This window comes from Vombatus ursinus, unplaced genomic scaffold (genome assembly GCF_900497805.2).
Source record: "Vombatus ursinus unplaced genomic scaffold, bare-nosed wombat genome assembly UNPS02014735.1, whole genome shotgun sequence".
NCBI lineage: Eukaryota > Metazoa > Chordata > Mammalia > Diprotodontia > Vombatidae > Vombatus > Vombatus ursinus.
In genome coordinates, this window is record NW_020954513.1 from 2215054 (window position 1) to 2287142 (window position 72089).

A 72089-nucleotide genomic window follows, 5' to 3' on the forward strand; every position below is an offset into this window, starting at 1 on the left:
GCAAATGCACCTCTACCTATTTGCTGGAGACGGCAACCTTTTCAAACAGGGAGTAGAGTATAATAGTGTTTGGTGTGTACACAGATCACCTAAGATGGAGGCCCTCATGTGAGAGATGCCACGGACCCGCTTCTGCAAGACAGGAGTGGCACATGAAGCCTCTTTCTGCATGAGCATCTTTCAAGCTTTAAAACCTCGCTCCCTCTCTTCTTTCACTGCCTCCTCTCTAGTCTCTCTCTCTCTCTCTCTCTCTCTCTGCCTTTCCTCTTGTCTCTTTGTCTCTCTGTCTTTCTGTCTCTCTCTCTGTCTTTCTCTCTCCGTCTCTTTTTCTCTCTCTCTCCCTCTCTCTCTGTCTTTCTGCCTCTCTCTCTCTCTGCCTTTTTCTCTCATCTGTCTCTGTCTGTCTCTCTCTGTCTCTATCTCTCTCTCTGCCTCTTCCACCTTCTCCCATCTTCCTTCCTCTTCTTCCTTTCTCCTCCCACACTCTCTTTTCTCCCACCACCAGTGTCCAGGAGCGAAGACCATATGTCCCAAGAGAAACAGATTGGAGTTTTTATCTGTTTTGTTTATACTTTTTAGTTCTAGGTGCTGAGAGTGGAGCCCCAGACCCATCGATTGAGCCATGGGGATCTTGAAGCCCAGCATTCCAAGCAAGCCATTGTGGCCAGGCCAGCAGAGAAGCCCTGAGAAGCCAGGGTCCTGGGGAGCTAACATAGGGAGGTTTTGGGGCTTAAATTTGGTAGCACTAATGTGTCCTAGGAATTGAGTTAAACTGTGAGCCCAACCCCTCTCCATTCCCCAGAGATTGAGGTTTTGTGGAGTTTGGAGGAGGAGAATTATGTCCTTTCCAGGTGCTGGGAGAAATGTTTGTGTGTTTACTCTTGCTTTATCTTAGAAGTAATTATTCCTCTGTCAAAGCTAATTGGATTTAAAGTGGCAAAATAGAACCGGGTGCTTGGACCCCCACCCCCCCACTAATGGCCAAAAGGGCTGCTTTTCCTCCCAAAGAGGGATTCTGACAAACCCAGGGGGCCTGTTTGGAATGACAGTGCCCATCCTCTCCTCCCAGGCTCCTGCTGCAAAGGAGGCAGGTGATGTATTTGAGTGTGCAAGTCTGCTCTTGCGAGTTGCGCAAAGTCTCATTACTGTACACCTGACACAGTATATACTCTCTAATGAGGACCGGAGTGTTGCTCCTGTCAGTGTATAGGCCTCTCTGGAATTAACTAGGCTTGTCTTCAGATGAAAGGCACGTAGTTCAGCACCAGGCCTTTGACTAATCATAGCTCTAGAACTGGAAGGAAGCTCAGAAATTATTCCCTTCAGGCTCATCCCTTTCATTTTACAGAGGAAGAAACTGAGGCCCAGGGAGGGGAAGAACCCTGTATAAGAGCACACAAGGCTGAGCCAGATCTTGGAGGGGGGAGGGGGAAACAAAGAGCCCCAGAGAAGACAATCCTTTTGCTCAGGCATGGTAGACTCCAAGACCTGAGGCAGTGGCTCAGAGTATCCCTCTACTGATCTCAAACTACCCAGGGTCATCTCCCTCTCCTTCTCCTCTCCTCTCCCCTCCTCTCCCTCTCCCTCCCCTCTCCCCCTCCCCTCCCCTCCCCCCCCCCCTCCTCTCCGTCTCCTCTCCTCTCCTCTCCTCTCCCTCCCCTCTCCTCAGCTGCTCCTGGGAACAGGTCCCTCATAGTCTTCAGTGCTCTTGATTCTGAAGGTTGGAGTTACTAGAAACAGACGTAGTATTGGTGGAGTGGGGCAGGGTTGGACTTTTCTCCATGCTTCCCCATGCCTGCTGGGGTTGGAGCATATCAACCACAAACAGGTATCTGTCTGCCTTCCAGCACGGGATAGAGTAAGATATCACTTGGTTCTAGTTAATTATGACAGGAGAACTAGAATCTCTGCAAACAACCTCCGAAAAGACTTCAGCTCTAGAGGGTACGACCTGAGATACTGCTCTTAGCCTATTCTAGTTAAATGCTGGCCTCTGCAGGACACAAAGGGCCCATCCATCCCACGTTCTTACTAAAGCTCATCCCCATCCATGCATGGCATCCACATCACTATGGGAAAATATCTGATTGGTGCAGTGGAAATGATTTAGTCGAGATTTCACAGATTGAAAGAAATCAAAATTACAGGCTAGAGCAGTTGTCATTTTTTCTGAAGACCTCCCATTCAGAAAAAGCAAATAAAAGTGGTAAGTTCACTTGTTCTTTGTCTTTTTACCCACATTCCCATGGATGGGATCCAGAAAACTATCAGAAAGGCATCATGAAGAAATTCATGTTGCCACTATGTCCTCCCTATTGTTGTAATGAATACTGCCACATAAGTTGCTAGTGGCAACAGTAAAAAAATGTGTTACTGATTAGAATAGGTGGATGACTGGTATGGGATTCTTTAGAAATGTGAAAATGATACAAAATAATTTTCATACTAAAAAGATCATTTTTTCTAGTTCAGAAAGAATATCTTGTCCATCATGAATATATAAGGCATTTCTCCTGACGTCAACTTATCACTTAGGCCCCATTTTGAAGTTCTCAAGGGAAAAAGAAAATGCTTTAATTACCATGACTCATCCTTTTTGAACTTTGAGAAACAGCAAATTTCTTTTGAGCACCTAGGACTAGAATGGAACAGGGAAGGTAGATACAAAGAATGAGTCAGAAATGTCTTGAGACCTTCAAAGTATCTTTCATGAAGACAAAGATGAATTCTTACAGAAAATAGGAATTTTCGGGGTGAACATGTGAAAAGCTCACAGGAGTATAGTCTAACATTCAGGTTGAGGGAGGTTTTCTTAGTACTGAAGAGCGATAAAGTAAAGATGGCTAGAAACGAAAAAGGACAAAGCAACTCTTCAACCCCCTCTAAAGCCTAATGGCTTGAAAGTAATAATAACAATCATAACAATAATAATAACATTTATATAGTGCTTACTATGTGCCAGGCACTGTGCTAAGCACTTTACAATAATTGTCTCATCTGATCCTCACAACAAAGCCAGGAGGTAGGTGATTCCCATTTTACAGACTAGGAAGTGAGACAAAGAGAGGTTAAGTGACTCACTCAGGGTTACATGGCTAGTGTTTTAGATTACATTTGAATTCACTTCTTCCTGACTCTGCATTCAGAGCTCTGGACACGATGGTGCCAGCTAACTGCAACTGAGGCATTCAAGCTAGGCTCGTGTGGTTCCCAAAGCCCAGGGCTCAGAAGGCCAAAGATCATGCACTCCTAGATCTACGGCTGGAAGGGCCCTTAGAGGCCATCTACTCCAACTCCTTCATTTTACAAAGGAGGAAACTGAGGCCCAGGAGGGGAGGGGACTTGTTGAAAGTTACACCTAGGATTCTAGATCTAGAAGGAACCTCAGATGCCCTCTAGTTCAGTCCCCTCATTTTACCAAATAGGAAACTGAGGCCCAATGTTGGAAGGCACTTGTCCAAGGTCACACCTAGGATCCTCAGAGGCCATCTAGTCCAAACCCCTTGTTTTACAGAGGAGGATACTGAGGCCCAGGGAGGAAGAGAGACTTGGCCAAGGTCATACAGGTAGGTGGTCTACCTGTGGTTAGTTTCAAATTCCACAGGTGGGATTTGAACTCAGGTCCTCTGAATGCAGGGCCAGCTCCCCTTCTAGAGCACCACCTTTCCCCACTTACTTCCTTGGTAAGATCTAATGAAATCAGGAAGTGGGCAAGAATTTGGAGGAAAACTGAAGCTATACAAAGAGTCAGGGGGCAATGACTGTTTTTGCCTCCACCTCCCTTTTCGTATCTTTAATGATTCGTAAGTGCTTGATAAATGCTTGTTGACTGATGCCCTATCAGATTCATTATTACCATTGCATTACATGATATGAAGATGATAGAATGACTTTCTCGCTCCATATTCATACTTCTTATTAGTCATTTCATTTCTCTGTGCCTCAGTTTCCTCATTTACAAAATGAGGAAGTTGGACCTAATACCTCTAAGGTCCCTTTTGGCTCGAAATCTGTGATGCTATGATTTTCCAGGTTGGATTAGTTATTTAAAAATAAGGCTTGGGAAGTTGTTTGGCTGAGCTATATGAGTTAATGAATTTCCTGGTACACTCAGAATCATTGGATTTCAAAGTTGGAAGTTACCTCAGGGGTGACTCAGTCCCTGGAAAAAGGTACTTCTTACCTTTCTTGCTCTCCCTCTCCCAATCCCCTTGCTGTACCTGAAAAAGAATGACCTCTGATAATGTATCTGGTAAGTGACCACCTAGCCTTTGCTTGTAAATCTCCATGGAGTCAAACAGAATGAATGTTAACAAATCCCTCTTCTGGGCGGCTAGGTGGCGCTGCAGTCTATAGAATACCAGGCCTGAGTCAGGAAGATTCCTCTTTTTGAGTTCAAATCTGGCCTCAGACAGTTACTAGCTATGTGACCCTAAGCAAGTCATTCTACCCTGTTTGCCTCAGTTTCCTCATCTGTAAAATGAGCTGTTGACATCCACTGGTGTGGAAGCCATACTGATGGCAAGATAAATGGCCTTCATAGGTTTCCTTAACTTTGTACCTACGCTACTTACATTAGGATGAAACTATCCAATTACTGAATCCTATAATGATTACTATAATGATTGTTGATCTTGCTGCCCACTCGAGTTCCATTCCCCAAAGTGGGCCTCGGGCGACTGTGCCTGGGAGGAACAAGGCTATTCAGATCAGCAATCCATGGGACCATGCAACCTCACTCAGCCAGCCATTTCCCTCCCCACCCCACCCCACCCCACCTCAACCTCTTGCACTGACAATTAAAATCATATCACCACTATCTTGCCTCAATTGCCCTATTATTTCATTGTCCATCTTTGTGACTTCCCGGACTATAATTTTCTTACCTGGCCACCAGCGCCCTATATACACTGTCTCCTCTATAGAATATAAGCTTCCTGAGGGTAACGGCTGTCTGTTTTGTACTTGTATCCCCAGCTTAGCTCAATACTTGGCACAGAGTAAATGTTTAGTAAATGCTTCTCAGTCATTCTTCCTACACACACAATTTAACATACTGATTGTCTGAAAGGTCAAAATAACTTCACGGGGCACTTACAGGCATGGGTAGCAGAGCTTTCCCCATTCAGTGCCTTGAATCAAAAGCACAATTCTGCAAATTTGGCAGCTTCAGGTCAGTTCAGCATTTAAGAGGTTAGCAGGGATTGGGGCCAGATTTTCATAAAAAGCAAGACTACTGTGAAAAGGTGTGCTGCCTTAATGTGGAGGTGACCATGGAGGGCAAGATCCTGGAGAAGCTTTGAGAGCAATAAATAGAAAGGCATTGCCTACTGTGTGATATGCTGCTGAGCAGGTAAGACTAGTAAAGAAGCTACACAAATTAGGACTTGTGGACATAAATGCACCATCGAGCTTCTCAACCACAGCTTACTTCAATTTCCTCTATCCATGACCTACAGACTGGAAAGGACAAAACAAAAATGGTTAACAAAAAACTGAAATCCAAGAAAAGTGATGAGATGATGAGAATATCTAGGTATCCTCAATGACAGGTCACCAGGCCCAGATGGCATTTTGGGGTACTTACTGGGGGACATGATTACTGAGCTACCTATGGCCTCTGAAAAACTAGGGAGAACTCAAGAGGGCTGGAGACAGGCAGACATCTCAATTTGCAAAATGGGTAGATTCTACAGAACCTGGGTCAGTGAACTGCATAAACTTCCTGGCAAAACTCAAGAGCACATTATTAATATTTTTTCACTTGAAAAGTGCCCTGGGTAGCTAGGTGGCACAGTGTATAGAGTACTGGGTCTGGAATTAGTAAGACTCATCTTCCTGAGTTCAATTCTGGCCTCAGACACTTACTAGCTGTGTGACCCTGGGCAAGTCACTTAACCTTGTTTGCCTCAGTTTCCTCATCTGTCAAATGAGCTGGAGAAGGAAATGGCAAACCACTCCAGTATCTCTGCCAAGAAGACAACCAAATGGGGTCCCAAAGAGTCGGACACGACTGAAAATAAGTGAACAACCACTTGGAAAGAGCAAGTGGAAATCCCTATCAGCCAGTATGAGCTCATTAAGAACATGCCCATATGTTGATTTGTTTTGCTTGACTATTCTTGGTTTGTGGGAATACAAGTTAGTGAAAAACCTCCAATCCTTAACTACCCCATTCCCATCACTTTGCACCCCCCGACACACACACATACAGAAAATACACAGAAGAAAAAAGTTTGGAAGGGACACAACCAGGGCAATTTTGTCACTACCTCATTAAATTTCATATTTTTGAAAACAAAATGTAACAGAACTTGAGTTTCATATACAATCCTAGACTGTGAATTCCTTGAGAGCATTGGCTATTTTTTTTTTTTGGCCTTTCTTTGTATCCCTAGAAATAGTGACTAGGGCATGGCACTTAATAAGTGTTCTGCCTGACTGGAAGGCTTGTATTCGTGGACAAAGTTCATAATAATGGGGAAAAAAGTCATGCTAGACTGATTTCATTTTTTGACAAGATCACTAGATGGGTGAGGAAAATGCCATAGAAATGGTACGTATAGATTTCAGCAAGCTTCTTGACAGAGCCTCTCATAATACCTTTCTGAGGCAGCTGGGTGGTACAATGGATGAAAGGCTAGATTTGGATTTAAGACCCAAATTCAAATTCTCCCTCAGATACTTAGGGTGGTCCTCTCCAGTCTCCCTGGCCTCGCACCCTTCAATCCAGTGACACCGGCCTGCTTCCCTTCCCTACATGAGTCACTCGCTCTCGGCCCCAGGTATTTTTTCTGTCTCCTTCCCTGGAACGTTTTCTCTCCCCATCCCTACCTACTGGCTTCCCTGGCTTCAAGTCTCAACTAAAATCCCATTGTCTACAGGAAGCCTTTCCCAATCCCTCTTGCTTCCTACTTATCCTATATATAGCTTGCTTTTATTTGTTTGCCTATTGTCTCTTCCATTAGACTGTGAGCTCCTTGTGAATAGATAGTCTCTGCTCTTTTTGTATCTCCAGTGCTTGGCATATAGCAGGCACTTAATAAATCTTTGACTGACCTTGGGCAAGTCACTTAACCTCTGCCTCTGCTTCCCCAACTGTAAAAAGGAGGATCAGAATAGTACCTACTTCACAGGGTTGTTCTGAAGATCCAATGAGGTATCTGTAAAGTGCTTAGCAGTGTCTGATACATAGAAAATGCTTAATATTGTTCCCTCTCCTCTCCCCTTACTTTGTGGGCAAGACGGACACATGGAGGCAATCCAGTCACCTCAGAGACTAGGTTTTCATAAAGAACCAGGCAGACCAGTAATTCATAAAAATCTTTATTATGGGCCAACCTGCTAAGTAGCAGTGTTACTTAGATAAAGTACCTAGAGGGAGTGATGGGAGAGGGAGGTAAAGAGAAAAGGGGAGCAGGATAAAGGGTACAAGCAGACTGGTCCCTGGGGTTTCGAGTGTGATGGATTTCAGGTAGCTGTCATGGGGATCAGCCGCTGTCCTTCGTGGGCCACCGAAGAGACTGCCCTGTGACCACTCACATCCCCTCTCTACCTCAGTGGTTATGTAGGACACCTGGGTTCTTGACGTCTTCACATCACAGTGGTTGTAACTGATGGAAATCTGGACCCATCTCTGCTAGCTAAGTGAATGGTTGTTAGGAGCTGCTTCTTGGGATGAAGAGTGCTGAGGACAAGGAAGTAGGTAGGGGAAAAGGGGGAAACATGGAGGACTGGGGAGATGGGAGGGCTCCTTCTGTTGGGTAGTTATTTTTAACCGCTGTTAGGTGGATTCAGAACTGGGCCCACAGTGATTCCCTGACAGCAGCACTACTCCTGGTCCCACTGCATATTTTAAAGCAATGACTTGGAAGTTTATCAGACATACAGATGACAAGTCAGGAGGGATAGCTAGCTAGGACCGGGACACAGGATCATCATTTTCAAATATTTGAAGGGTTGCCAAAGTGACTTTCCTAAACTGTAGGACTATGTCAAAACTCCAGCGGCTCACTATCACCTCCAGACCAGAAAGCATTTGTAAAGGTTTACTCTGTGCGGAGCACTGTGCTAAGTGCAGGGGATACAAAGAAAGGCAAAAAAAAAAACTGTCCCCATTCTCAGGTTCACATTCTACTGGTGGAGACAACATGTAACTAGCTACATACAAGATATATACAAAGTGGATAGACAGGAGGCAATCTCAGGGAACGACAGGGAAAGGCCTCCTGAGGAAGGTGGGATTTGAAAGAAGCCAGGGAAATTATGTAACAGAGGTGAGGACGGAGAGCATTCTAAGCACAGGGGACAGCCAGTGCAAAGGCCCAGAGCTGGGAGATGGAAGGTCAAGGGTGAAGAGCTACAAGGAAGCCACTTTAGCTGGATTGCAGAGTATGTGGAGGGGAGTAAAGTGGAAGGGTAGGAAGAGGCCAGGTTGGGAAGGGATCTAAATGCCAGAGGACTCACACTTGAGTCCTCTTACCTCTACTGGCCTGCTTCCTGTTCCTCATACACAGCTCCTCATACACTTTTCCCATTTCTGGGCCTTTGCCCTGGCTGTACCCCATGCCTGGAATGCCGGCCCTTCTCACCTCCGCCTTGTGACATCCCTGGCTTCAAGATTTGGCTCAAAAACCTCCTGCTGGAGGTTTTCCTGGTCCCTGCAGGCACCTGAGCTCACTTCGGTAGTTATTTACATGTTGTTTTCCACATTAGTTTGTAAGTTCCTGGAGGGCAAAGGTTGTTCTTATGTTTTTGCCTTTCTTTGTATCTCTAGTGCTTAGTGAAGTGCCTGGCACACAGAAAACAGTGAATGTTTGTTGATTGAAGTCTAAGAAGGCTTTGGCATTGTATTTGGTCCTGAAGGGCACAAGCATGGCTACTGGGCACAAGTTGGAGGGAGGCAGACTCTGGCTCAACATGAGGGTTGCTCGAGAAAGGTGGTGTGACAAGGTTGGACTTGGGCTTTAGGGACATCAATCTGACAGCTTATATGGAGGTAGGAAGCTCAATTAGGAGGCTACTGTCTCCTACTATCTCAAGCAAAAGGTAATGGGAACCTGAACTAGGGTGGTGGTTATTGAGAAGGGGATGGACACGAGAGCTGCTGCAGAGGCAGTATCAGTGACAATGGGCAGCTGAATGGTTCTCATAGATGCCAGCATCATACAAGAGAACAGGCCGATTACACCTTTCTACACAGCATGTGGGGGGGGGTGGCAGGGTGTCAGGGAGGAGAGATATAAGCAGCACTTAAATATAAGGAATGGTGACATTTGATGGAAAGCTACCACAGGAAATGCTAGCCCAGGGGCCATAATTATAGAGTGCTTTTAAAGCTGACTCCAGCAGTAGACTGCCACTGGGGATTGACATTGACTGACTCCAGGTCAACCAGAGGAGACCATATTCAATCTATGTGTAAGAGGGAAGAGGCACTTCACACAGTATGCCCATGCCACAGTGGCACTGAGGAACCTTGGCTCTTAACCCTCCTGTGTTGTTTTTGCTAGGCCCCGATACCTTCAAATGGCTCAGTCAGGCTCCTTCTGCATGTTTTGTGTTTTACCCCCGGGAGAGTGGCCTCTGGGGGCTCCTGCTAACTCTATGTGTTCTACACTAGGGGAGCATGGTGGTCACTACAGCAGAGCAATCTTGTTTCTGACGACAAAGGGGACAGGTGATTCAGACAGAGGTTGAGAAAGGTGACTTATAAAGTCCTCTTCGTGTCTATGACTGTTTCTTTACGCGCTTTGTACACAACACAAACTTCAACTGAACCAGCTACAACAGGATGAAGTGATAGAATAAATTTATTAATTCCCCCAAATTTACCATCCCGAGTGTGAGGTTAATGTGGCAAATACTTAGAGAACTTGAAAGAAGGGGAAAACAGAGGTGAGGCAAAACTTTTTTTTTTCTTCCCAATTCAAAGCCTAAATAACAGCAAGGTGCCCAACGAACAATTGCAAGCAACCACCATGAGTTAGCGCTGTTTGACAATTTCAAATCAAGGTTTTGATTGAATCCAAATTTTTTGGGGGGGTTTGCAAATGAACACACTCTCTTCCCCCCTTCCCACCCTCCCCACCCCCACCCCATTATATCTTTAAACAACTCTTAGTCATACACACAGTTCATGGCCAAGGCCATTTTCTGGATGCACACAAGATACATGGAGCTACTACCACTGAGCAAACACAACCTTGTTGTTCTACTATGATCACAGATGAGTCACTAAGTAAAAATGATTAATCACAAATCAATGCTACTAGGCTCATTTAAAGACTATTCTCCCCTTACAAAGCAGGTACAAGCACTAAATTAAGAGGCGAATGAGTTTCTTCTGGCTATGGTAGTCATGTTATTGGTCTCAGCATCAGAGTGTACAGGAAGTTTGTGTGCAATTACGATGAAGTGATGACCCCTTATACACATTGTCAGCACATTTGTAACGGACAAAGCTATAAAATGCAATCAAGCATCACAGACAAATCAGGGTTAATGCAACAGCAAGAAGTGTTCTAGAACTTTAATACATATGTCAATACAATATTTAAGAACCCTAAATTACACTCCCTTTATCAGCCTGCAAACAGGCTTGTCCTAAGATCAAGCCTTTGCTTCATCTCCCAACGACCGACCGACCGGCACTTGTAGCAAGCTCAATCAACAACAATGTGCAGCTCCAAACCATTTTGAAGAGAACAACAAGGATTGGTAGAAAACATAGAATTTCACATCTGCTTTCAATTAACTGGACTCCTCTAAAACAGGAGGAAGGGAAGAATGTTGTGCCCAGAACTTTACGAAATTCTATTTGGGATCAAAATATATTTCTTTCTGCACAAATCCTAAAAGCTCTCGTGACTAATAACGGCACTTCAGTATATACCTTCAGATACTCACAAGTGACTAAAGCTAAGTCACATTTAGAAACAGTACATCTTTGGATCCCCTAAAGCAATAGGGAGATTGTAGAGCAGAGGGAGAAATCTGTTTAAACAATTTTCTTATAGTTGTCCAAATTCATTTTGCTTCCAGTGTTAATTCAGTTCAATTCATTAAGTAGCTATTGAACTCTGACAAAGTCTTCCCCCACTGAGCTAAGAGGGGTAGGCATAACAAAGAAACAGAAGGCAGTTCCTACTCTCAAGGAGCTCATACAAGGAGACACAACACATCCAAATAACAATCAGGTAAGGAGGCAAGTCAGTAGAGGCTTGAGAGCTCAAAAGCCGCCATACTGGAATGGAACAGATATGGAAGGCCTCAGGGTAGGGGTGGTACTTGATATGGGGCCTCAGAAAACAGATCTAGATAGGCAGGTAGGAGGAAAAAGACACTCCAGGTATGTACAGTCAGGGTGTATGGGGAGAAGCAGGAGCAAAAATCACAAAAGCAGCAAAGAGTACAACCTACTTTTAGCACAGTGAGAAGACCCAAGTGACTGAAACATTGAATATCAAACTAATCAATCAGTAGTGGGGTATGAAGGACCATCCTCAGTGATAAATCCTCACATATCCCTAAATCCATGAATAATTATGCCCATTTAGACAAGAGTTTTCAAACCTGTTCAAATCCAGCTTCTATCACTCATCTCCTGGAAGGAATCTCATAACTATGACCTGGCATATAATCCAGTTTTATCTGTCCCAAAACTTCCTCTTGCCAAACTCCAAGGAATGTCCCCTATTTCTATAGTACTCTAGGAGTTGGTAGGTGACTTTGTATAAATTTCACCCCTAATTTATTCATTCATATAATCTGAGCCATTCTTCCTCCTTACAAGATTAAACAAGACATTACTTTCTCACAAAGACATGTGGGAACGTATACCTCAACAGAAGCAAGCACTGGTCTCTAAAAGGTGGTGACATTGGGAAGCTGGACAATTATTACGATGAAGCCACTATCTCTGCTCATCTTCTTTGGACTCTTTGGGAACATTTGGAACCAAAACCCTAAATCCCAGCTTGATTACCTAGCCTTGCCTCCAGATAATTTTTGGCTAGTTCCCAAAACCAAATCCTTCCTCAAAAAGATAAAGATTTGCCACCCCCAGAAACACATATTCCAAAGGATGTAGCAGTTCCCCTGCCAGCTTACCCACGGAGAAGGAGATAACACATGCCAGAGTGGAAAGAGTATCGGACCAGGAGTTAGGAGACCAAGGTGCGAATCCTGGCTCTGCCACTAACTGGCTATATGGGTCCTCCACTCACCTCATCCCAAAGTCCTCATCTATAAAATGAGGGGGTTCAACAAGATCAACTCTAATATACCTTTGAAATCTAAAATTAATTTTATCTATGTTCTGGTAGGTTTCTTTTTTAAAAAATAATAATCTCGATATAGTCACATATTTGGAAATTTGAATTTCTTATTATTTATTTTCAGAAAAACTCTAGGACAGGGACTATATTTTATGTTTCTTTGAATTCCTTAAAATGGCTAGCAAAGTGCACTTGTATACAGTAGGTGCTCAACAATGTTTACTTATTATTCTGGCCCAAACCGGCTCAGATTATTTAGATCCTGGGATTGTTAGATAATTTCTGGTTTTGTCCTACTCCTCATCAGTAGCTCCTTCCCTCCTCTCCCCCCAACCCCATGTTCTTTATTCTCCATGGCTCAAATGGAAGGAGAAAAACAGACACAGGCTTCTTTTAGCTCAAAAACGCTTACTGAGCTCAGCAAAAACATATTCAAACTAACACCATCAGTAGTTTACTGCCTATCATACAATAATAGTATAAACAATTACTCTATCAGTGATAGTCAAATGCACAATGATTAACTAAGCTTTAAGAGCTTAATTTAAAATGAAAAGGAACAATAAACACTACATATTTATTTAAAATGAACTCTCTTGGACTCTGACTACTAAAATCAACATAAATGACAGAGATTCAGACGATGAATTTTACTCACTGGAAAAAATTCAGAGCCGGCTTTATTCTCTTTCAACCTACTAAAATTCTAAGATCACACACATATAGAGAGGAACACACACACACTTTCACACACACTCAAACACATCGCCTATATTTCCCACTAAACCCCAAAAGATGAAGTAAAATGTACCCGCCCAAGCATGACGGGAAGGGCTTCTCTGCCCCTAGCAATGTGCCAATGCTGCACAATGTGCCATGAACACTTTATGGAGGGTGGGTCTGTATAGTTCACATCACTGCCAATGGGTTTTCTGATACCACAGTAATATATCAATGTAAAATGGATTTCTTTCCTTCCCTATGTGAACATTTACGTTACTTATAATTGTTCTTGTCAGAGAGAAGGAGAAATAGGCTAATAAGAAAAAGTTAAGTGGCAATGGACAGGGGAGAGAACTAGAAATTCCTAAGCTAGATTAATGAAGATAGGGAATTTCCCACACTATTCAATCATTAGTTATCATCCCTCAGCCAAATGAAACAGCTAAGACTTGAGAAAGCTATTCACTCAGCTGTGGTAAACTGCCCAGTTCTTAAATTGAATGGTAGCTTTTCATATGTTTAAGCCACTGATTTTCCTTTTGTATAACCCCCAAGTCCTCAATTTCTTGATCACTAATGCTCACTTTTAAACTATGATAAGTGGTTTTGCACCCCATCCAAAACTTTACATGACCAAGGAGCATAAGCATATATATATATATATATGTATATATGTATACATATATGTACCACATGTTCTAAGCCACATTGTTTAAGATCTAAGACTACAGACAAAGCATGAATTAGATTTTCATGAAAAATATGAATTATTTTCTGGAACCTTATATCTTTGACAAAAAAAAAAAATTGCCGCTTCTCCCAACCCTACGTTTTCTTCCCCAAAGCAATCAGAAATAGATTGGTAAATTTCCTTCTATACAATCCTACAGCTTTTCCATGAGGGCTGGTGTGGGTGGGGAGACTCTACCCTTCCACTAGTGGCAAAGATATTCCTAAAGAGCTAACTGAAGTCTTCATCTCTGGATATTTCTTAACCATGGTTCAATGATAATCTTCAATTTAATCGATAATGGAAACATTCTGTTTATAATTATTAGTTTTTATAGAAAAATCTGTAAAAGGCAATATCTGAAGTGAGAAAGAATAAAAAAATACTATGTTACAGATGCTATGCAAACCTTCTAAGCTGGTTTTATATTAGCTTTTTGTAAATGACAAAAAATGCACTTAATTATGATGCCCATAAAGTATCAGGAAGTGTCTGATCTCTGTGGGCAAATTTTGGTATAACCAATGAATGAACCCTGGAAAATTCGTGTGTGTGTGTGTGTGTGTGTGTGTGTGTAGGGGTAGGAAACAGGGCAAGGGAAGAAGCATCAAAATGCCATTCTATGTAATCCATGTGTACAGTGTACCAATTTATCAACTGCACCATGGTAGGTAGCACCATTGTTATGTTCCTTCCTGGACGGTAAGTCAAGATTCTTGGGTGGGGTAAGAAGGGAAAGATTAGGCAAGAGCAAGAATGAAGCAAATGTGGGATGTGTCTAAATCTGATATGTAAACATGACTGATCAATGGTATCTCTGCACGAAGGCCTCACAATCCAAACACTTCATTTGTATATACAGTTTCAACAGACACCTCTGCCATGTTGTCAGCTTTAACTGCAACCCATATGTGTTCATTCTCAACTGTATGACAATTTTTAAATATGAGGGCCTCAACAAAAACTATGAATATTGCAGCTATTATCAATTCCTTCACTTCAGAAAAAGGCTTTTATATACATTGTGGTAGGTACAGAATATACAGAAAACAGCTTTATGTACACAAAAGTGCATTGTAATGTAATATTATAGTGTAATAATACAGTGACCGGAGATCAGGGGGAAATCCTGATTTAACCGTCTTCTACAGTAATTCAGAGAACTTGAAAATTACTCAGACCAGCCAATTTTATCCATGTTTTGGTTCTGATCTTGGGCTGTATAACTACTGACCTTTGAAAATGAAAAAAAAAACTGATTTGAAATTTAACCACCTATGAAATGTTTTAAATCTGTTTTCATTTCCTTCATTGACTTTGACAGCACAGTTATCGAATTCCAAACATACAAAGCCTCAGAATGGGAAATAGTGAACTATCTGAACTACCAAAATGAATCCAAACAATGTCAGTAATGGGAATTTGCCACCATCTTTCTAAAACCTTCAGGCAAATAACCAAATACCAAGCTGTCAGCTTAAGAAGCTTAAGGGATCAAGTACTACTGAGAAACAAGCAGCACCACGCATGGGAAGGGTTCTGGCTTCCAGCTCAGTTCAAGCCATCCAGATGAAGCCTCAAAACAAACTTAAGGAATTCTCTCTCTGTTTCCATAGTTAAGATGCATACACAGCTAGAGCAGAGCCCCAAGCCACACACGGCCCTGTACTTCCATCTCCAAAGGTTCTACTCATCATAATGATACAAAAATACATTTTATACCAAATCACAAACTCTCACTATTGAACCCAGTGAAGACCAAACTATTTTGCTTACTGTGCTTAGTAAGAACTTCATGTAGAAGTATTTTAAAAGCTTGAATTTAATAATGGTGCTAAGAGGCCGAAAAGCACTTTAGAACAGGTACCTGAATGAAGAAAGGGAGCCAAGCACCTGCTCTGCCCTGTTCATGGACAGCTGGACTTCGGAGCTGTTGCTTCTCTACAGTCCAGCTGAAACTCAATTGTCAATGTTCCTTTGAAGCCTTTTTAGTAGGGAAATTATTTCCAAAGGAAAAGCTAAGAGTGATCTGAAATTGTCTAAGCGGAGCACTTATGGCCCAGGCCCAAGGATGACAGCAATGCCTAGGTTACTAAAGTTTCTGTACCTCTCAATTGCTTCTCTTACTCATTAAGAATAATTTAGTTTTAGAGATAAAATCAAAAAAGACTTTAAAAAATTCCACAAGTATCAACAATGCAGTGTGAATGTAGTGATTCTAGATATCAAACTTTAAATTAAAGTGACCTGCCAAAAAAATCTAATAGAAAAATGTGCTAAAGATGATGGTGTTAAAAAGGAAAAAAAGTACTTTTGAAGCATTCAGACTATCACTCAACAGACCATGTGGCATGCCTGCATGGGCCCAAACTATATTGTTTGTTCTTAGCTGGTATGAAAATGAGAAAGGCAAGTCTGGGATAGAAAAAGAAGAGAATCATCTATTTAATTTCTTACCTAGCTCCAGAGGCTTTGATGGGTAATAATTAAACTTGTACAATTTAAATACTGAAATAGGATCAATATAGTTTAATTTGATCTGACATTTAAAAAGCACTTCTAAAGTTAGATCTAATTTGTCACCTAACATAATGTGTACTTATTCTCCCCTGGTCAAAAAACAATCACATTTTTTTCACATTTGGACAAGCCCGGTTTAAGGTACAACCTAATATAGTAAAAATGACCCTTTACCCCAAATTAACTTACCTATTTAATGCAATACAAATCAGAATGTCAAGGGCTTCTTTACAGACCAAGGCAAAACACAATCTGTATGGAAAAGAGGAAGTAAAACTGCCAAAGGGCACACTAAAGAAAATAAGCCGATGAAGGTGGTCTTGCCCTGCCCAACTTTAAAACAAATTATCCAAGTGGTTATTAGCAAAACAATCTGGTACTGCACAGGGAATGGAGAAATCTATCAGTGGAATAGACTAGATACACCAGATATTCAGCCAAACATCTACAAAAGGCCAATGTTTGGTGAACTGATAGACAAGAAAGAGACTGAGCACAGGATTCAGTACTTAGCTTGGGAAAATTGGTTGGCAATTTGGCAGGAAAGGGATTTAGATTCACATTTTACACACTATATATATCCCAGTAAATTCCAGCTGAAAGATGAACTTAAACATAAAAATATATAAGAAAATGTAATAAAGTGTTCATCTAAATTGTAGAAGGGGGATAGATTATTTTTTCCCATTCAAACAGAAGACAACAAAACTGATGTGCTTGACTACATTAAGACAAAAATTTTATGTACAATAAAACTCAAAATAACTTTTAAAAAAGAATAGACTGGGGAAAATATTTAAGGACAAATATGACAGATAAAGACTGATATCTACATATAAGGAACTATTAAAAAAATTACAGTGGTAACTACCTCAAACCCCTCCCCCTCCATCCACAATGGATAAATGGCTAAGGGATACAGTTTTCAAAAGAAAAAGAAGTTACTAGCCACTTGAAAAATGCTTAACCTCACTAATAAATGAAACCAACTTTGAGGTATCACCCCACACCTTCCAAACTGGCAAAAATAACTAAAAGCAACAGGGGTTGCTGTGAAACAACTCATTCATTGCTGGCAGAAATGTAAGCCCATAATACCTTTCTGAAGAGCCATCTGGCCAGTATACGCTACAAAACATAATCATGCCTTGAAAATGCCTTTGATTTTCATAGCAGCATTAAATATACTTGCAAAAAACCTGGAAGGAACCTAAATGTCTAAATAATAGGGAAATGGTGAAATAATTGTGGTACATTAATATAATGTAATTAAGATGGTCAAGTTTGAGGAATACAAAGAAATCTGGAAAGGCCTTTATGAAATACTGTGAAATTAAATAAGCAGAAGCAGTAGAATAAAGTACATATCAACAACAAACACGTAAGAGGGAAAGTGAAAGAAGCAAGAAGCGTGAGGTGGGCCTTAATTAAGAGGAGTAACTACAAACATGGTGCAGGAGTATCTTCCACATACGGTCTTGCAGAGCAGCTTTCCCTACTGTTTCTGAACTCAGATACACATTTGAGTCATCAATATGGAGATATGTCATGAACTTAGTCTGAGATTCAGAACTATTTCAAAAAAGAGTAAACACAATTGAGGTTTAATGGGCTATTTTTTCAAGAGGAGATTTTTACAATTTTAAGAGGCAGATTAAAATAATATCTGCACCAAATCTGTGAGGAATCAGAAATATCAGTCTCTGGGGATTTGTTTTGCAATTTTGACTTTATTTGAAGGAATGCAGGCTTGGTCAAAGAATTGTTGCATTTTATGGAGTCTAAGTTTTACTTCATGGGCAAGGAAGATGGCACTCAACTTAAACACTAGTTGAGACAGCAGATCAAGTGATCTCTCACTAGACATTCAATTTCTTTCTAATGAATTCTCTCTATGAAGCCAATTTTGTTGAACTGAAAGTTGTGTAGTGCCATCTCAATCAGGACCTGAGATTTCATTGGTTCTGGGAACTTCCCACAGTAGGGACTGTACTTCTACCCATGCAGACCACACCTCCGACCTAGACAATGGGCCACCTTTAGAGATTTTCCTGGGGCAATGAGAGGTGTCACACAACTAGGTTAAAGAGGAGACAGGACTTGAATCCAGGTTCACCTGCTTTGAAGACTCACTCCCTAGTCATTATTTTGCCTCAGGTCAGACACTTGAAACCGTTGGAAGGGAAGAAGAGAAAAAACAAAAAGCTGAAATGCAGAGTCATAAATCGTTCTGCTATAACTTGAACATTCATCAAATCCGTAATTGATAAATTCAATATTGTAATTAAAAATTCTAAATCATTCAATGAATAATCTCTGCAGAAATGACAAGTTTCATTTTTGTCATGTACCTAAATGACTAATATGATTTCTACTTTTTTTTTAAACACACCAGGAGAAACTGCTTCATTTCTGTTGTCTTATCATGGCCAGGATGGTGACTCTACGTTGTCCAAGGCTACTCTGTAAGAAATAGCTCCAACTGACGTAGGCTGGCCACAGAGTGATCTATCATCTGCCCACAGTGCCCCAGGAAATAAGGAAAAATATAAAATGGCTCTCAGTCACGTGAGAGTAGCAGAAAAAGGAGAAGACTAATGCTCCAAATCATTAACAAGAGAAATGCAAAAACACTGAGGCATATTGGCAAATATTTTAAATGATGGAAATAGTCAATGTTGGAGGACAATGTGGGAGACAGGTATACCAATACACTGTTGGTGGAACTATAAACTGGTTCAACCTTTCCAGGAAACAATTCAGAATTATGTTTAGAAATGTTACTAAACTGTTCATATCCTTTGATTTAGTCATACTACTCATACTTGATGGAGGTCAATGACAGGAAGCAAAGTCCTCTGTGCACCAAAATAGCAGAGTAGCACTTCTTGTAGTAGGAAAAAGGGGGAAGGGGGGGAAATCACATGCCCAACAAGTGAGGGATGGTAGAATAGACTTGTGCATATGAATGCAATGGCCTGCTATTATGCTGTTGGAAACAATACGAAGAGTTCAGAGAAACATGGAAAGAATTGTATGAACTGATGCAGAGCAAAGAAAGAACCAAAAGATCATACACAATGACTATAATAATGTAACAAGAGTTCAAATCAAATATAATGACATGTTGGTTTCACAGGACTAATAGTAGTTTCACACAGCTAATATAATTTCACGCCACTAATATTAAAACATGCTTCTTTACTCTCTTAGAGCATAAAGTGACATGTGCAGTCAATTGCAATTGCAATATTAGATGATTTAAGAAAAGGTAGTATGAAGGGGGTATTTATTTCAAAGTGACCACTCTGTTAAAACAAAATATGTCAATATTTTTAAAAGATTTTTAAAAAACGAATGAAAGATGTGTGTTGTTTAGACTACAGCATGCAGTTGAAATGGAAACCCCTCTACTTTTGACAGACACTGTGGATGTACAATGACCTGAGTAGGAACAAGAGGGCTGACTGGATTGCCTTTGGGAAAGTGTGCAGGGCTTTTAATGACCCCAAATTTCACCCTAAAACAAAGGTCCATATTTTTTGGCATTAAGATTCCTCTTGTGATATAGTATGGCTCCAAGTCATGGAATATCCCAGTCTCTTAAGATGTCAAGTTGAGATTCAACAATGGAAAAAATAGGCTACCACAGATTACCAAAGAGACACTACGCAGGAAAAGTAGTATAAAGGACACCAGTGAAATCTACGATTTGTTTGAAGTGACACAAAGCAAAGACAGCAGAATCAAAGAATATACACACAGTGATTATATATTGTAAATGAAGACAAGAATTCAAATCAAATACAACTAATATTGGTTTCACACAACTAATGTTACAACATGCCTCCTTTCTGTTAAGAAATGGAAAACAATAATAGCATAAAGTGACATGTGCAGTCAGTTGCAATTGCAATATTAGACAGTTTAAGGAAAGTTACTATGAAGGGGATGGGCTAGTTCTATATAAAGAAAGGGATAACCGATGGTTATTAACTCACTCCTCTGGTATCCCCAATCCTCTCTGTATCACAAGATCTTGAGGAAGGGTCCCAGCACTGGGTGAAGCCTTAGTGTAGGAGTTACAGGAAAGCACAGACAAGAACCACACAGGATAGACATAAACCACAGGATGGACAAGAGCCACACAGGATGGGGCACTCTCTGCAATGCTGCAGGGAGCATGCACATTGATTAAGATCACAGATCCACCGAAGTGAGGTGAAACTGTGGAGGGATATCACTGAATGGGGAAAAGGTATCCGACTAAGGGGAAAACACAAATTCTCAAGTATCTGTTATCCAACATGCCCACGTGGGTATGATATAAGACATCAGCCAAGACAGGACACTATGGAATCTGACAGATGAGTCTTGAAGGTTATCACTGAATCAGAAATACTTTCACTGTCAAAAGAAATGAAATGCAAATAAAGTTCATCTGAATCCATATTTGGATAAATTTCTATTTATCTGAGGGACAAATGATATTTTTTTCAAACCAAAAACTAGCTGTCCCATTTTCCTTGAAAAACAGCTCCATAGACCAGCCAATTATTCCTTTGAACTTCTTTCTTGGCTTGAACTCTTTTCATGGCTTGGCTGTAAGAAATATGTTCCTTTTACTTAAATTATCTAAAGCAGAGGTATCAAACTTAATGCCATGGGTTGACCTAGATTAAAATGTAATTAGGAAATGTTTAACAAAACAAATAAAATCTTACAACACAACATAGATAAGATTATTTTGCTGTTTTTAAGTCAATACAGAGCCTCAGGGATCTGTTTCTATTTGAGTTTAACACTCGTGGCCCAGAGCTATGTGGCTTTGCCTACCCTCTCTTGGACAATTCTAGTGTCTAGCCTTCTTGCTTCTGAAGAAATAGAACCATCTGAGGATGTACAAAGTAGGAAGGAAAGAGAAGCAGAAGTACTGTGAGAAAACAATGGAATCTCTTATGAATGTGGTCTTCCACAATATACTTACAAAAGAGTCACATGGTAGCATTTCCAATGTTCTGACCATGTGTCACAAAAGCTACACTAGTTCTTCTTCATTTGTCATTTTTCTTTCCTCTCTTTCCTTATTTAACCCTCTAGGTATCAAAGTGAAATAAAAATAAAGTCACCCCAAGACATCAAAGCAGGAATTTAGAGCACGTCTCTCCTCAATAAATTACCTACTTTTAGAACTAAATACAGAAAAGTAAAATACTGGAGAAGAATGTGGACTCTACAGCATGATTACTCTGACTTGTTGCTTTTATGGAGCTATAATCACCCAAAAATATCTTACCTCCAAGAATATAATCATCAAACAATTTTAAAGAGCAGCCCATCAACTGTCAACACGAATAGTCCCCATCATAAACTTCCCCACAGAAAGAGTCAAAGACTGTCTTAAGCTACTTAAAATTTTTAGTATTTCTAATATTCATTCAAACATACTACTATGAAAATACTTTAAAGAATGTCCTCATTTCACACTATCTTACAAGGTGGTGATAAACTAGTGAATATAAACATGTAACTAGTTCACGTTCATGGCAGACACTTTAAATTATGGTTTTTATGGAAAACTCCCATGATTCAAAGTTTTTATGTACTATAAAATGTTTCACACAGACCAGGGATTTTGTACATGAGTTTCTTAGCAAGCCAGAAACCATTATTCAAACTTAAAGGCTCAAGTTGGGCTAAAGGAAATCAACTGCAAAGATTAGGTCAAATTGAAAAGAAAAATCAGCCTTGGAGAAAAAAATAATTCTAGGTGCTAAAGGTCCAGAAAATGTCAGAAAGCAATTCCCCCTTTCAAAGCTTTCTCACCCAATGACTATTCAGCATGATGTTAGGCTCCCCACTCTGTGATTGCATGCATGACTATTTCCCTACAATCATCAGGCTCAAATTCCAATGGGATTTTGACTTCACAAAGAATGGAAAGAAGAAAAGTAGATTCTAATCTTATATCTATGATTTTATGAATAAATAACAGGTGAAGACACAAGACAATACTCCCTAAAAAATATACAAACGGTGCCTTCACCTGCAGCCCTGCCTCCTTGCCCCCAACACCACAAAACCATCAGCTGGGCATCAAACACAGAAACAGCAACCCTTTGGAGAAACTCAACTGGTACTACCACAAAGAGAATCATCTACCTTGTAGAGTGATTTTAAATCTACACATCAACATTAATGGATTTAACTACAAACCAACCTGTGAAGTCTTCTAACTTGGAAAAGCGTTTTGTCTTTTTGCAAAAAGCCACTTTCATTACTACACTTAAGTTGAGGAGTCAAACATTTACCTAAATCATCAGCATAGCTCTAATCAAAATTTTGGTTAAAAAACAAAAATCCACATAAACTCTGAGGATAATGTTAAGGCTTAGAAACCCCACGGCCAAATTCACCCTGGTTACATTAAAACATCAACATCTCCTTCATGATCTTCTTCGGTCACTTTCAAAGACAGCACTTCTTCATTGAGGAAGAGCCCGCTCAGCCTCTCTTTGCGGGCCTGCCTCTGCTCCTTCAGCTGCCTCTTGCGGAAGGCCTTCTGCTGTAACTTCCGCTGCTTGGAACGTTTCTGGGAAAAATCAAGTTTTAAAAGTGGCATCAGTTCTGGTGTACTCTCCTCCCTCTCTGCCAAGAACTTCACAGATCAAATCCCAGTATTCAGAATGCTAAGGGACTTATTCCACTGCTACAGCTCATATTGCTTGAGTAAAGAGGCCACAGCCTGAGGCTTAGAAGTTTTAATAAATACAGGTTAGAGTACTGAATCCACATTTTGTCACATAAAAATTTCTTGCTATTTTATATATATTTTTGATGCTGAATCAAAAAATACACAAGGAATTTCTCTAGTACCCACTGTTATGGAGTAACAAATAAACTGTGATATAAATTATGTAATATGAAGCAGTAATGAAGTACAGTTTGGGGGAGGAGTGGTATAGTGAGAAGTCACTGGTGTAAAGACCCAGCTTACGTGCTATATGGCAAAGCAGGCTGGGCCCCGTTCATTCACATGTGTTTAGTCAAGCAGTAAAACTCTCAATATGCCTTAAGATGTCCTGGTGGTTGTATGCTGGGCATCATTTGGTAAATATCATTCTTCTTCCTAATTCATCCCCAAACATTTATGCTCTGGAGACATTGTGCGCATTACTTCAATCCTTCCTATGCCACAGAAGTGTGTTGATCATCCAATTGGTGAAAACTCAAAAACTGAAGCTCTCCTCACTCCCCAAGCTAGGAAAGTAGAGGAACTCAATTTTGGTCACAAAATAGACCCTCAAGATAAACCTTAAAGACCCTTAGATGATTGATTGAATCCATAGACCTCAGCACATGCCTTTTAAGGTTCCTAAAATTAGGAAAAAACAAAAAGACCATTCAAAAGAGTTTTCTATTTTTGTTAAACAAATATAACAGGATAAGATCTTTTTTAAACAGCAAACTACCTGTTGCAGAAACTTGAATGGAAAAAGATGAACCTGATGATTCTGATTATGAGGATCAGGCTGCTCAGCTCAGCAAACCACACAGGTGGTGACTGATCCCTCACTGGAAATCACTCTCTGTTCTCCATGCCTCAGTTAACAACTCAAGAAGACATAAACGACCTTGTTTAGGATCTTAATGCATCTATAACTCAAGTTGAACTTTTAGCTTCCAGACTAAAAAAAGGATGAAATGTCCTGCAAGAGGACATCAAAGTATGTTCAAAACAGAACACTTCCCCTGAGAAACATTCAATACAAAAAGCATTTTTGGCATGAGTATTGGGATCTAAAAGGGACTGCTCTCTCTTATTAGGTATGCAAAGTGCCTCTCCAAGAGTGCCACTTTATTTATGAGCGGGACTGGAGAAACAGAAAAACAAGCCACAATACATTCAAAGACACTGGGCTCAAAGAAAAGAACTAATTCCCAAAAAGAACGAGGGATAAAGAAAAGTTAGCTGCTGGCTAGCCCTGTAAAAGTTACCTTACCACCATCAAAAATTAAAAAGGTCCAATGAAAAATGGATCAAACAATCCAGGTTTTCTTTATCTGAAAAATAAATTTCCAAGAACCTGTGGGGCTGAAATCAATGAGGATAATTTGTGTATGGATATTCCAATAAGAGAAGTGATAAAAGATGAATCTTTTGAAGAACAACTGAATTAAAAAAAAAAAGAACTGAATGAAGCTGAAGTAACTACATGGAGACTGTTTTTAAAAAGGACCAAAATGGTTTTCTTTTTTGGGCAACTAAGAGGCATAAAATTACCAAGAAACTGTCAATGATGGTCTCAAGCTTATAAACTTAGGAAATGTAACATGTCACTCAAGATCTATTTCTTGGATTCACATTTGGAATCCTTCCCCCCCCAAACCTCATTGCTCTGTGATGGGCCCTGAGAATGTTTCCAACAAGAAATCCCCACAATGGAAAAAATACATTGGGGCAAGAAGAATCCTTGTGTCCAGCCTAATGCCAGGTGAAATACCACGGAAAATCAGCAGTAGCTACATTTGGGAGAATAAAAGGAATGCAATTTTGTTCAGAAAAACAATTTTTCAGAACTTTAAACTATGATCCCTGTGAAAGCAGTGGGTGATAGGCAAAATCTGAAATTATACTTGAAATCAGCATAATAATATTATATATAGTTCATTTATTTTCCTGGTTGTGACAGGAAGGATAAAACCAAAACCAAAAAGTCATTTTCCAGCTGTGGTCCAGGGTTATGCTGTAATAGTATTTGACCAATACATCCCTCCCTCTTTAGATCAAGCAGAGTTTAAAGTAGGTGATTTTATCTAGTAATAAGGGACTCAGTTAACTCTAGTTTAAATTAACTTCTCTGTAATTAAGGCCCACTAGTAGCAAGGCCAAATGAACACGACCGATATCACCCATAAGATCCAGGTAAGACTGTATGACTCTTTGAAACTACTGCCTGTCTCCCCTTCCCGTCCTGCCCACCCCCATCTCCATACTATGGCTCCCCACCAGTCCCAATGGATTCCCCAGCTCTAATCTAATTCTCTTGTTAAACCAACCCATGTTCCTGTCTCCCCAGGCTCCCATCAGGCAGCCCTTGCTCCAGGGGCCTTCGCAGATTTCCTTTACCCCCAGCTGAAGGGGCTCTCTTCTAAGTTCTTAGCAACTCAACTGGCCCTCCCCTTTACACCCTTCACATCTGCCTTCACCCCCAATTTGCTCTGCTTGGTTTATTGCCTAGTGTAGGTCATCACTATGAGGGCAGGCTTGGTTCCACTACAGCTCTGGATGTCTAGGCATCGAGGAGGCTTTTTAAATGCAGGTGGAAATAAGTACCTTGGAGCTGGGCCATGCAGGCTGGGGAAGAATCGGGACACTTCTCGCCTCCTACAAAGCTACTATGGTCCTGCCTCCAAGGACCATGGTGCTCTTCTCTACTGGTTCCTACAGAGTTGGGGAAACACCTCCGTGCTCATGAACCAGGCTCGAGGCTCAGTTGCCATGGCAAAGACCCCAAAGCCCCACTGAGAGACATCAAAGAACTCTATTAACATGACTTCTGTTTGTTAAGACCAGAAAAACTACACATAATGTTCAACCTCTGAGGAAGAAAAGAATTCTGTCAGGCAGAAATCACACAGGAAGAATTATCTCCTATGCAAATTGGCATGGAACAAGCAGTTAGCATACAAGTTTATAAGCACACAGACCAAAGAGCTGACAAGGCCCCTGGAGAATGGGGAGGCCATGTGTGGGACAGCCTGTTCTGCCAGGGCACCATCCACATTTCATGTTCCATGGTAACACTGACTCAGCAGTGAACCTTAAGAAATAATCCAACCCTCTGAATCACTAATTCTATTTTCAGCAGTTCTCTCAATCATAATGGACAATGTATTTCTACGTAGTTTGCATTCAGACAAACCTGAAAACTGCTGTATGCCTGTAAGGCAGAACATCATAATAGGCACTGACATTTATAGAGCACTTTACATATATATTAGCTTCTTTGATGCCCGGTGCTATGAGGTAGGTGCTCCAGGCATTGGTGAGGTTAAGTGCCTCGCCCACGATCCCACAGCTAGACAGTGGACGAAGAGCAGAGCTCAGGAAGAGCTGGGTCCCAATCCAGCCTCAGACACTTCCTAGCTACACGACCCTAGGCAAGTTCTTTCCCCTTCCTGGACCTCAGTTTCCTCTGATTCGCTGACCTCTTATGTCCCCTTTCCAGCTGTAGAGGTGACAGAAGCAGGCAGGAAGCTCCTGGCTCCCTGTGCCCGAGCACCTGGCGTACCTTCACATGGCAGGGAGAGCTGGTGGGGTCGGGGTGGGGGGAGAAGGCAAATTTCACCAGCATGCCAAGCACTGCCCTACTCGGACTGGGAAGACTTGAATGAACTGATGCAGAGTGAAGTGAGCAGAATCAGGAAAACAATTGAAATAAGAATACTGTCATGATATACAATTTTGAAAGACCTAAGAACCCTGAACAATACAATAACCAACCACAATTCCAGAGGACCCATGATGATACTCATCACTTGCCAGGGAAGAGAAAGACTCAAAATGCAGAGTGAGACATATAATTTTGGTCATGACCAATGCAGGACTTTGTTTTGCTTGACTGAATTATCTGTTACAAAGGTTTTGTTGTTCTTTCTCAAGTGGGGAGGGGGGCAGGGGAATAAATGCTTGTTAATTGGGAAAAAAAATTTAAATAAACTGTCCAGTCTTCTAGCCCAGTGGTGTCAAACTCAAATAAAAACAGGGCCTGCTAAAGGGATAAGGATCCCTGCAGGCCACATACTGACTTAGAGAACCATGATAACATTACCTGTTCTATTATATTACTAGTTATTTTGTTAAATATTTTAATTTTTGGTTCAGGTGGCTCTTGGAGTGTCGTGGGCCACAGCCCGTGCAGCATGTTTGACATCTCTGCTCTAGATGACTCTTTACAAACATGGCAACGGTGGGGAGGTGATAAACCCTTAAGGACAAGGGCATTTTTAAAAATCATTTTCCTGATTCTTTCACAGAAAGCAACACTGTCAGATGTCATGAACAAACTGAACAAACGATGGCCTGCTCCCTCAGGGCATGCGATTTTTCAACACTGCATCCAGCTCATGCACCAAAACAACCAAGCCCCCCCATCCCTAGAACCAACTTTGGAAAGCATCTCAGTGAGTTCCAAGTAGGGGCACAGCAGTACTATCACTAATCACCAAAACCACACTAGGTCCTTGCACTTACCAATGGGACACTTTACCTTAGAATCTCGAATCCGCTCCGCTGCACTGGTGGACAGGTTGCTGTCACTGTGTGCCCGGCTCATGTTGGCGCTTGAGTTGGAAGCGGAGTTGCCCACGCTGGAACCAGTACTGCTGGCAGAGCTGACCATGCTGGCACTGCTGCTGCTGGCGCTGGCGCCGCTCACACCGCTGGTGCTGCCACAGTTGTAGCTGCTTCTCTTCCAGGGCTCTCTCATGGCCCGCTGGCGAGGCCCATGCTCCTTGATGTAGTTTCTCACCTTGAAGCACAAACAGGAAAAGTGGCTCAAGTTTAGGCCCTCCATGGTCTTTCAGCAATCCACTACAAAACCAAATCAGATTTCCCTCCCAATGTGTGTACAGCTAAATGTGCCAGACGGGTCCAAGGAAGAGGTGAGTTTTTAAAACCAGAAAAAGTACCAAAAAGAGAAACATGCCAATGTTTGAGGTTCCCCCCCCAAAAAATTAACACATAGCTAGACCATCAAAAAATAAAAGCATTATCAGAGATTAATGTTTGTGGTATAAAGCAGTAATTTTCAAAGTGTAGTCCTCAAACCCCTGGAGGTCTTCTGAGACCTTTTCAGGGGGTCTTTGAGGTAAAAACTATTTTTATAATGACACTAAGCTGTTTTAATTTCTGATACGGTAAATATTGATAGATATAACTCACATAAACAAAAGTTACAGGAAAGGAGGGGTCCTCAAAAATTTTTAAGAGTGTAAAAGGGTCCTGAGACCAAAAAAAAAGCTAAGAACTGTTACTATAAAGGAAAGGTACCAAATAAAAAATGCAAACTCCAACTCTTTGGGCACTTGCCCAATCAATGTCTCTAAGCTTCAATTTCCTCATCTTTAAAATGGAGATAATATTGTCTGACTTGCCTACTTCAAAGCCTTAGGGTAAGGATCAAATGACATCATATACATACAACTTAGTAAACCATAATGTGCTATCTAAAAGTACCAATTGTTATTTTTAGTCATTTTTTTCAGGGTGGAAATGCAAACCTTAATCATCCATGCTTATTTACCCAGAAATCTGACCTTTTATATATTAACATTTGTGATTCTTTCTGTTTAGATATAAAGAGATGAAGTATTTTTTCTCTCACGTACCTGTTTGAGTTTTTCATCTGTGAGACAGTTCAGTTCAATAATAAACTCACTGTCTGTAGGGGAGATCTGTGCAGTGGGATCAATAATTTTAATGATATCAAGTTGTTCCCGAAGACCCATTTCAGTACTGACTTTACGACTCAAGTACTCAATATATTCAACCTATTTAATGAAAAAGAGTGCTGTTACTAAAACCTGTTAATGTTTAGTATATATTCCATGGATAGATACTGTGTCACATATTTCAAAAAAGTACTTTGCAGTTCCATGTTTTGCTTGAACAGGTCAGGTAGAGCTCCTTCCCCCTCCCTGCACCCTCCCCCCTGCCGAAAGCTGGCTCTCCTACCTCATAAGGCTGTTGTAAGCAAAGCACTTTGAAAGCCCGAAAGCTCTATATGGGGAACAAAAAGCTCTCTCTAAAGGCAAGTTCGAGTTCAGATTGCCTACATGTGCACTCCAACTTTAAAGAGATAGTCCATTGACCTTCGCCTTTTAATTACAAATGGAGAAGAGAGTTCTACCTGCTCATCGTTTGTCATGGCACTCCAGGGGAGCTCATCTAGGTTGCGGTGTTTGTTTTTCTTCTTGGGAAGCAGGCATGGTGAGCTGGGAATGCTGGGGATGACGTCAGAGAACACATCACTCCCACTTGCAATGTCACTGCCTGGTAACTTCAAAAGGGGGAAAAAAAGAGCCAAACTTTCAGTTCTGAAGAGCCAAAGGCCTAAGCAAACAAAATTAGTTCAATCAATTGGATCAATAAGCACTGATTAAGTGCATACTATGTGCCAGATATTTAAGAGGTGGGAATACAAAAAGGTTTTGAAAAAGACCAATACCTGTCCTCAAGGAGCTTACAATCTAATTAGAGGTTACAAGACAAGCCTAATGGCAAATAAAGGAACTCAGAATATCAATTTTTAGCCAAAATTTCAGATACCTGAACAAGAAATACTAGGCAGTTAGTCATTCAATGAGCCAGTCAATATAGTTTGATTTGCTAATATCAACATACAAGTTACCCTTTGAAAATAAATTTAGGAAAAGAGGATAGTACCTAAGGGTAGGACATAGAAAGCCTTGAAAAAGGTAAGTATAAAACCCTTAAAATGCAACGTCTGAATTCCAAGATTCATGATGGAAAATGCTATCCACATCCAGAGAAAGAACTATGGAGTCTGAATGTAGATTGAAGCATATTATTTTCTCTCTTTTTGTTGCTTTTTCTTTCTCATGGTTTTCCCCTTTTGTTCTGATTCTTCTTTCACAAGAGGACTACTGTGTAAATATGTTTAAATAGGATTGTATATATATATTTTGTGTGTGTATATATATATGTGTATATATATACACACATATACACATTATATGTATATATATACACACATATATACATTATATGTGTATACACACACACACACACACACACACACACACATATAACCTATATCAGATTGCTTGCTATCTTGGGTAGGCAGAGGAGGGAGAAAAAAATTTGGAACTCAAAATGTTGAAAACTATCTTTACATGTAACTGGAAAAAATAAAATACTATTAAGTGTGGGGCAGGGAGGAATGCAATGCCTGTTGCCTCAGAATGAAAACAGTTAACAGTGGATGGAAGGGCTTTATTACTGGATATTCCTGCAGAGACAACAAGTATAGACTGAGGCCCATGAGACCTGGATTCAGCTCCTAGCTCAGAAACTTCCCTATTGTGTGATCTGGGGCAAGTCACTTCTCTGGGCTTGAGTTTTCTACTGGTAAATTTGGGATAATGTAACTTTACCTGCTTCTAACAAGGGTAGTTGTGACAAATGAGCTACACTTAAAACATGACCCCAGGGACCATACTATCCATGGGGTTTTCTTCGCAAAGATACTGGAGTGGTTTGCCATTTCCTTCTCCAATGGATTAAGACAAACACACATTAAGTGACTTGTCCAGGGTCACACAGCTATTAAGTGTCTGAGGCCCAATTTGAACTTAGATCTTCCTGACTCCAGGCCAAGCAGTATATCCACTGAGCCAGCTAGCTACCCTGAATTCTTTTTAAAAGATTTCTATTTCTCAAAAACATCCAAAGGGCTTTAAAATCCAACAAAAAAGAACCAAAGTAATGGAAGATCTCTTCTGGAGGAGTGGTGTAGGGTGAGGAAAGAAGACAATTTAGGTACATCTCTGGCTAAGACTAGTCTTTCAAAGTTTGGTTATACCTCAGTGGATAATTTAACTTTGATTCAATTAGATCTTTAGAAACCTTCATACACAAAACTTAAAGCAAGTCTATTTAAAAAAATTGACCAACTTTAATTTATATTTATTAGTATTCCTGATAAGAAATCACTGGTTATTACAGAAAACCAAAATACCGTAGGTCCAGAATTATTTATATAGGAGAAATACTGATGACAAAGTCATCTAACATTCATTAAGAAAGGCATTGTACCTAATTCTTGAATATACTATTGTGTTTGTTAATTTTTATAACAAAAGAATGTTTTCAGAAATGATTTCACACACACAAATCATAACAATAGTTTATGAAATAAATGGTTATGGGGCAACAAGATGGAGATTAGACACCAAAACGGTCAGTCCCCAAAAGGCAATATTAGCAATAAAACTGATGTGCTTGACTAAATTAAAATATAAGTTCAACTATATTAAAATATAAACTTTGTACAATATAGATCAATAATTTTATACTACTTATAGTAAAACTGTATTAATATTGTTTTCCATAGCCTCCATTTCCCCCTGTATCTCTCTTCCAATCAACAGATTAGAGGAAAATATTTATGGCCATTTATACATATATGTGTGTGTGATAAAGATATGATATCTAAAATATACAAGATATATATATATGTATATATATAGACGTATATAAAACATTTGTATTTAAGGTATATATAAAATATATAAGGTATATATAGCTATCAGACATCTAATATATAAATAAGTGTGATATCTAAAATATACAAATATAAGATATCTAGAATATACAAATATAGCAAAAAAAAAATCACACTGGCAGCACCCAGCCCACAATAGAAAAGTGGTTCAAGAATAGAAACAATTTCCAAAGAGGAAGCACATAATTGTTTAGAATTACTTGAAAAATATCCAACCTCACTAATAATCAAAGAGATACAAATGAAAGCAACTTTGAAATATCACCTTGCACTCATCAAATTGGAAAAGAGAGGAGAGGAAGGAAGGGAGGGAGGGAGAAATGGAGGGAAGAAAGAAAGAAAAGGAAGGAAGAAAGGAAGGAAGAAAGAAAGGAAGGAGAAAAGGAAGGAAGGAAGGAAAGAAGAGGAACAGGGTATGTGGAGAAATAGGTTAAATGCTGGTAGAATATCAAACCCACAGCACCTTTTAGGAACAGTCCGGCAGCATTGAGCATCAGTCATAAAAAAAATAATTACACTCTTTGACCCGATCATTCAATTACTGAGAATATACCTTAAAAGTGTTGTTTTTTTTTTAAAAAAAATCAACAAGGTATTTTCTGTCCAAAAATGTTCATAGTAGCATTATATGTAACTGCCAAAAACTTGGATGCAACAGAAACATCCAATGATAGAGAATGAGGCAGACCACGTGTGGCACATTATTGTGAGGCCCTAGTTAGAGGCAGTGGAAAGAGCACAGGCTCTGGAGTTGGAGTGTCTGCCTTCCACATCTTGCCTTGGTCACTTCTTACTCCCTATGGGATCCTGGGTAAGCCACCCCACCTATCTAGCACTCAGTGTGTTCACTTGTAAAATGAGGGGGTTGGCCTTTATGGTCTCTTTCTTATGTCCTATGGTCCCTTCCAGCTCAAGAACTAGGATCCTGTCAGCTGAGTTGAAATCCTGGCCATACCACTTCTCCCTGTATGACTTTGAGCATCACCTAATCTCATCTGGTAGAAGCTTGGTCATCTGTAAAATAACAGGGTTAAATTAAATAACCTCTATGAATATTTATGAACACTGAATGTGAATATCACAGGGCAATTAACACCAACATATCTGAGGAAGAAAGATACCCAGAAAAACCCTTCTGAAAGAATGCAAAGAGAAGAAAGTAGAAGTATCAGAAGAGTGAACAAACCCAGGACCACAATGGGGATCTCACAGGTGGTAACTAAAAAATTGTTATACTTTATGCATAAAAATCAAGCAATTTAAATATTAACAACTGCTGAGAAAGTTTAGATGGGGGTATTGATGTTCAATATTGAAGGTTTTTTAAATGTTATTTTTGTTGACTCCTTTGTTTTTACATCACATTCACTTCCAAACATGCCTCTCTTCTCCCCTACACCGTGAACCATCTCTTGTAACAAAGAAAAACAAAAGCAGTTCAGCAAAACAAATCAACATATGAGAAAAAAAAAGGGAAGAGCGAAGAAACCAAGAATCATGAAGGAGATTTAAAAAGAGTAACTGAAAAATTATCATGACAATTTGAGCATCAAAACTGGTTAAATGAAATCTGAATAATTACTGAGAAAGTTTTAATGAAAGATTTATTAATACAAAAGGACCAGGGCCTGAGTGACGATGCTCAACCAGAACCAGCGGCCTTCAGGGGCCTAGATTAGGGTGGCAGCAATGGTAAAAAGCGATGGGTATTCATGAATGGGTCCAATTAATATAGGAAAATTAACAACATACCTCAAATTAATGGATTCTATTTAATATGACCAAACAAATTATGAACAAACTCCCTTTATTGAACATGAGAAAACAACAATGAAATTTATTTGGAAAAAACAAGTGAGTTTTTGTTACAAAGGAAAGCATCTGAGGTGAGAGGGGGTGAATAGTGATAATGCAGTGATAATGATGCAAAAAGAAAGAAAAGAATAAATGACAAAATTTTAAAATACATATATGAGAGCAGAGGGAAGGTCTAAAGGGAATAAGCAGGGCAATTTTGTTACTACTGTATTAAATATATATTTATATATGTGTGTGTATGTATAGACATATAAAATACAAGTTCACATACATGCTTCACATAAAATCCTCTTTTTCTGTTCTTTGTATCTTGAAATGTTTATGTTTCTTGATGTCCAAATTAATACCAAAAAAAGAAACAAGTAGGCAAGAACCCCAAGGGGCATACAGAAAGAGAAAAGCTGGCAAGAGGGCTCTTCCACCCCAAGGCTTGCAAACACAATACTGAGTAGTTTATCAGCAAAACTATCTGGTACTGGGCAAAAAAGAGAGAGAAATAACAATGCAACAGAACAGATACCAACCAAATGTTTATAAAACACTGATATGTTTGGTAAACTTATTTATAGAAAAGAAAAACCAGCAAAGGATTCATTATTTAACAAATGTTCTTTAAAAAAAAAAAAAGGTTGGAATTTTTAAAGACTTAAGAACTCGGATCAATGCAATAACCAACCCTGATTCCAGAAGACTGATGAAACATGATACCTACACCTGACAGAGAAGTGATGGACTATGGGTGCCGAATAAGACGTGCATTTTCAGACGTAGTCAATGTGGGGAAATTTGCTTTGCTTGACTCAGAGTATTTCTTTAAAAGGCCTCTTTCTTTTTTTTCCAGTGGGGGTGGGGAAAGGGAAAAGAATGGAACCCCAGTCTTGGTGTTGCCAAAAAAAAATAAAGAAAATTTTTTTTTTTTAAAAAGGAGACCATTGAGGCATTTTTTAAAAAAATTAAATGCCCAGAAGAGAATAGAAGGAATAGGCTAGAAGGGAATCACAGACAACCAGGATAGCTTTGAAAGTCACCTGTTGAACTTGTCACATGCTTTAAAAGAAAGACAAGAAGTATATATGAAAGGTACACAGCTTCATGTATAACAATCTTATTGTCTGATCAACTCCATATATAGAAATTTGATGTTTGTCAAGTTCTTAACAAATAAATAAATAATAAACAAGAGAAAAAGAAATCTTAAAAATTAGAGGACAAGTAGAGGAATAAAAGGCTATTAAACTTAAGATAAAAACAAAAACATTCACTGGTAATTTGGTGGGAAAAGGACTTAACCCCACATCCTACACAATGTATTTCCCTCCAAGTGAATTCCAGCTAGATGTGTGCAAAAGAGGTTAATTATTTCATTTCAACAAAGAGAAGGGTCTTGTTACAGCAGCAAAATTGATATACTTGACCAAATTAAAATAAAAACTCAGTATAACATAAACCTTTTTTTTTTTAAAGCACAACAGAACAATCTGGTACTGGCTAAGAAACAGAGTGGTGCATCAGTGGAATAGATTGGGTGCACAGTAGTAAACAACCAGAGTAATCTAGTGTTTGATAAACCCAAAGAGCCAAGGTTTTGGGTCAAGAATTCACTATTTGACAAAAATTGCTGGGAAAACTAGAAAGTAGTCTGGCAGAAACTAGGTACAGACTAACACCTCACAGTGTATACCAACATAAGGTCAAAATGGGTACATGATTTAGACACAAAGGAAGATATCATAAGTAAATTAGAAGAGCATGGAAAATTTGAGCTATCAGATCTATGGATAAGGGAAGAATTTATAACCAGAGATAGAGAGCATTATAGGATGTAAAATGGATAATTTTGGCTAAATTTAAAAGGGTTTGCACAAACAAAACCAATATTGCCAAGATTAGAAAGAAAGCAGGAAACCAGGGGAAAATTTTTTACAGCAAGTTTCTCTGATAAAGGCATCATTTCTCACTTACATAGAGAATTGAGTCAAACTTATAAGAATACAAGTCATTCCCCAGTTGCTAAATGGTCAAAAAAACAGGTAGTTTTCAGAAGAAATCAACCAATCTATAGTCATATGAAAAAATGTTCTAAATTACTATTGAATAGAAAAATGCAAAATAAAACAACTCTGAGGTACCACCTCATACCTATCAGATTGGCTAATATGACAAAAAAGGAAAATGATAAATGTTGGAGAAAACGTAGAAAAATTGGGAGAGTAATGCACTGTTGGTGGAGTTGTGAACTGATCCAACCCTTCTGGAGAGCAATTTGGAACTATACCCAAATGGCTATAAAACTGTGCATACCTTTTTACTCAGCAATATCACTACTAGGTCTATATCATATAGAGATCAAAGAAAAAGGAAAAGGATCTATATGTAAAAAATTATTTATGGCAGCTCTTTTTGTAGTGGCAAAGGATTGGAAATCGAGGGAATGCCCACCAATTGGGGAATGGCTAAACAAGTTGTATAGAGCTGTGATTGAATACTATTGTGCCGTAAGAAATGACAAGCAAGATGATTTCAGAAAAACCTGGACTTACGTGAACTGATACAAAGTAAAGTGAGCAGAACCAGCAGAATATTGTACACAGTAACAGCAATACCATATGATGAAGAAGTGTGGATGACAAATATTTAAAGAAAAAAAAGAGGAAAAAAAAGAAGTGTGGATGACTTAGCTATTTTCAGAAATACAATGATCGAAGACAATCTTAAAGGACTCATGATAGAAAATGATATCTGCCTCCAGAGAAAAAACTAATGTTGCCTGAATAGAGACTGAAACATGCTACTTTTCACTTTATTTTTCTCGGTTTTTTTTTTTTTTTGGTCTGTCTTCTTTTGCAGCATGGCTAATACGGAAATATGTTTTGCATGACTGTACATGTATAATCTACATCAAATTGCTTGCCTTCTCAAGGAGGGGAGAGGGAAAGAATTTGGAACTCAAAATTTAAAAAAAAAACCACGAATGTTAAAAGGTGTTTTTTTTAACATGTAAATGAGAAAAAAATAAAGGAAGAGAGAAAAAAATACTTCTTGGAGAATTAGATTGAGATGGTAATTAAAGAATAGTGTTATGAATTATAACTTGAGAGTAAAAAAATAAGAAAAAAATACAACTTCTTGGAGAACTGGATTGAGATAGAAATTAAAGAATAATGTTTTGAATTTTAACCTGAGAGTAAACAAATAAATTATTTGGTATTGCTCTGTTCTCAGAAAAAAGCACAAGAGATTGAGAAAAAATATTTATGATTATATATGACACAAAGACTTGACATCCAAAATATAAGGAACTTATTTTCTAAGTCACAACAGTAGTACCTAGTTCACAATGCATAAACGGTCCAAAAGAGAAAACACTTGAAAAATGCCTAACTTCACTGATAATCAAAGAGATGCAAAGGAAAACAACTCTGATGTACCACCTCATATACATCAGATTAGCAAAAAAAAGAGTAACAATAGTAAAAAGCATAAGGGGTGGTAGAGATGCAGGTTCATTGCTGGTAGAATTGCAAACCTATGGAATCATTTTGGAAAGCCCTCAGAAATTATAAAATGCTTTTGCTTTTTTATAGAGCAAAATAAAATCATAAGGAAATTGATATGGACAAAACAAAGTGGCAAGATTATCAAGTGATATACCAAAAAGGCACACTGATGGGATTTTAAGGGGAAAAAGATGCCTGGGGGAGTAGTCCAGCAGAAGAAGCGAATGACAATCTGTGCTTTGGAGCCTAAGTGATAGAATGATGCCATCTACCACTGACAGAAAAGACAAGTAGGAAGGGGCAAATGGAGAAAGATATTCTATTTCAGTCATGTTGGGTTTGACCCATAGGAAGAAGATGGAAATCTCTGAATCATTCCCAGAGATAAAAATTGCAGCTGCAAAAGTTGGTTAGGTAAGTCAAATAAATAGAATTTAGTGCAAATGAAAAAAATAATTTTTATTTTTTATTTTATTTTTATTTAATAAAATAAATTTAATAAAATTTATTTCTTTTTTTTTGTACACCTGCAAAAGCAGCTACTAATATTAAAGTCGAGGTTATCATTTCATTAAGCACTAATGAATGCAAGTGTTTATTAAGGGATTTCTAACAATTCATTCATGGGATTTTAAAAAACTAAGTAAAAAAAAAAACAAGCAATGTTTGGAGCAGCTAGGTGGCGTAGTGGATAGAGCACTGGCCCTGGATTCAGGAGGACCTGAGTTCAAATCCGGCCTCACACATAACACTTACTAGCTGTGTGACCCTGGGCAAGTCACTTAACCCCACTGCCTAGCCAAAAAAAAAAAAAAAAGCAATGTTTGAATGATTACCCTTAGAACTAAAATTTGTTCTAAAGGTAAGAATACTGCCCACCCATACTTTATCTCCAGTTAATAATCCCATTATTATCATTATGTGCAAAAGCACAACACTGTATCTTAAGAACTTAAGTTCCAATTGTTATAGATGGCTCTATGACTAAAAAATGAGTTGCATACTGTATTTCTTTCAAAAGGAAGAAAAGCAATACTATTGTGCTGTAAGAAATAACAAGGGGGGGGGTTGGTTTCAGAGAAATCTGGGAAGATCTATATGAAATGATGCAATGTGAAGTGAACAGAACCAGAACATCGTACACAGTAATAGCAATGCTGTAAGATGATCAACTGTGAATGACTTAGCTACTCTGATCAATACAATGATCCAAAACAATTCCAAATGACTCACGATGAAAAATGCTATCCACCTTTGGACAGAGAACTGATGGACTCTGAGTGCAGACTGAAGCGTATTTTTTTTCCTTTATTTTTTTCTTGCTTTTTTTCCCCCTTGGAACATAGCTAATGCAGAAACATGTTTTGCATGACTTCATGGGTATTATATTTCTTGCCTTCTCAATGGGTGGGGGTAAAGAATTTGGAACTGAAAATAAGTAATTTTTTAAACAAACAAAAGAAAAAAAGGCATGCAGCAAAAAGAGTTGAATTTGAAGTCAGAGGACCTGGTTTCAAATCCCAGTTCTGCTACTTATTACCTGTGTGATCTTGGGAAAGTAACTAACCTCTCTGGACTTCAGTTTTCTCATAGATTTATGAGAAAAGAGATCACAAATAGCTAATCCAATCTCTTCTGAACAGAAGAGGTACAGAAAAAGTAAAGTGACCTGCCTGAGGTCACACAAACTAAGTCAGGAGTTGAACCACCATGCTCCACACAACAGGATATGCCCATCCACATTCTCTAATCAGATCCATATGCTCCAGATAGGAGATAAATGGTACAGAGATGATGCCAACAGCTTAAGAGGGTAAAATTTCATCAGTGTGGACATCTCTTCCGCTGCCCCAGCTCACTGGATGCTCCACACCTTAGTGCAAGGGTTCATAACCTGAGGTCTGTGAATTCGTGGCTTTTTTAATATTTTGGTAACTATTTCACTATAAATGGGACTCCTTTGCATCCTATGTATTTTATTTTATGCTTTTAAAAATATTCTGAGAAGGGGCTTCACTACACTGCCAAAGGGGTACAGGACACAAAAAAGGTTAAGGCCCTTTGTATTAGTGCTATGACCAAAATCATTTGCTAACTAACTTCTAGCAGGTAGATGGCAAAATGGATAGAGCACTGCACTTGGGGTCAGGAACACCTGAGTTTGAATCCTGCCTAAGACACTTAGTAGCTGTGTGACCCTGGACAAGTCACTCATCCCCCTTCAGTCTTGCATTCATCACCATAAAATGAGGATAACAGTACCTGCCTTCCAGGGTGTTGTGAAGATCAAATGAGATAACGGAGGTAAAATGCTTTGCAAACCTTAAAGTGCTATTGAGATACTAGCTGTGATCATCATCATTTACCCAAGTTCTCAGACATGAAGATGCTGAGGATCACGTGAGGTGTTTGGCCCAATGGTGGCAGGTGCCTCAACCTGAGTCGGAATTTGACTTCATCTCTAGGACCCCTTAATAATAACTCCCATTTCTATCGTGCTCGAAGTTTTGTAAGACACTTAACACATATCAACTTATTTGATCCTGGTTAACAACCCTGTGACTAAGGCCCTTCCAGTTCTAAATCTAGGATCCTGTGAAAGAAGGGGAGTTTCTCTTTTTGATCGGTGAAAAAGAGAATCAACTCCCCCAGAAGCCTAAATTTCTAAGATTTAAATTTTTGAAATATTTATACAAATTTAGTTAGAATTTCTCAATGACAAAAGAATGTTTTTAAAGTTTTTTCCAATTTGGTTAAACAGTACATTTAAGAAAACTTAAATCCAACAGATTATTAAGAGAGTATACATATTCTAATTTCAGAAGAGGGAAAGCATTACTGGATATAATTAGAGTCTAGTCTAATATTATAAACACTCACATTTACACAACAGCGAATACTGGTGGTAGCTTTCCCTTACAACTACATGTGAAAATGCTAAATAAACTCCATGAGATAAGCAAGGTAAAAAAAAAAGTGTCATTTCTAAGAGGACCCATCAGGAAAGCATTCAATGTAACTGCTCTCTTGGGAAACTTTGTAAGACCTTACTGTGAATGAGGGACAAGTTGTGGGCAGTGGGAGGATATTGGCACCTGAACTGCAATGTTACAACAATATATTTGCATTTGCTAACAAAGGCTATACCCAAGCTGTACCAGCATCTTCATCTAATCTGAAACAAAAGACATTTTATATATGCATGGTTTGGGGACAAGGATAGGACCAGGGGAGAAATGAATGAAAGGAAAAGAACTCAGCAAGTGATAAGCCTCCTAAAGGCAGTGTGGCAGTGTGGCAAGCATACTGTAGCTGGAGTCAGAAGACATGATTGTAAATTCTGGCTCTTCTACCTAGAATGTGTGAGACTCAGGATCTCCACTGTCTCATCTCCAAGATCTCTTCTAGCTCCAATTCTACCGAATAATTCTTTGCATATTAGGTGATTCAAAAACCCTTATGTACTTTCGCTTAGCCTGTCTCAGTTTCCTCATCTGTAAAACAGGGATAATAATAGCACCTACTTTCCAAGGTTGTTGTGGGAATCAAATGAAATAACATGTCAAGCACTTAGCAAATCTTAACGTGCCCTAACATGGGAGCTATTATAATTATTATTTCTACATAATTCTCATCTATGGTCCTCAAGGTCTTTGACTCACCCCATATAACACACATAAGTCATTAGATTATATAATAAATTAACAAGAATGTCTACAACAAGTATCAGAAATTTATAAGATCCATTAACTAAAATGGAGCAAAATAAGTAAGTATACCCCTTGCTTTATCTGGCCTCACAGCTCATGTTAAAGCAAAGATCTGGGGTTCAGGGAATTGCAAGAAATTGGTACTAAGGAAGCTGGCACAAACAGGAGCTTTATTGTTATGAGGTGCAGCAAGAAGGCATAACATCAAAAAAAGCGCGCGCACACACACACACTCTCTCTCTATGGCAATATAGAATGAGATTTGTCCCCATGATGCAAGAAGCTCTCTGAATACTAGAGGGAGTGAGTCCTATCAAAGGAAATACATGCTGAAAGTTGGGGTTTAGGTAGAGAAGTTTTATGCCCTCAAACTGGGCTTGGTGGAGAATAGGTAATCAGTGCCAGATGTGGGAGAGGGCATTCCTAATCAGACCCAGATGTGGTGAAGTTCTTAGGGTCACTCATTGACACCAGGTTCAGGTGAGGCTCAGGTAGGGGTGTTTCTTTAAAGAGACCAGAAACTGGGACAGGGTTTGAGTTGGCCACCTGAGGCAGCAGAAGGAGTAGCTTACAGGCCACTGCAAATGGCCAGGAGTTTTATCCAGTCAGAAGCTGCAAAGATTTACACAAGGTTAAAATAGGTCAAAACAATGGAAAAATACTAACTTGTCTGTCATTGCCTATATGCTTTATGGACATTAGGACCACTTAGCCTAAATGACTCCATATTAGAGTCCTATCATTATAACTATAACATCAAACAATACAAAAATTACAATTATTACACTCTTGAATTATCAGCTTTAGATTAGGTTATCAGATCCAAGAGACACTTGAAATTAAGATGAAAAGCAAAGTGCCATCAAGGGAATCATATTTTGTACGTCTGCTGATAAGGAGAAAAGAAAGAAAAAACCTACCTGCCACTCAAATTCACTGTCTGACCAGTCCCAGTAAGTGCTAATAGAAGAAGAGACATCACTGCAGACACTTCCCTCGGGGAATAAATCAAAAGATGTGAACTCCTGGTCATCTAGCAGGGAATAACAATCATCCTGGTCACCGACAGAAACTGATGAAAAGAGCTCCTCACTGCATTCAGAGCTCGCCACACTGGTTCCGCAGGAAGTTAGGTTCCATCTGTATAAAACCCAACAGAGAGCAAATGAGTAACAATAGCCATTTACAACAAAAGGGGTAATGCTTGAATTCAAAATCCAACATGCACGCACATGTGCGTGCTCACAAATGTGAACTGAAGACATGGGCTGGATGTGGAGGCTAAGGTTGGCACCCTCAAGGAAAAATTTATCTCAGAGTTTAAAGGGGGACCCAAACAAGAAGGGCAGTAATAGAACTATTGGGTTCAATTTAATTGATTCTTTAAAAAACAGACTATTATGTAATATAGTCATGGTGAAGTCATATACAATTCTCTTTCTGATCTTTTTTTATATAAGGAAATACTTGTGTTTGTTGATGTTTGTGAAATTCATAATAAAAACACAAACAAAAAGAATTTATCTCCTTTATAAAAGGTTCATAACTAAAAAGTGAACATGGTTTCTAAAAGTGCTTGGGTGGAAAAAAATTTATATATGCAAAAACATAAACCCAATTAAACATAAGCCCAATTGCTTTGCTACCTGTGAATTTAGAAGAATATTATGATCCCCACATTTTAACAACTGTACACATTACACATGGAGGGGAAACTGAGGTATGCAGTGATTGAGAATTCTGCCTAAAATCAAGCAAATCATGGAATCATACATAGCCTGTCAGTTAGAAAGGGGCCTTAAAGGCCATTGAGTCCAACCATCTCATTTTAAAAATGAGAAAATTAAATCAGAGAAAGATGAGCCTCCCCAAGTAATTGGTCAGTAGCAGGACGAGGCCTAGAGCCCAAGTCTTCTGGCTCCCAATGTATTATTTCACTAAATATGATGCGATCTCAAAGAAAAAAACAATGAATTCCATGCCCCTAGTTTTCAAAAACTTTTGTACAAAAACAATTTCTATGAAAAACAGGCACAGTCAGATTGAAGCCATAGGGACTCTAAGGAAGAACTTGTGATTTCTAAGCACAGCTTTGCTAGTGACTCACTACAAGGCACAGCAAAGTCAGCAAATTTCTCTCCTCTTACCACCTACCGGTAGGGAGGCTGTGAGGTTAGTATCTGCAACAGGCTCAAATCTTAGAATTAAATAGCTAGTTTATAAAATGTTACTGTATTGCAAAGGAGGCCCCTACTCACAAATACTGACTGAATTTTGAGGGAAAACCAGTAAGTAGGAAAAGATGTTCAAGTTCAAGACAAACATACCACTTTCTCCAGTTTAAAAAAATAAATATCAAAATGCTCCACATCCCACTATTATTTGACACAACACTGGAAAGGCTAAACATAGCAATAAGACACAAGAATAAAAGTATAAACATTTGCAAAGAGAAAACAAAACTATCCCTATTTGCAGAAGATCTTAATGGCTTACTTAGAAAACTATGAATCATTAAAGAAACTGAGATGCTTAACAATAAAAATTATACTACATAAATGTATAAATATTATATTATCACATATAATTATAACTGGACAAAATAAAATTTTGGAGGAATATAATGAAAAAAAAAGTAGGAATGAAGGCTCAGAATTACCAGATCCCAACTCAACTATAATATAAAAAGAGTAATCATCAAAACCATTTGATACTAGCTAAAAAATTAAAAAGCTGATCATTGTTACAAGCTGGACAAGCAGCAATAACAGTAAACATTTATCGAGCACCTAGATAATGCAAATACAAAGACGAAAAGGAAATAGGCCCTGCCCTCAAGAGGCTTGTGAGACCTAAAAGCAAACTCATACCCCAATGTTCAATAAAGCCAAGGCCACGAACAACTATGCCCCAAATCACTTAAGGCTCCTTTCTTTTTCTTTTCCCCTCCCAAAGGGTTGAGGATTGACTAGTAATAAGTTTGTGATTAGGTCCAATGCTTTGTCAGTCACTTACACACAGGGAATGGGCACCATGCACTAAGCGCTGGGCCACAGGTTTATAAAGGCAAGGCTAGAAGGGTTATTTAAAATGGAAATGTTCCAAATTTATGAAAAAGCAAAATCCATGAGATGTTGCTTAACTCAATTTAAGCTACCAGGAAACAAATCTTCTTAGCACCTGCAATAACATTAAAGACAGACTTAGGAGAGACTTTGAGGAGGTGGCAGTTTAACATGAAACTACTTTGAACATTTTTAGACAGGACACCATGACCTTAACAGCAACCTTGGAAGAAATGACCAAGCAGCTGTCCTTGCTGGGCCATTGAATCCTTTCAGGTATAACCAATGGCTCTCTGAGACCTAATTTCTTCATTGTGGAAGTGCAAGAGTGTGCAAAGCACGTAGTTTTATGGAGGCCTGTGTGAAATCATTACTAATCCATAATTCCATAATTTGTAAGTCACAGAAAAGAGGCAGTGTAGTAGAGTCAAAATGGAATTAGTCAAAAAACCTGGACTGATGTCCTAACATTTCCGAGCTATGTGACCAGGCAAGTCACTTCACCCTTGAGCCTCAATTTCTTCACCTCTAAAATGGGGATAATAATTCTCTACTACCTATAGCACAAGAGTTAGCCTTTACTGCTCTGGCCAAGTGCCTCTGGCCTTGGCTGTAGTTCTGATGTGCTACCAAGGTGTAAACTGTACACAAGGTACAGTCCTTCTACACAGTTTTCACAATCTTCTAATGTCAAATGATTTATACACACATGAGGAGTAAAGAGAATACGATTTTAGGGGTGACATTCTTTACATCAGAAAATCTCCCAGCAAATAAAATGCATAGTGCATATGAGCACTTGAAAAAAGACCCTAACATTTTCCAGATAGCTCAAATGTTATTTATCCCTTCCAAAAGAAGTCTCTTGGAGAGAGAGACCCAGCTCAGTCATCAAATCTAAACAGAAACAGAATACTCTTTAAAATGTTCCCATTCATTCCTAGGGGACTGTCAATATGATCCTTTGACGGTGCTGAGACGGACCAGAGAGCAAACCCAAGGAGCTCACCCCATGAAGCTCTTCAAAACCTCTATATTCTGCATGAGCAGATATTACAGGATGCTAGACTCTACAGGCACTTACTAGTTTGGTGCTTCCATTGGCTAGAGATTATAGGTGTCACATAACTGACAAGTATTCCATGTTTGATAATCACAAACCACTGGCCTTATGAGAACCTTGAAATTTTAGGAGGTAGTGAGAAGGAAGACAAAGTCAACAGAGAAGGAAAGTGACTGGTCCGTGCCAGTTCGATTAGCCAAACTGTGGGGAATGGGAAGTAATTCTGTAAAAGTTGGTAGGTGCCTTTTACTTGTCAGTGAATTGAAACCTTAAAATGACTAAGCAGAGTTTCACAGTCATCAAATATGCCCTAAAGACCACTGATTAAGCCAGTGACAGCTGAGGAGAGAGAAGAAATGAAGAGCTGCAAGTTCAGTGCACTGGCCACCAGCAACACAAACAGATCAGGTGATTCATGCAATAAGAGATATTCCACCGGAATGTCTGCAATAGGACTGAGTCTGGGAATCCATTGAGGTGCTGTGTGACGTTCTCTTCTCTTTCATGTTAGTGTGTGTGTGAAGGGAGAACAAATAATAATTGTTGTATAGCACCTCAAATCCCTTTGAAAACAACTTCTGTCTGTACACAGTTGAAGGTAAAGAGGACAAAGCTGGGGAAGCCAGGAAGGCTTGAATGTCCCCAAGCATCTTTTGATGTCCTTCACTCACCAGATAGGAAAGGAAGGCTAATAAAGGATACTGCAAAGCACCAGGGCCCCGGCACTCATGATGGCTAGCTATGTGCAGTAAAAATGGGAGTCTCCAAGCATAAGCAACTCTGGGGGGGGGGGGGGGGGCAGACATCAGGCCGTGGGTGGGAGCGCTACAAGGCCAATCTTGGAGAGAACAGCAAGTGTCTTTTGTGAGCTCTGTAACTTTCAGAGGGTGCTCCCCTTCAGCCCAAAGAGATGGCAAAAACTCTAGCTGAGGGCTGCCTCCTGCAATTAATGGATGCACTTGCATGCACGGCCCCACCCCCACACCCTACTCCTCATTCCCCACTGGCACTCGCACATTCTCCCTCTCACCACCACCCAGTAACCTCTGCTCCTCTGAGGTTCGGCCACTCGATCCATACTTACCAGTGAATCCAAAGTCTCATAGCTGTTGTCTCCCACCCCCCAAGTCACAGCCCTTCCTTCTCTGGTGTCTGGCTCCCTGTGTCTCTCTCCCCTCTTCCACTGCTGCCTTCATACTAGGACACTTCAACATATATATACTGACTCCCTCAAACACTCAGTTCCTCAATTCATTCATTTCCCAAGACCCCCTCTTCCACCTCACCACAGCTACACACAGAAATGGTCATACCCTGGATGCTAGCATCGCCCACAAGTGTTCCACATCCATGTTCATAAACTTTGAAATTCCTTTATTTGATCATAATCTGTTGTCATTCCACCCCTCCCTCTGCCTTATAACCCCCAACTCTGTTCTTCCTCCAAACTCCCCACCTGTCAGTTCTTTCCCCAGTCATCACCTGTCAACTGGCTGTACTCTCCTCCCTTCCCTATCTTGACCCCTTTGGGGAGCAGCTCAATTCTACACTCTCCTCTTCTCTGGAGACACTTGATGGCTTATCCTGCCAAGTCCCAGCCCTTGCTTACTCTCACTATCCCCTGCTTTTGTTCCTGCTCACCTGCTGTTTAATCAAACTGGAAAAAAAATCAAAACATAGTAATGACTGGACCCCGTACAAATTTATGTTACATAATCTCAGGTGGGCCTTCAGAGCAGCAAGGCAATCCTTTAACATATTTCCTAATCCTGGCCCACTCATCTCTCACCACTCTCTAAGCTTGTATGACCCTAACCCTCTCCTGGTTGTCCCCCCTACTTGCCTGTTCATGCTCCTTCCTAGTTTCCTTTGCTGGATCTTCGGCCAAGTCATGCCCAATAATTATGGGCCTATAACTATCCCTAAGCATCTTTCCTGGATCCTCTTCTCCCTCTAAACTAATTCTCTTAGCAATTTCATCAACTCTTTTATTGTTCAGTCATTCCAGTCGTGTCCAACTTTTTATGACCTCCATTTGGGGTTTTCTTGGCAAAGATACTGGAGTGGTTTGCCATTTCCTTCTCCGGCTCATTTTATAGATGAGGAAGTGAGGCAAACAGGGTGCTGTGACTTGCCCAGGGTCACACAGTTAGTAATTGTCTGAGGCCAGATCTGAACTCAGTAAGATGAATCTTTGACACTCTATCCACTGCACCACCCAGCTGCCCATCAACTCATATGGACTTAATTCTCATCTCTAGGCAGACAATTCTTAGATCTATTCATCCAGCACTACCCTCTCTTTACCTCCAGGCTTACATCTCCCAACTGCCTATTAGATATTTCAAGCTGGATGTCCTGGAGATACTATCGAACTCACTGTTTCCAAAACCAAATTCTCCTTCCCCACAAAACTTCCCCTCTTCCTAACTTTCTTATTACTATAGAGGGCACCACCACCATCCTGCTAGTCTTCCAACCTAGGTGTCATATTTGACCCTTTACTCTTTCAGCCCACCCCCTACCAATATCCAATTAGTCGCCATTTTCATCTTCAAAATTTCTCTCAAATATGCCTCCTTCTCTCCTCTGACACGGCCACCATCCTGGTGCAGGGTCATCACTTCACACCTGGACTACTGCAAACTGCCAGCTGGTCAGTCTTCCTGTCACAAGTCTCCCCCCACTCCATCCTCTATTCAGCTGTAAATAGATTTTCCTAAAGCATGGGTCTGAACATGTCTGTCTCTCTCACACACCCCCATATACCCCAATTCAAATAACTCCGAGGACTCCCTACTGGCCCCAGGATCAAATACAAAATCTTCTGTTTGGCTTTCCAAGTCCTTCAAAACCTGACCCCTTCCTACCTTTCTAGGCTTCTTACTCCCCCATATACTCTGTGATCCACTGACACTGGCCACCTTGCTATTACAGGACATTCTACCTCCTGGCTCCAGGAGTTTTCACTCTCTGTCCTCCACACCTGGAACGTTCTGCTTCCTGGCTTCTTTTAAGTTTCCAACATTATCAGTGTGTGATTATATCCATTTTGAAGACAGCCAGATTTTGAGGTAGTTAGGTGGTACAATGGATAGAACTGCTGGTCCTGGAGTCAGAAAAACCTGAGTTAAAATCTAGCCTCAGATACTTCCTGGTTATGTGACCCTGGGTAAGTCATTTAACCTACCTCGGTTTCCTCATCTGTAAAATGAGGACAATAATACTACCTACCTCCAAGGGTTATTGTGAAGATCAAATGAAATAGTATTTGTAAAGTGCCTGGCACACAGCAGCAAGTCACTGAATGCTTGCTTGTTCACTGACTGGCTCCAGTTTAGCACTTTTTTCATTCTGTGCTTCTTTCAGACAAGTACTGATCTCAGAGTAGGAGGTGATAACTGTGGGCGTCTGTGATCTCTCCTTCCTCACATCACTCTCCCCCAGTTAATGCTCTTTCTTTCTTCAGATTACTTTATTTAAATATCTACACTGTAATACTCCCAGCAGAATGCAAGCTCCTTAAGAGCAGGGCCTGTTTTATTTTATTTTTCTTTTTATCCTACCTTGCATCTAACAGGTACTTAATAAATGTTGAATTTCTTGAACCGGTCAGAGAAGGAGAGACTTGGGGTAGCTGGCAGCTCCTGAAGGATGGGGGCAGAGGAAAAGAGAAGGGGGAGGGTTTTCGAGATGGAGACCAGGCTAGCAAGAGTCTGAAAGCCTAACTTTTATCTGGAGGGCAGGCTAACCCAGCTGAAATCTGTTTAGGGGTGAGGCAATGGTAGATGAGCCCCTTAGGTCAGCATGGAGAGAATCCTGGAAAGGCAAGTTGAGGGCATACCATACGTGGCCCTGAATTCAGCACTATACTGTAGACAGTGGGAGCCATTAAAGGTGGCTTTTGTTCTGTTGTTTTTTTTTTAATTTTTTTTCCTTTATAACTACAGTTATTTTATTTTAAAGATTTTTTTTTCTTTTTAACATGCGTTTTTAAAACTTTGGGTTACAAATTTTCTCCCTCCCTCCCTCCACACCCACCCTCATTGAAAAGGCAAACATCTCAATACAGGTTACAGATGTGTAGTCATGCAAAACACTTCCATAGTAGTCATGTTGTGAAAAACTAAGTATATTTCTCTTCATCCTATCCTACCCCCATTTATTCTATTCTCTCTTTTGACCCTGTCCCTTCTCAGAAGTGTTTGCTTTTGATTATCCCCTCCCCTAATCTGCCCTCCCTTCTATCAAACCCCTGGCTCTCTTGTCCCCTTCCCCCCTTATTTTCCTGTAGGGTAAGATAGATTTCCATACCCCATTGTGTATGTTATTCCCTCATTAAGCCAAATCCTATGAGAATAAGATTCACTCATTCCCTCTCACCTTCCCCCATTTCCCATCCACTGTAAAAGCCTTTTCTTGTCTGTTTCATGTGAGATAATTTACCCCATTCTACTTCTTCCTTTCTCCTTCTCCCAGTATAATCCTCTCTCAACCCTTAATTTTATTTTCCAGATATCACCCCTTCATCTTCAACTCACCCTGTGCCCTCTATCTATCTATACATACATATAATTTTTCCTTCCCACTACCCTAATACTGACAAAGGACTCATGAGTTACAAATATCATCTTTTCCTGCAGGAATGTAAACAGTTCAACCTTAATAAGTCTCTTATGATTTCTTTTTCCTCTTTACCTCTTCCATGTTTCACTTGAGTCTTGTATTTGAAAGTCAAATTTTCTATTCAGCTCTGGTCTTTTCCTCAGAAATTCTTGAAAGTCCCCTATTTCATTGAAGGACAATTTTTTCCCCTGAAGGATTATACTCAGTTTTGCTGAGTAGGTGATTCTTGGCTGTAATCCTATCTCCTCTGCCCTCTGGAATATCATACTCCATGAAGGTGGCTTTTGTTTTGGCCTCAAATGTGCCCATTTGAGGAACTTGAGGAACACTGGTTTTCCAAACAAGAGCAATCAAAATGGAGGGTAGGTTCAGAGAATTCTTTAAGAGAATCTAGGTAGTTTTACAAATGTGAAAACTAAGGCTCGGAAAGCCACGGTCACCTAGTTAGTGAGGAATGGAGCTAGGATTCAACGTTTGTGGCTTCCCAAGCCACTCCCTCTCCTCTTAATCATGTGGCAAAACTTCACCTTTCCCAAGTCTCAGGCATACTAACAGTGCTTGCTATTCCACATAGCTTCTCGGTGTTTTAATCAGTTGCCAAAAATTTATTAAGCACCCACTGTGTGCCAGGCACATGAGGATTCAAAGAAAGGCCAAAGAGAGTCTCTGCTCTCAAGCTCATAGTCTAATGGGAGAGATAACATGCAAACAACTATGAGCAAACAAGATATATACTGGATAAACTGGAGATATCAACAAAATGAAGGCAGTGGCACTAAGGTCACCCAGTTAATAAGTATCTGAGGCTGAATTTGAACCCAGGTCTTCCTGACTCCAGGCCCAGCACCCAGCTGCCTCAAAAATCTAACGGTCTTCAAAATGCAGATAATCACATACCAATAATGTCTGCCTCTCAGGGTTGTTGTGAAGTGAAAACAAAGTAATGGCTGTAAAGCATTTTGAAAATCCTCAAGAACAAAATAAGTATCTGCTCTAAGGCAACAAGTGATCAAAATTTCAAGCAGAGCTGGGACTACTGCCTTGTCATTTCATTTGTATTTTTGTCTTCTCTGGTTATATAAGCTCTATAAATGTTAGCTAGCTATCATTATGACTACTTAACACCCTAGAATTTCTGCCTTGTTCTCACAACTAGAATGCTAGTCCCTTGAGAACAGCTACCATTTTGTGTGCTCCCCACAGAACCCAGCATAGAAGCTAAGACATAGGAGGCACTCAAATACAGGTTGATTTGATTAGAAGTAAGTAGGGAATTGTTTCATTTGCCTGTAGTCACAGGAACAGCTGATGATTGCACCAGAAACAAAATCTCTAACTTTGTAATTTTCTTTCTACTTTTCTTAGTCCTTTACATCCCAACCACCTGGTTACTATGAGGGAATGTACCCAGGAACAAATCTTTATAACTGATAACTATCTTTGCCTCCCTTCCACTGGGTATGCTACTAAAAGAACAACTTGTACTAGGGGGTAAGGAGGAAGAAACACCTCGGGCTGCTGAAAGGACCCAGAGTTAAGAGAAAAGATCTGGTTGGGAAAAAAGAGTGGGAGTCTTTATTTTGTAAATCTTTAGCAGAAAGGAGAGGTCCTGAACTGTGTCAAGGTCAGAGAAGACTCCCTGCCAACAGCACAGGCCAGGCAGAGCTGTAACATCAATAAGAGATTTAACACTGTGTTTGCCAGACATTCAACCAAGGACTCTGTCAAATCACGGAAGACTGCTAGCTGCTGTCTGAAGAAGATGCCATGGCTTGGTGTACTGGAGCATTAGGAACTCTGGAGCCCAGAGGTGACTAAGGACTGATATATATACATTCTGGTTTAGTATTCCTGCCAATAAATAGCTCTGATGAGCCAAGTGCCCAAGAAGGAGCCCACTGCTGGCGCCTAGACATGGCTCTTGTCCTAGTACCTGTTTTTCTTCCTTTGAAGTTCCCTGCCCTGGAACTTACTGCTACTTGTAGAGGAATCTCTGCTCTGTCCAGGGCTGCCAAACCATCTGAGAAAACAAGGCGATAGCCCTTTATTATTGCTGAAGGTCCAGGGCTGTATATGAAGGCCTCTTCTCGCTGGAACCTATTGCCACATATGCCGACACTGTTGATCTCCCCTTTGTACACAAAGCTAGCATAAGCAACAATACCTTAGCCCAGGGGTGGGGAACCTGTAGCCTCGAGGACACGTGAGGCCCTCTAGGTCCTCAAGTGTGGCCCTTTGATTGAATCCAAACTTCACAGAACAAATCCTTTTATTAAGGATTTCATAAATTTAATTATGAGAGCCTGACTTGTAATGGTAGCCTGTGAGTGGAGAAGAGACTGTTTTGAGAAATGTGGAGGTAGAGACAAAAAGATCTCATCCCTTTCCTCTACTCCCACTCCACACACTCTCATCCCTAATGCCCATGAGTCCTGTATTGCCTCTAACCTCTTCTTCTATTGTTCCCTATGGGATTCTTATTTTATCATGAATAAACTTCTCTTCATCCTAGACCTCCTCTTCTTATATTCTATCTCCTGACACTCACAGAAACCTGGCTCCCTCAGGACTATACTACACCCCTGGCAACCCTCTCCAATGATACATAATCCTCTCATGCCCCGGTACAATAGGCCAAGAGGAAGAATAGACACATTTCTTGCTCCTCGCTGCCACTTCCAGATGGTTCTTTGGCCACAATCAGTGACCTCCTTCGAGGTTTACTCTGCCTTTGGTTCTGTTTAATCTGACACATAATTCAAACCCAATGTACTATATACTCTGGCCTTGGATCCCAGAATTTCAGCATCCAATGTATACCTGAAAGAGCCACAGTAACTTGAGGTTCATGTTTGTGTGATCAGAATAATAGTGGGCCCCTTAGAAGAAATAAGGAAGCTTGGAGGAGGGGTAGGTTGCAGAAGGAAAACAAACAAGTTCTATTTTGGACACATCTAGTTTGAGCCATCTAGGTAGAGATCTCTACAGGGCAGTGAATGATGTGTGATTGGAGTTCAGAAGAGATACTAGGGCTGGATATGGATATTTGGGAATTATTAATTATTGGGAATTAATTATTGGGGAATGTATTAATTATTAATTATATTAAGGATCTGAGGACCTAGAGGGTCACACGTGACCTCGAGGCCTCAGGTTCCCCACTCCTGCCTTATCCCTCTGTCCAGCAGCCACCAGGCCCCACAAAGAGCCAAGAGCCACATGCAGGGTTTCTTCTGAGGCTGCACCATCCTCTATCACCTTGGGATAAGGCAAAGGAACTGGCATCAGTTCAGTCAGACCTCTTGAGACCCGATCACCAGATATTTACCAACCCTGCATGACCCAACCCACTCTCCTTGCTGGATCAAACCATTTCTCCCTGTTGTTTGGGAGAGTAGTCTGACCACACTCCATCCTGACCAGGGCCCTGGAGGGTGGGACCTCTAGCCAGCTGCTGTTTCCCACCTCCCCTTGTCCGAGTGTCTGATTCAAATATGCCATCTATTAAGGGAATGGCATCCCTTTCCTCTACTCCCACTCCACACACTCTCATCCCTAATGCCCATGAGTCCTGTATTGCCTCTAACCTCTTCTTCTATTGTTCCCTATGGGATTCTTATTTTATCATGAATAAACTTCTCTTCATCCTAGACCTCTTCTTCTTATATTCTATCTCCTGACACTCACAGAAACCTGGCTCCCTCAGGACTATACTACACCCCTGGCAACCCTCTCCAATGATACATAATCCTCTCATGCCCCGGTACAATAGGCCAAGAGGAAGAAGAGACACATTTCTTGCTCCTCGCTGCCACTTCCAGATGGTTCTTTGGCCACAATCAGTGACCTCCTTCGAGGTTTACTCTGCCTTTGGTTCTGTTTACTCTGACACATAATTCAAACCCAATGTACTATATACTCTGGCCTTGGATCCCAGAATTTCAGCATCCAATGCATACCTGAAAAAAGATCCCCTCAACATACCTGACATCATTCCCCTTCAGATACTCTACATGCTAGCCAAACTGGCTAACCTCCTACTCATGCTCTTGATAACATCCCCTCCTATCTGCACTGAGACTCTGACCACTACATCACTCACTCTCATCTTCCTCCTCTATCTCCTGGCTCCTTTCTGACCACCTATCAACATGCCCAGGTCTCTCCCTTCCTTGAAAACCCTTCACTTAGTCCTGCCACCTCAAGCTATCTTCTTGTACCTCTTCTCTCTTTTGCAGTCTAGTCTCCATCTCTTTACCTGCCACTCACCTTTCAACCCCTTGTTCCCTGGGTTCCTGACCCTACTACTTAATAAACTGTTTTCACCAACGTTACCAATGACCTCAAATGCTAAAATCTGATGGCCTGTTCTCAATTCTCTTTCGCCTTTGAATTCTGTAAAGTTTTTATGACTGCCAGCCACCTTCTCCTAGATCAGGGGTGGGAAACTTTGGCTTCTTCCATACTGCTCTCTCCTGATTCTTCTCTTACCTAACACACTCTGAGTTTCCACTGCTAGATAGCCATCCATCCCCTGTCCACGAATAGTCAGTATTCACCAAGGTTCTACCCTGTGCCTTCTCCATCTATAATCTCTCATCAAGCCTGGCAGCTCCCACAGACAGGACCATCTCTATGTAGATAATTCCCAAATATCCATATCCAGCCCTAGTATCTCTTCTGAACTCCAATCACACATCATTCACTGCCATGTAGAGATCTCTACCTAGATGCCTCAAACTAGATGTGTCCAAAATAGAACTTGTTTGTTTTCCTTCTGCAACCTACCCCTCCTCCAAGCTTCCCTCTTCTAAGGGGCCCATCATTATTCTGATCACACAAACATGAACCTCAAGTTACTGTGACTCTTTCTTGTCCTCAGATCTTTTTGTCTCTACCTCCACATTTCTCAAATCAGTCTCTTCTCCACTCACAGGCTACCATTACAAGTCAGGCTCTCATTCATCACCTCTAGCCTGGTTTATTATAACAGTCTCCCAAATTCCAGTCCTTCCCTTCTCAGAAATAAAAAAAAGTCTTTAATTTGGCTTTTAAGGGCCCCGTAGAACAAAAATATGACAGTCAGCATGTCTTGATATATAGAAAGCTAACACAGAGTCAAGAATATCTTTGTTCAAGTATGGCCTCTGATACACACTGGCCGTGTGACCTTGGATAAGTTATTTAAACCCTCAGTACCCCAGTCAACTAAAATTATATTATAAATTGCTGAACAGTTTTCAGTCTGAATTGATAGGTATTTCTTATATCAGTAAAATTACAGGTTAAGGGGCAGCTAGGTGGTGCAGTTGATAGAGCACTAGCCCTGGATTCAGGAGGACCTGAGTTCAAATCAGGCCTCAGACACATAACACTTACTAGCTGTGTGACCCTGGGCAAGTCACTTAACCCCATTGCCTAGCCCCCCCCCCCAAAAAGAAAAAAAAATTACAGGTTAAAAAAAACTAAAAATCAAATGTATATTTGGGAATAATGCTTCCTTTTCAAAGAATAAAATCTGGACTGAAATCTAGTGCCTGGTTCAAAGAACCTAGTAACTACTCACAATCCTCTGAGCAATTCAAGGGAGGATATTTTCCCCAGGTGCAATCAAGAGAAATGGTTACTTAATAAACGTTTGTTGAATTTTACTGAAGATTAAGATAAGGCCCTAGGCGTAAGATAAACTCAAAAGGGTGCACTTTTCAGAAGTGGGGATTTTTATAGCAGAAACAAGGATTTATGTTGAGCCCTTAGTTGTTCAGTTAAAAGCATTTTAGAATGACTACAGCCCTGGAGATGCAACTATAGATATACTTTCCCCTTTATCTTACCAATCTTATGAAAGCTATCTTCAAATATTTATAAGAGGCTGTCAGGTTGAAAAAATATTAGACTTGTGCTGTGTGGCTTCTGAAAATAGAACTAGAATAAATGGGGAGAAGTTAAATCAATATAAGGCAAAACTTTCTAACAATTAGAGCTGTTCAACTACGGCTTTCTAGGCAGTAAATTTCCCACCATTCACTGAAGATGCTCAATTGAAGCACAGAGAGAATATCTGCATGGGGTGGGAAGTTGGATTCAAAAGTTCTGAGATTCTATATACTGGACTTGAAATTCAGGAGATTAAGTACCAAGAAATGTGGCAAAAGGTAGGGTCTTGGGACTCAGCACTGGTATTGGTAGAGTAAGGATAAAGGTTGTACTTAAAATGGGAACATCTGGGAACATCGAAGAAAGAAAAGAAAACAAGAACAAAACACTGCAACAGGGTGAACAATGAGCCTGGGCAGATCTGGGAGTGGAAAGAGCTTAGGAAGGAATGGTTGCCAATAAAACAAAACTCTGTATGGGGAGAGGCAGCTTGGTGCTGGGGGAAATGTTGGATTTGGAGTCAGAGGAGTTGGGCTGGAACCCAGGCTCCAACACTTATTAGTTGAGACGTAGCCTCTGGGCCTTGGATTCTTCATCTGTAAATGAGGATGAGGGACTCGGTGATTTTAAGGTCTTTTCCAGTTCTAAATTTATGAATCTAAGCATGTAATATGTGGAAGATGGTTGCTGGGGAGGAGGTAGGCTAACAACTGGGCAATTGCAAAACAGTGAATAGAAAATGAGGGGGTTGGACTAGATGGCCCCTGAAGCTCCTTCCAGCTCTAGATCTAAAATCCTATGGGTGACCTTGGGCAAATCACTTCCCCTTCCTAGGCCTCAGTGTCCTCCCCTGTAAAAATAAGGGGTTGGACTATGGTCTCTAGGGACCCTTTCGGACCTCCATCTATGATCCTAGGTGGGATGTTGAACAAAGGTGGGATAACTTCACCCCCAAGGCCCTCAGTTTCCTCATGCTCCCCTGGACATTTTCCAGCTGGTCAATGTCCTCTTCTCACTGTAGCCTTCAGTATTACAATATTCCCTGGCCTCCACGGTGCCTTCCAGCATCCGATCTCTGATCCCTCCTAGCCATGGATATGCGGACCTATGAGGTACTGGGAGGATGAGGGGCGAGGACAGAAAAGACGCCAGGGCTCTGGCGAGTGAGGAGTTGGGTTGCTAGGAGCAGAGAATGGCAAGGGGCCCACCGTGGGGGAAAGGAACCAAAGGAAAGGAGTGGGGGGTGGTCGGGAGGGAAGGGAGAGACAAAGTGGGGGAGGGGAGGAGCCAAGGTCTCGGGCGATTGAGAGGAGGCGGGGTGGGAAGGGTTCTCCCGGCGTGGGTGTAGAGGAGATTAGGGAGAGGGGGAGGAGCGGAGCAGGTGCCAGGGTCCCAGGAGGGGGGCGGCGGTGCATGGGAGGGGTGGGAGCCGAGACGGGGGGAGATATCGAGGAGGGGGAGAGTCGAGGAGCAGATGCCGAGGTGCTGGGATCCCGGGGAAGGGGGTGCGCATGGGAGGGGCGGGAGCCGAGGGGTGCGGGTGGGGCGAGGAGCAGGTGCCGGGGTCCCGGGGGAAGGGCGGGAATCCAGAAGAGGGAGCTGGGAGGGGGGGCGAGGAGCAGGTGCTAGGGTCCCGGGGAAGGGGGAGGGGGTGGGCGGCGCCATACCTGTTGGTATGGAAGCGGTGCAAGGGGTCGGTGCGGTGGCAGGAGGACAGCTGGCAGCCGAAGTCGCTGACGTCCAGGCAGCCCGACTCCTCGCTGAAGCAGGTGCCCGGGCCGCGCGGGGGCCCCAGCAGAGGGAAGGGCTCGTCGGGCGTCAGGAACTTCTCCGCCAAAGCCGCCGCCGCGGCCCCGTCGTCCGCCATGCTGTCGCTGTCGCTGCCGCTGCCGCTGCCGCTGCTATTGCCGCTGCCGCCGCTCTCTTCTCCAGGCCTGGACAGGCGGGCACCGGCGGCGCTGCTCACAGGCCGCCCGCGAGCATGGGGGAGGGGGCCCAGCGAGGCCCGGGATGCGAGGAGACTGCGACCGCCGCCGCCGCCGCCCAGACAACCCGAGCTGCAGCACTGGCCGCCTCCTCCTCCTCCTCCTCCTTTTTCTCCTCCTCCTTCGCCTCGCCCGACGACGACGACGACGCCGCCACGCCCGCCACAGGCGCTGCTAACTACAGCGGGCGGGCTGCGGGCGCCTGGAGGGGACGCTGCGTGCGCATGCGCGGAGCTCTGCCCCCTGCCGGCCGGGAGGAGGAACTGAGCCCTGCGGCGGCTGGGCAGGCAGGGGAGGTGGCTCAAGGCCAAGGCCAGGTAAATCAACCCCAGGAGGAACCGGAAAATGAGATGATCCCTGACCTCTGGTACTCAAACATACACGGACCGAGCCACCGAAAGAAAAAAAACAAACCACCAGGACTCGGGAGGCTTCGGCCGTTCCGAGGAGAGAGGTATTGCTTTGGTAGGCAGAGGGAAACTTGAACTCTACCTAGAACTTGGAGAACTGAGGGAGGCCGGTCAAGGCTAGAGAATTAATGCAGAGCGGTTAGAAAGAGGAGGAGAAAAGGAGGCTATAATATGTAAGGTCCTTGAAGGCAGCCACGGTTTCCTTTTGGTTTGGTTTGTTTTTTTCTTTGGGATGCCCAGGGCCTGGCACATAGTAGGTACTGACAAAGTTGGTTCACAAACTACCCTGTGAACAAGCGAGTGCCCGTCCCCGTGCCTTCAAACTCACCAGCAATGCCCCTGCCCTCTGCTTCTTTCTGGGAATCCTTCCAGACCCAGTACCCTGAAAGTGCTCCAGTTCACACTGATTATTTCTTTCTCAAGCATTGATCATGGACCTAGAAATCACTCACTCTTTGAGGTAACCAAACATACTGCCTTGCATTCATAGATAAATAAAACTGGAAGGGCATCTTATGGTCCTAGGCTGGTTAGCCTGGCACGACCAGTTCTTAATGAAACCATGCTGGCTCTTTGTCATCACCACTTCCTTTTCTAAGTCATCTAGAGCTGAAAGGAACCTCAAAGGTCATCTTAGCCCCACTCCCTCATTTTATAGAGGAGGAAACTGAGGCCAGAGAGAGGAAGGGACTTGTCCATGTTGGTATCAGAGGTAGGATTTGAACCCAGATTCTCTGACTAGGGGCAGCTAGGTGCCACCATAGTGCATAGAGCACTAGGCCTGGAGTTAGGAAGACCTGAGTTCGAATATGGCTTCAGAAACTTACCAGCTGTGAGACTTTGGGCAAGTCATTTACCCCTATTTGCCTCAGTTTCCTCATCTGTAAAATGAGCTAGAGAAGAAAATGGCAAACCATTCCAGTATCTCTGCCAAGAAAACCCCAAATGGGGACAAGAAGAGTCACACATGACTGAACAACTCTCTGACTCCAGGGCCCGCGTTCTTTCCACAGCTTTATGTTTCCTTAGAAATCTAGCCTCATTTTCCAAAAGGAGAAACTGAGGGCCAGGGAAGTGAGGTAAGGTGCTCAAGGTTACATGGGTAACCTTGCAACAAAGTAACAAAGCCCGAATTTGAATTCAAGTACCCTGACTCCAAAGCTATTCTTTCTACCATGAACAGTTGGATCCTTAATTATTTGATGTCTGCATATCTTATCACTCTACTAGATCAGAAGTGCCTATTCAATTCAACAAATGTTTATTAAATGCCCACTGTGTGTAGATGTTGGGAGTACAAAGACAAAAATGAAACAAGTCTTGGCCTCCAGGAACTTATGTGTTATTGTGGATTATGTTCAATATGTACTCAGAGAAGTAAATATCAACTATTTACAAAGTTATAATTTCAAAAACTAAAAAACACCACCAACTAGGGGTGGGGGCAGGAAAGGCCCCATATGAAAGATAGTATCTCAGCTGTACGTTAGAGGCAGTGAGAGGCTCTGAGAGGCAAGGGGAACACACAGGGGACAGTCTCTACTGTCTAAAGGCCGGGAGATGGAAAATAGAATGTGACCTGTGTTGTGGGAAGAGTAAATAGGCCAATTGGGATATCAACCAACCAACCAATCAATCAATAAGTATTTATAAATTTCCTGCTATGTGTTTGGCACTGGAGAAGGATGTACAGGCATACCTCAATGATATGCAAGTTTGGTTGCAACCACTGCAGTAAAGGAAATACCACAATAATGCGAATCACACACATTTTTTGGTTTCCCAGTGCATATAAAAGTTACACTTACACTATACTGTAGTCTATGAAGTATGTAATAGTATGTCTAAAAACAATATGTGTATACCTTAATTACAAATACTTTTTGGCTAAAAAATGCTAAGCATCATCTGAGCCTTCAGCAAGTCATAATCTTTTTGCTGGTGGAAGGTCTTGCCTCCATGCTGAGTCTGCTGACTGATCAAGGTGGTGATCTGATCAAGGTTACTGAAGGTTGGGGTGACTGTGGCAGTTTCTTAAAATAAGACAAAAATGAAATTTGCCACACTGATTGACTCTTCCTTTCTCTTACACACTTAGAGGCCATTGAGGGTTACTAATTGGTCTTATTTCAGTATTATTGTATCTCAGGAAATGGGGAGGCCCCAAAAAGAGGGAGAGAGACTGTGGGTATAGCAGTCAGAACACATAGAACATTTATCAATTAAGTTCATTGTCTTGTGAGGGCCCAGTTTGTGACATCCCAAAACAACCACAATAGTTAACATCAAAGATCACTCATCACAGATACCATAACAGAATAATAATGAAAACATTCGAAATATTGGCAGAATTACCCAAATGTGACGCAGAAACACGATGTGAGCACATGCTGTAGAAAAAATGCAAATATCTGCAAAGTGCAATAAGGCAAAGCAAAATAAAACAAGGTGTGCGTGTACAAAGAATAGAACAGTCCCTACTCAGGAGGGCTTCACATTCTAATGGGGAAGACAAGTACACATAGAAATATAGTAGCATAAAAATAAAGCTTATACGGAACACACAAATCAGATAAATGGTAATTTGGGACACAAGGCACCAGCACTTGAGGGCATCAGGAAAGGCTTCCTGTAGAAGATAAGGGCCTCATATGTAACATATCAAATTGCTTAGCATCTTCGGGGCAGGGCGTGGAGGAGAAAATTTGGAACTCAAAATTTTATAAAGAAAAATGAATGTTTAAAATTGTCTTTACATGTCATTGGAAAAAATCAAATACAATTTTAAAAAAAAGATAGGTGCCTGATCTGTATCTTAAGAGAAAAGAGGGGCTCTATTAGGCAGACATAAGAAGGGAGTACATTCCAAGCATGGGGCACAGCCAGTGGAAAAGCACTGAGATGGGAAATGGAGTCTCATGCTTGAGGGAATGGAGAGAAAGCCAATTTGACTGGATTGTAGACTTTGGTAGGGAAAAGGTTGGCCAATGAGGCCAGAAAGAGAGGTTGAGGCCAGTTTGTGAAGCATTTTAAAAGCTAAACAAGGGAGTTTCTATTTGATCCTAGAAAGCCACTGGAGCTTATTGAATAGAGGAGTTACATTGTCATATCTGCACTTAAGGAAAATTGTTTCGGCAGCAGTGTGTGTAATATGGACTGAAATGGAGAGAGACTGGAATTTGGGAAATCAATTAGAAGGCCATTGCAATAATCTAGGATAGAGAGGTGACAAAGGCCTGAACTAAGGTGGTAGCTCTGTGAATGGAGATAAAGGGTTAGTTTGGAGAGATGTTATACAGGTAGATACAAGATTTGGTGATTGGATTGGATTGGATATGTGGGGTGAGGGAGAGTGAGGAGGCTGGGTTAATACCAAGATGACAAACCTGAGACATTGAAAGGATGGTTGTTGCCTTTGGCAGATATTGGGAAATTTAGAAGAGGGGAGGGTTGGGGAAAAGAAAATTAGTTCGGTTTTAGAGATGATTAAGGCTTAAGGCATACAATCTGAAATGTCCAATAGGCAGTCGGTGATGCTGGATTGAAGCTGGGAAGGGGGGTTGAGACTGGGGCTGGATATATTCTTTCTTTTTGGGTTTATTTTATTTTTTTCTTTTTAACATGTGTTTTTAAAACTTTGGGTTACAAATTTTCTCCCTTCTTCCCTCCCCACCCACCCTCATTGAAAAGGCAAGCATCTCAATACAGGTTATAGATGTGTAGTCATGCAAAACACTTCCATAGTAGTCATGTTGTGAAAAACTAAGTATTTTTCCCTTCGTCCTATCCTACCCCCTATTTATTCTATTCTCTCTTTTGACCCTGTCCCTCCTCAAAAGTGTTTGCTTTTGATTATCCCCTCCCCCAATCTGCCCTCCCCTCTATCAACCCCCTGGCTCTCTTGGCCCCTTCCCCCCTTATTTTCCTGTAGGGTAAGATAGATTTCCATACCCCATTGTGTATGTTATTCCCTCCTTAAGCCAAATCCTATGAGAATAAGATTCACTCATTCCCTCTCACCTTTCCCCATTTCCCCTTCACTGTAAAAGCCTTTTCTTGTCTATTTCATGTGAGATAATTTACCCCATTCTACTTCTCCCTTTCTCTTTCTCCCAGGATAATCCTCTCTCACCCCTTAATTTTATTTTCCACATATCACCCCTTCATCTTCAACTCACCCTGTGCCCTCTATCTATCTATCTATACATACATATAATTTTTTCCCTCCCACTACCCTAATACTGACAAAGGACTCATGAGTTACAAATATCTTTTCCTGCAGGAATGTAAACAGTTCAACCTTAACAAGTCTCTTATGATTTCTCTTTCCTGTTTACCTCTTCCATGTTTCACTTGAGTCTTGTATTTGAAAGTCAAATTTTCTATTCAGCTCTGGTCTTTTCCTCAGGAATTCTTGAAAGTCCCCTATTTCATTGAATCACAATTTTTTCCCCTGAAGGATTATACTCAGTTTTGCTGGGTAGGTGATTCTTGGTTGTAATCCTATCTCCTTTGCCCTCCAGAATATCATATTCCAAGCCCTCCAGTCCCTTAATGTAGAAGCTGCTAAATCTTGTGTTATCCTGATTGTGTTTCCACAATACTTGAATTGTTTCTTTCTGGCTGCTTGCAATATTTTCTCCTTGACCTGGGAACTCTGGAATTTGGCTATAATATTCCTAGGAGTTTTCCTTTGGGGATTTCTTTCAGGAGGTGATCAGTGGATTCTTTCCATTTCTATTTCACCCTCTGGTTCTAAAATATCAGGGCAGCTTTCCTTGATAATTTCTTGAAAGATGATGTCTAGGCTCTTTCTTTGATCATGGCTTTCAGATAGTCCAATGATTTTTAGGTTCTCTCTCCTGGATCTATTTTCCAGGTCAGTTGTTTTTCCAATGAGATATTTCACATTCTCTTCTATTTTTTCATTCTTTTGGATTAGTTTTACAGTGCCTTGATGTCTCAAATTGTCCCTAGCTTCCAATTGCTCCATTCTAATTTTTAAGGAAGTATTTTCTTCAGTAAGCTTTTGGACTTCCTTTTCCATTTGGCCAATTTTGCTTTTTAGGGCATTCTTCTCCTCATTGGCTTTTTGGACCTCTTTTGCCATTTGGGTTAGGCTATTTTTAAGATGTTATTTTCTTCAGTATTTTTGGGGTCTCCTTTAGCATCACTCTCAGTTTTTCCTCTACTTCTCTTACTTGCTTCTCAAAATCCTTTTTGAGCTCTTCCATGGCCTGGGACCAATTCATATTTTTCTTGGAGGCTTTGGATGTAGGAGCTTTGGCTTCGTTTTGTCTTCTTCTGTTTGAATGTTTTGATCTTCTTTGTCCCCAAAATAAGATAATATAGTCTGACTCTTTTTGCCCTGCTTGTTCATGATCCCAGCCAATTACTTGAGTTATAAACTCTTTGTTAAGGTAGGGGTCTATTAGGTAGGTGTCTACAAGCACCCTTTTCTGTCTTGGAACTGTGAGGGGGATTTCCTCTCCACAGCCATTACAAGCTCTACCACGACAGTGCTCCTCCTCACCCCAGGACTGCCACCCAGAACTGTGACCCAGATCCAGTGGGGCTGGATATATTGATCTGAGAGTCATCAGCATTAAGATGATAGTTAAAATTATGGAAGCTAAGGAGAGAGAGAGAGAGAGAGAGGAAGAAGAAGAAAAGGAGGAGGGGGAAGACAGAGAGGGAGGAGAGGAGAGAAGAGAGAGAATAATGTTCAGAGGAAGAGGAGAAGACTGAACACAGAACTTTGAGGAATACCTACAGTTATGGGGTGTGATGATATGCCAGCAAAGAGACTGAGAAGGGGCAGGCATACTAGTAGGAGGAGAAACAAAAGAGAGTGGTGTCAGATATTATCAAATGAGATATTTGTAAAGTGCTTAGCACTGTGCCTAGCACACAGTAGGTGCTTAATAAATGCTTGTTCTCCTCCCTCCAAAAACCTAGAGAGCATATTTAGGAGAGGAGTGTGATTAACAGTGTCAAATGCAACAGATAGGTCAAGAAGGATTAGGACTGATAAAAGACTACAATATTTGTCAATAAAAAAGATCATTAGGAATTTTGGAGAGAGTTGTTTCAGTTGCATGATAAGGGTTGAGGAGTGAGAGGAGATGAAGGGAGATTAATATGCAATCTGCCTGGAAATATGGGTTGTTGCCAGCCTCTGTGAAGGGTTTTAAAGGTTAAAAAAAAAAAAAGGTTTTGTGTTTGATCCTAGAGACAATGGGAGCTTTTTGGGCATGGGGGTGACACGGTCAGACCTGAGCTTTAAGAAGATCAATTTGACAACTGAGAGGAGGAAGGACTGGAGTGCAGAGAGAGGAGGCAAGAAGCCCAACCAGCAGGCTATTGCAGTAATCCAGGGGTGAGGTGATGAGGGCCAGCAGCAGGGTGGTGGCAGTGTTAGAGGAGTTCAAAGACAGATGGGAGAGATATTGTGGAGTCTACAAGTCTACGAGACTTGACACTCGATTGGATTTGCAGGTGAGGCCGAGGGAAGAGTTAATGATACCTATAAGGTTGTCAGTTGCTTGCAGTAACATAGCTTCCTATGCTAAACTACAGGAGTTTGCCTCCAGACCTGCCCCGCCCTCCCCGCAGCCCCTCCCGTTTCCCTGCAGCCTAAGGGGATTGTGTTGGCTTGGACAGGACACTAGGGAGCGCTGCAGAACAATCGAATTCTCCGTAGCCCTGCGTCCTGCTGTCGTGCCCCGGGAGATTCTGGACTGCAGAGCTGCTGGGTCCTGGAGGGATGCGCGATCCGCTACTCTGGCACAACCCTCCTCCCCTACCGCCCACCTTGGGGCCCACTCCACTGCAGCCAACGCGCGCCACGCCCTCCATCCGGGGCAGCGGCGGCGGCAGGTGGGCTAGCAGCTGCCTGCAGACAGAAGCCCACCTCCCGGACCTGGGGACCCGCACTACAGCCGAGGGAGCTTTCGGGACCCCCAGCCCGGCCCGACCCGGCCCAGCACAGCCCAGATGATAGTCGAGGCTAGGCAAGTGCAAACCCTGGGCAAAGATGCGGTCATCCAGCCCTTGAAACGTACGCACGCGCCTGCGCAGCCCAGCCAAGCGGACTGGAGCGGAGGCAGGTGCTTAGCACTCATCCCTCCTCCATCCTCGGGGCACAGCCCTTCTCGGGGTCCTACGCAGTAAAGCAGCCAGCGGACATTTAGTCAAACCTCCTCCATTTTATGAAAGAGAAAACCGAGGCACATGGATCACCAAGCTAGGATCTTAGATCTAAAATGGACCTCAGAGGCCATGGGGGCGGGGCAGGAAAGGGAGAAGCATGTATTAAGTGCCTACTATGTGCTAGGCACTATGTGAAATGCTTGAAACAAACCTCATTTGACCCTCACATTATCCCCATTTTACAGTTGGGGAAACTGAGGCAAACAGGTTAAGTAACTTAACTTGCCTGGGGTCACACAGTAAGTGTCTGAAACCGAATCTGAACTTAGGCTTTCCTGACTCCGGGCCCTGAGCTCTAGCAGTTGTACCACTTAGCTGCCTCTGCATCCGCTTCTCGTTTCACAGAGGAGGAAACTGAGACCCAGGAAGGTACTTCACCTCTTCTTTATAGTCATAGCTGGAAGGGACCTCAGAGAGCATCTAATTCAATCCCCTAATTTTACAGACAAGGAAATTTGAGACCAGGTGAGTGACCATGCCCAGGGGTACACATAGCATCCTATATCTAGAGTTGAAAGAACCCTCATTTTACAGGTGAAGGCCCATAATGAGTCATAGTGAGGCCCGTGGAGGTCCTTGGCCTCTTTATAAATCTCAGCCTCTGTGCTGGAAGAGACTTACAAAGGGCTAACCCTTCATTTTACATCTTAGGAAACCAAAGACCAGAGAAGACAAGGAATTTGCCCAAGATTTCATAGGGAGTAAGCATCAGAAGCAGCATTTGAACCCAGAACTTGTGACTCTAGTACCCTAGGCTTTAAAACTCTGGCTACTCTACAGAAAAGGGAAAGACAAACAAGATAGGCCTTCTGTCGGCGACCTGTCAGAAGGGACATCCCTTTCCTCTGTTGCGTAGGCTCACAGGTGGTGTGGTCAGACCAGCTGGCCTGGCCTGGGCTGAGCTAGCTGAGGGCAGCTACAATCTATCCTGGCCACAACTCTGAGCAGGAATTTCCAGGAGTGAAGGTTTTTCCACAACTCCAAATTAATTTTTCCTGGTTATCACAGGGCACGCAGAGGAGAAGGGGGATGACAAAAGTGAAAACTGGCAGAGATAGATCAGCGAGGACTTCGGGAGGGCAGAGTGAGGTCTGGGAACTGGAGGCATCACTGCCACCCAAGCCTCCGAATCCACAGGCAGTCAAAATGCTGCATGAGCCTGCGTTCCCCGGGATTTGTATTTCCAAGTATCGTAACAGGGAAACTCTTGCCAAAAGAAAATGCATGTCACACATTGGGTATGCCAACCCAGAGTAGCCAGGTGGTTCTTCTTTTTCCTTAAATAGTCGAGCCTCCTGCTGATTCTAGGACACTCTATCATTTTTTCTCCTACACTTTGGCTTTTCCATATGCAAAAGAGGGATATGAAGGTTACCTTGGGAAGTACTGGCAACCATGAGTTCCAGCTTCCCCCATTGTAAATCAAGGAGGTAATAAATATTCAGGCTGAGCTATCATTCCTCGGATGCATAAAGCATAAAGTACATGTAGCAAATGTTTGTGGAGGCAGATTACAAATCAAAAATGTAATCCCATTGGTATGTCAGCCTTCATAGGATCTCAGAGCTAGAGCCGGTCAGGACCTTCCAGGCCATCTAGGCCAAGCCCTTCATTTTACAGAGGGGGAAACCAAGGCCCAGGGAGGATAAGGGATTGGTTCAAGGTCACACACACAGGAGCAGAGGGCTAGGGCTAGGAGGGACCTCAAAGGCCCTCTAACCCAATCATCTCATTTTACAAAGGATCCAAGCAGGTATTTAACCTCTGCCTTAATGTTCCAGGTACTGTGGTAAGGTCTGGGGATACAAAGAAAGGCAAAATAGTCCCTGCCCACAAAGAGCTTACCTTCTAATCCAGGTATATACATGATATATACCAAGCAGATGGAAAAGCATTTGAGAGGGGAAGGTACTAATAGCAGGGGAATAAGGGAAGGGGCAGGGAAGGCCTCTCTCAGAGGGTAGGACTTAAGCTAAGTCTTGAAGGAAGCTTGGGAAAGCAAGAAGCGGGGGTGAGGAGACAGAGCATTGCCAATGTAGGGAGACAGTGTTTGCAAAGGGAAGGAGATGGCAGATGGTGTGTCCTGTATGAGGACCAGCAAAGAGTCCAGTGTTATGCAGCAGAATGTACATAAAGGGGAGTGAAATATAATAAGACTAGAAAAGGAGGAAGGAACCAGGTTATCAAGAGCATTAAATGCCAAAGAGAAGAATCTGTATTTGATTCTGGGAGTAATAGGGAGCCATTGGAGCTCATTGAGCACAGGAGTGACCTGGTCAGACCTATGCTATAGAAAAATCACCTTGGAAGCCGAATGGAGAATGGATTAGAGACTTTGAAGCCGGGAGACCAATTGGAAGACTAGTTCAGTCATCAAAGTAAGATATTGTGAGGGCCCAAACTGGGATGGGTGGGGAGTGCTATGTGAGTGAAGAGAAGGGTACCTTTATGAGCATTGTCACTAAGGTACAGATGACCAGGTTCCCAGTCACAGTCTTAGAGGTAGAAAGGATCTTGGAGGTCTCTTAGGGACCGCCTCACTTTACATATAAGGAAACTGAGGCATAGAGAGTCTCGACTTGAACCCCCAGGTCTTTCCTTTTGCCCCCCCCCCAATGCCAGCACCCTGCCCACTCTGCCAGGCTACTTGTAGTTGTGAAAACAGCTAGAGATTTTACTTTCATGTCTGCATTTCTTGTGAACAATTAGTCATAAAATGGGGGTTGTTTTCTTGAAGTTGTTGGTATGTAGTCAGTCCCTGGAGCCCTGATGAGCCAAATGGAGCCTCTGGCTGGTCTGTAGATTAGTCACAAGTTGAATTTATTTGTATAATTTATATAATTCTTTATTTATTTTATTTATTTCTATTTTATTACATTTATACTTAGTTAAATGTATTTAGATAATAATTTCTATAATGCTTTCTTTTTTATGGGAGATGCTTTTTTACAATGTCATTTTACTTAGAGTTATCCCCAAAGTAAGACCAACTCTCAAGCTGTGATCACCCTGGCTATATGAGAGGTCTGGGTGGTTTGGGGGTTGGTTTGGTTTTGGGTGGCAGAGGTGGGTAGGACTCTACCCTCTCAGTGGCAGGCTCATTCTGCCCCCCCCCATCATCCTAGTCTCTTCTGCCTATTTGTTCCTTTTTATGATTAGATTGAAGCACACAGCATGAAACCTCAATTAACTAGATTCCAACTGAAGCACTCAAAAATCATCAATTGCTTCAATTGCTAGGCTAATCATAAGAAAATGGGCCAGTATAGTCGAGTGCAGGGAGAGAGGTTTTTAAAGGTTTTTTGTATTCTGGACCCGTTTGGCAGCCTGTGGACCCTGTCTTAGAATCATGTTTTAAATAACTGAAGGAAATGCAAAATTTCAGTTAGAGGTTAGTGAAAATGAAAATGTAGTCCTTTGTCCTATCCTTGTTCATGACCCCCCAGAATGGATCCACAGGTCACTTGGAGGGGTCAATGGCCCCAGGTTAAGAACTGGTAGCCTTTGACTGGAGCCTTTGACTGAAAAAGGAACCCAGGAGGCTTGGCTTCTGGTACCAGTTTTGTTTGGCTGTGTAACCTTGGGCAAGTCACTTCTTCTCTCTAGGCCTCAGTTTCCTCATCTGAAAAATTCAGGAGTTGGACTAGATGGTGTTGGAGGCCATTGCCTCCTCCTGCCAAAAATTCCACATTTTACCTATAGGATTCTAGCGCTCCTGTTGACATAGATGTTGTCCAGTTAAGGGAGCCTGTGAAGGGAGGCTGCCCGTCATGCCCCAAGCAAAGCAAGCCTTCCTGAAATGTTTGCTTGAGGGGCTCCAGGTTTAAACTGGCCTGCTCCTCATTCCCAACCAACATTAAGCTCCCCTTTTACCCAGGGCTTCCTTTCAGGAGGTCTAAAATCAGCCTTCGAGTTGATTGCACATGTGGGCCATACTGTCTCTCTGCTTTCTTTTTTCTCCAACAGAAATGACTCACGAATCACTTCACTTTCTTTTCTCCCTCGTTCCAAGCACACTGCTACTCTCAATGGCTTCTTCCTATTGCTCCATAGGAATCCTTTGTCCCCAGGCTCCCTCTCACATGGTGCGGCTTTCGTGAGCTAAGTGTCCAGAGGGAAAGGATGGAAGGACAAATCTAACTCCTGCTCAGTATAAGTTGTTGGCTGGGCCACCAGGTAGTTGGGGTTGGGGAGCCTTCCCCACTCACCTTTTAATAAAAGTGAAATCTGATTGAAATTGAGATGGTGGGAGATGGTGTGTGGGAATGTCTCCCTCCACAGAATCAGGGGGCTTGATTTTTAGAGTGGGCTAAGGATCTCTAAAGAATCCCTTGGGGCAGCTAGGTGACACTGCAGTGCATAGAGCACTGGGCCTGGAGTCAGGAAGACGCATCTTCCTGAGTTCAAATCTGGCCTCACACACTTACTAGCTGTGTGACCTCACCCTGTTTGCCTCAGTTTCCTCATCTGTCAAGTGAACTGGAGAAGGAAATGGCAAACAACTCCAGTATCTCTGCCAAGAAAACCCCACATGGGCTCATGAAAACAACTGAACAACAAGGACCCCTAAACTATGATTACCACTACCCCATCTCCCCCACACTTGAGCCTTAGAAGGGCCTCTGGCTGATTCCCTCTATTCCTAGGGCATGATCTTTAGTTCTGGGATGATTCTTCCTCCTGCCTCACTAGGCCAAACCAGTATTTATTACATGTCTATACTGTAACACACCTGGTCTCCTTGCCTCACTGATTGATCATGTGCATACACTGTTAACAGAGTGATCTTTCTAAAGTGCTCATTTTGATCTCCTGTCAGATCAGCGTTCTGAAACCTCCAATGAATCCTCGTTGCTTTCTAAGGTAAAGTCAGGGGTCATTATGTCAGCACCATGGGCTTCCTTCACTCAGGCCTGATCCCCTAAGGCTGAGAAGGCAGCATGGGATAGTAAATAGAGCACTAGAATTGGAGTCAAGATGACCTAGGTTCAAATCACATATTACTAGCTCTAAGACTTTGGAGAAGTGGCTTCACTTTCCTAGCTCTCATTTTTCTCCTCTGTAAAATGAGGAATTTGGACCCTTCTACTTTAGATCGTGATATTAAGACAGGGTTCAAGTGTCTGATTCATCTGAGTATCTTACCAGTTACCTGTTCATAGATGCTCAGTAAATGTTTGATTTTGTTAATTTCCTCCCTTCTGGAACTAGTTCCAACAATGACATTGGTTTTCGAGCTCCTGTATCTCTGAGGCCTTCCTCCCTAATGGTCCTTGGGGTGTGGGTGTGTGGGTGTGTGTGTGTGTGTGTGTGTGTGTGTGTGTGTGTGTGCGCGTGTGTGCGTGTGTGTGTGTGTGTGTGTGTGTGTGTGTGTGTGATGTGTTGGGAGGAGGAATGGAGGAGAAAGGGACTTCCTTTGTCACAAATGCTCACCTGTGTTACAAAAGCCAAGCAGCTGCTTTTTATTTTTCTTCCAGCAGAGGGAGCAGCTTCCCATCCATCTTCAGGTTCCAAGAGGAAAATTGCCTTAAAAGATGCCTGTAAATTTCATTCTCTCTGGCAAAGGTTGTGAATTTCCTGGCCCTCTCCTTTAAAGACCTACGTAACAGATGATATTCAGACCTTTTTTTCCAATCCCCAATGCAAGCTAACCAGTTGCTAACCCAGAATTCTAGCTTTCAGTAAATGAATGATCAGAAGCGGATGCTATTGGGAGCCACCTTTTCCTCCCTCCCCTCCAGGAGGAGGGAGCTGGTGATGATGCCATGCTAAGTAAGGGCCAAGGCCTCAGCCTACCCTAGTCATTAATTGGGGAAAGTTGCCATGTGATGGCAGGCCTGAAGATCTCTTGAAATGATTGCACAGTACCGGGCATATAGCAAGCACTATATAAATGTTAGCTATTATTATTATTGTTGTTATTATCATAATGATTGTTTTTGTTGTTAGAACCCAATGTAGAGAATTAACTTCCTGGCTGAAAGAGCTTTCTCTCCTTGTGGGTAACTACATCAGGGGTCAGACAGAACCAATTCGATCTATCTTCCATATGACAACTTGAAATTCTTGAAGAGCCCTCTCACATGCTCCCTTCTCATTCTCTACCCAATTCCAGGCCCATAAGAACTTAAGAATTGCTACCCTGGCTCAGGCTCAATTATCCATCCTTCCTGGGCTTATTTCTAACAGGGCACTAGAGGCCATTTCCTGGTTAAGTATGGTAGAACCATCAGCTGTCCAGAGCCAAAAGAAAGCTTTGAGATCATTTAGTCCAGGCCTCTTTGTCTTTCAGACCCCTGAGGTTTAGTAATCATTCCCTCTGATGTCAATCCCAAGACATCCATCTGCCACAGGGACTTTGACTCTCCCTAATTCTATCTTAATGATTCTAAGTAGACCACATATCCACAAACTCATATCTGTGGAATTGTCCTTCAGTAAGACTTACATTCATAAGATCCAAGATATCCAGCTGGAAAGGGCCTTCGAGGCCATCTCATCTAATCCAGCCCCCTTGTTTCACTGAGTAGAACACCAAGACTCAGGGAATGGAAGTGACTTGTCCAAGGCCACACAGAAGATCCTAGATCTAAGGCTGGAGGGCCCTCAGAGTAAATGAAGTCTAATCCCTTCATTTTACAGATAAGGAAACTGAGGCCCAGGAAGGGCAAGGGACTTGTCCAAGGTCACACAGCTGGGACCATAGAGATAGAACTAGAAAGAATCCTCAGAGACTATCTAGCCCCATCTCTTCATTTTACATATGAGGAAACTGAGGCCCAGAGAGAAGTAACTTGTCTAAAATCATATGAGAGATTCCATCTGTCATCCATGGTCCCTAACCCCTCTGCTCTCCAGTAGATCAGCAGAATGGTCTCTAGTTTCTTGGTAGTGAGGGGAGGTAGGATGAGAAGCCAAGAAGAGACTTGAAAGAGAGTTTGTGGGGCAGCTGGGTGGTGCAGTGGATAGAGCACCGGCCCTAGAGTCAGGAGGACCTGAGTTCAAATCCAGCCTCAGACACATAACTGAGTCCCAGGCAAGAGTGAAGACTTGACCAAAAGGCCCTCTTTTTTATATGTAATACAAAACCCGAATCTGAGCACTCTGTTGGACTTCATTGATTAATGACAATGGATATATTTGGCCTATTATACTATGATAAGGGGCATCTAGGTAGCACAGTAGATAGAGCACTGGGCTGAGAACCAGGAAGACTCATCTTTTTTTTTTTTTTTTTTTTTTGCAATTGGGGTTAAGTGACTTG

The 72089-nt window shown here is 41.6% G+C and overlaps 1 protein-coding gene across 1 annotated transcript; it reads right to left on the reverse strand.

Annotated features, from left to right (window-relative positions):
- Positions 1–21495: 21495 nt before the first annotated feature.
- Positions 21496–57085, reverse strand: FAM199X (family with sequence similarity 199, X-linked). The gene is made up of 6 exons (XM_027861386.1): positions 56886–57085; positions 41508–41727; positions 29166–29315; positions 28645–28806; positions 27525–27785; positions 21496–22843 (listed from the first exon to the last, which is right to left on the reverse strand). Exons 1-6 carry the CDS (start codon positions 57083–57085, stop codon positions 22673–22675), a joined length of 1164 nt encoding a protein of 387 aa, XP_027717187.1. The 3' UTR covers positions 21496–22672.
- Between the last annotated feature and the right edge of the window lie 15004 nt (positions 57086–72089).

Coding starts and splice junctions, on each gene's coding strand:
- FAM199X (XM_027861386.1), bottom strand. CDS start 57,085: ATGGCGGACGACGGGGCCGCGGCGGCGGCTTTGGCGGAGAAGTTCCTG. Junction 29,316..41,507: donor ACAGTGAATTTGAGTGGCAG/GTAGGTTTTTTC, acceptor CCCCTTTTGAAG/TTACCAGGCAGTGACATTGC. Junction 28,807..29,165: donor CCATGACAAACGATGAGCAG/GTAGAACTCTCT, acceptor TTCATTAAATAG/GTTGAATATATTGAGTACTT.